Source organism: Pyxicephalus adspersus, chromosome 1 (genome assembly GCF_032062135.1).
Source record: "Pyxicephalus adspersus chromosome 1, UCB_Pads_2.0, whole genome shotgun sequence".
Classification (NCBI taxonomy): Eukaryota; Metazoa; Chordata; class Amphibia; order Anura; family Pyxicephalidae; genus Pyxicephalus; species Pyxicephalus adspersus.
Window position 1 is genome coordinate 20,083,939 of NC_092858.1, and position 72,089 is coordinate 20,156,027.

General features: G+C 38.0%; 2 protein-coding genes across 3 annotated transcripts; one reads left to right on the forward strand and one right to left on the reverse strand.

Annotated features, from left to right (window-relative positions):
• The first annotated feature begins 6,783 nt into the window (after window positions 1-6,783).
• RACGAP1 (Rac GTPase activating protein 1) lies at window positions 6,784-25,477 on the forward strand. 2 transcript variants are annotated; one of them, XM_072403230.1, is made up of 17 exons: window positions 6,786-6,948; window positions 10,496-10,584; window positions 12,588-12,790; window positions 13,490-13,626; window positions 14,879-14,948; window positions 16,428-16,481; window positions 16,569-16,646; window positions 17,744-17,858; window positions 17,940-18,052; window positions 18,133-18,297; window positions 18,422-18,517; window positions 19,786-19,984; window positions 20,951-21,056; window positions 21,147-21,279; window positions 21,711-21,840; window positions 22,609-22,717; window positions 24,112-25,477. In XM_072403230.1, the coding sequence occupies exons 2-17, from the start codon at window positions 10,500-10,502 to the stop codon at window positions 24,185-24,187; spliced, it is 1,869 nt and encodes a 622-aa protein (XP_072259331.1). In that variant the 5' UTR covers window positions 6,786-6,948; window positions 10,496-10,499; the 3' UTR covers window positions 24,188-25,477. The 2 variants fall into 2 exon arrangements, with proteins under 2 accessions (XP_072259323.1, XP_072259331.1); XM_072403222.1 differs by having other exon boundaries at window positions 6,784-6,948; window positions 17,744-18,052.
• Window positions 25,478-54,206: 28,729 nt separating this feature from the next.
• Window positions 54,207-63,397, reverse strand: LOC140343453 (aquaporin-2-like). Its single transcript, XM_072430169.1, has 4 exons — window positions 62,974-63,397; window positions 58,122-58,286; window positions 56,288-56,368; window positions 54,207-54,422 (listed from the first exon to the last, which is right to left on the reverse strand). Exons 1-4 carry the CDS (start codon window positions 63,334-63,336, stop codon window positions 54,210-54,212), a joined length of 822 nt encoding a protein of 273 aa, XP_072286270.1. The 5' UTR covers window positions 63,337-63,397; the 3' UTR covers window positions 54,207-54,209.
• Between the last annotated feature and the right edge of the window lie 8,692 nt (window positions 63,398-72,089).

Here is a 72,089-nt window from a genome sequence, read left to right on the forward strand (position 1 = left end):
TTTGGAAAATAAAGGTAGTTTTGTGTTCAATGCCACTTTCTCGTTACCTTTACACAGTTTTTGGGTGTTGTCAGACCTTCTTTTCGCCACAGATATCTCTTATAATAACGTAAATTACCCAACCTTCACCCAATCTAACACGGTCAGTGGGCAGAAACTTAGGGTCAACCCTAGCCAAAATATTTGATTAATATTTGGATAGCGTGAAATATTATCAGCTAGAAGAAAATAGGAGGTTTGAAAGGCAGATCATTAAAAAGTAGAATAGACTGTAAGCTAAGGGCTAAGTGCAGCTCCCCATCAGCATTCAAAAGAATAGCGCGGAAGGATATGTAATGGAAAATGTTTCTCAGACATAACACTGGCAGACATGTGTTGATCTGCACTGCAGCTGTTTTTCTTCCACACACTAGTTCCTTACTTTCAATGAGCTCCATTGTCCGAGTACATTGATGGAAGGTGTGGCATATGATGTTTGCAAGTATCCTAAAGTGCCTAGAAATCACACGCACTTTAATGCATTGAAAACACAGTTTGGCCATCCTGCTCCATATTCATTAAGATGGATCCAGAAGCTTGTCTTTACGGAAATCCAAACTATGCATTTTGAGGCATACAATACCGTATTTTATAAAAGATAAGGGATAGGTAGCTAAAGGTTTTAGCTTGTTTTATAAGTTTGAAACTAGAATTTGTGCTCAGGTGGGTAATATTATTATTAATAAAATAAAATGTATTAATATAGTGACATTATATTACGCAGCACTGTACAATAAATAGGGTTAGCAAATGACAGATACAAACAATGACACAAGTAGAAGAGGGGAGGAAAAGCTTACATTCTGTATACCAATAGAACTGCGTATATTTTTTACAGGAAAAATATCTGCATTCACTGTGGAAAAAGATGTGGGTTTGTTCTCCAGCACTTGGAGACAGTGGACAAAATGTTTTACAATACAACCAGTCCACAAAGACAGAACAAAGAAACATATCCACTTAAATTTAAGTTGTAAAGCAAATGTCTATAAATGAAAGTACCTGGCAGAATGCCTTCTATTAAATGTTCCTTCAGAGTCCTCAGGGTTCATTAGGATACTTGCTTTTATCCACATAGTAACTATAAAAAACTAAACAAACACAAAGTATTATATAAGACTAATAAATATACATTCATTCACAAAGACTGTATTGTTGGCCATAAAATTATCGAGAGAATATGGAGAGATTGTGCAGCATAAAATATAGAATTATTCATATTCATCCATAGAAAATGATTGCTCATGTTAGTTTCTGGCATGAAGCTGTTTGATACATGTTCTCAGCTTCAGTTTAGGAGGGGATGGAATTTGTTTGGAACTGATGTCGGACTACACCAGGCTTTGATGCCATTACAACGAATGTGACAAATTATTTTAAGTAAATTGCTGGCATTGTTCAGGAAAAATGGATAACATCCACCTGTCCTCAGATAACCTCTTTCCTTTTCATATATTCTACAGGAACAACCGTGCGCTGCATCATCACTTTGATGATCTTTTGGCTGATGTTACAACTCCTTTCTAAACCATCTTTCTAACATGTATCTTTTTCTTTTCCTTTCCTTTAAAAAAAACATGATATTTTAGCCAAGCTGTGCTGGCAAATTTGTACTCCACCAATGCTATTGCTGAAAGTAAATTAAAATTGCATGCACAAATATATATATATATATATATATATATATATATATATATGAAGTATTCTTTTTGCAGTTATCCTCTTTATATAGCTGCCACTATGCTGTCAGAATTTCTTTAAACCGCATATCTGGGAAAAAAATTAAATTCCCCAAACCCTTTTTCCCACCGCACCATAAGCCAGCTAAATATATCTGTCCTTGGGAATAATGACATACTTACCTAAATTTGCTACCCAGGTTCTTTGGCAGTGCTGCCTCTGGCTCTTTTCACACCCACCATGAAACAAAATGCTGCTTATGCCCAGGAAGAGCAAACTGCACCAGAGGTAACCACATTTGCATGTGGCTTTCAACAATTTTAAAACAGCAACTGTAAGACCAAAAGCAACTTGCTTTTTGGAATTCTGCTGTGATCTGTCACAGCTGCGGGCAAAAACTGGTTCCCAACTACTCTGATTCACTTGAATAGAAGAAGTTGGGAGTGCGGTTGAGCACATGACAGAACACTGTGGCTCACCATAAGTCTGAAATGGCCTCAAGGCTATTTTCAGACCTGCACTTGAATGTTCCTAACAGATCCCACTGAACTAAATGAGAGCAGTTGGGAACCACTTTGTGAATGAAGTTGTGATCACAGTATGGTTGTGGTGGATTGCTGAACACAATACACTGCTCCAGGCTGCCCTTGAATGACCAGCCACTTCCAATAACTTGGACTGCAACCACCTTCAACTGCAGCTCACAGCTGTTGGAGTGCAATTGAAATTGGTTGCTGGTGGAGAGGGGGAAAAAGCAAGGATGCAATTAATTCTTATCCATGAACTTCCTATAATTATTGAACTGTTGCAAACCGCAACCCCAACTTCAACTGTACTCAATCCCATGGTACAGAGCCAAAGGCCCCTGTAACAATCTGTGGGACTACACCTCTCAGGAAGGGTTAAAAAACAACACAAAACACTAAGGTACTGCCCTAATAAAACTTTGTACTTATCTTTATTGGATGCATAGAATGGTCCAAAACAGCAACAGGTCCTGCAGCAAGATCACGGGACTCGATTTACCCCATGGAGTGCCCATTTCCATATCATCTAACTAGGAAGAGTCAGGCAGGGAGAAGCTGGCATTTCTTTACGCGTATCCAGAAAATGGCAGCGTCAGCACTCAATTCTATGATGTCTGGAGTTAACAATTATACACTGAATATACTGATCTCAACCAATCAATTGTATAATGCCATTTGCTTTCTTTCTCATGATCTGTCGGGGCATAACAGCCACAATATCTGTGGGAAGGAGGACACAAGATGTTCGCAAGGGCACAGACGTGACCAGTGTTTCTCATAAGTGTTTAACATAGGGAAACCCTTGAAATACCTTTAAGGATCTTCCGGGAACCCCTACTATAATTACTAGATCAACAGCTCACAATACATTAGTGTGGTGGTCAGTGGGAAGAATGTCTCTTCTATTGCTGGCCAGTGGTAAGGCGGCTAACTTTACAGATAGCCAAAAAGAACATTGGTGTCAGTTAAACTGACCTGAGAGGTACAAACTGCTCATTGCTCAGGGTATCCCCAGCAACCTCTGGAGGAACTCGAGCTGGGAAATGCTGGACAAGACAGTTTATACAAATCCACCTGTACATCCACAATATATATATTCACTTTTCTCTGTTTTTATATTTACCTTGCTAAAAAAAAAGATTAACTCCTAGCTGACTTTCCAGTGGTAGAATCAGATCAGAAAGCCTCCCCATTCCTGGAATACAAACCTTTGCTATTAGCCTCTCCCAGCAGCCCATCTTCAGTTGAGGTTGGAGGTTTGTAGTTTATTGCATTGAGCAAGTTGATGTATAAAAGGAAGCAACCACAACCGCTTTCCAACTGTTTTCCAACTGCTATGAAGTTGATGGCAGTTGCATTCAAGTCAGTGGAAGTGGCTGCCTGCCTAAGGGCAGCTAGAAGCAGTGTATGGCCTTCAACAACTGAGGCTTAGTCCACCACAACCATCGAGCTATCGCAACCACATTCACAAAGTGGTTCCCAAGCACTCCCATTTAGTTCAGTGGAAGCTTGGTGAGTCTGTGGCAGAATGCTGTGGTCAACTGCCGCTGGATAGAAGAAGCTAGCTGCTCAGGGGCCCCCAGAAGCAACAAGCCGAGTTCAGCCTGCACCCGCCTGTACAAAGTGGTTCCAAACATTTACTTTGAGTTTTCTGGTTCATTTAAAAAAAAAGATCTGCCATGGACAACAAACATGAAATGTCCACCTTATTCAAGCAGGGATGTAAACCAGAGAAGGGCCATGGTGTATAATGGGGGAACTGGGATCCATCAAAAGCAAAAAGTTCTTACAGAATTATAGTGCTGGAACAGAGGGGAGGTAGGAGATACAGAGCACTGGAATGGTGATTATTAAGCCCTTCAATTGCAGGGTCTTTTTTTTGTAAATGTGTCAGGGTCAGTTTTAGAAACATCCATAGGCATTAAAAAAAATAAGAATAGGGCTATTAGGGTTTTAATTCTCTGTCAAGTTTTATTGCCATACATATCCCTGTTATATAGTTAACCCTGCATTTTCCATCGGAACAGGTGGGGAGGGGGAATATCCAAAGAGGACACATGTTGCAGGACAACTGTCTGAGGGCCCCTGTTGATGGGATCAGCTTGAGGGGCTTCAGAATTTAATGACAGGTGCATATGGCCTGAAATTGCAGTTGTCCTGCTTCTGACCTGCATTTGAATGCCCACTTGTTAGGGTTTGCAAAACTTACTTTATAAGCAACAAAATCCCTTTAGCAGAAGCCCTAAGAGGGGATTTTCTCTAACTTTGTGGAGGTTTCCTTTTACTTCCGTTTGTGTATCCTGGACAGAAAGTGAAGGGAAATTTCCCTAAAGCAGATGTATCGTCACATTTATAACATTACTTATAGGGTGGGTAAAAAATGTGTTTTTATTTTTTTTGGGAAGGACCCCATTGTTTCCGTCTTTACCACTGCAATGGTAAAGACTGAAGGGGAAACCTGCAGTCTCCTGGTATACTTGTGTCACCTATCCCAGGAGACTGTGGGCTGCTCCTTCTGTGCATGCCTGAGATTGCGCATGCATCATCCGAACAACTCAGCACGCACAGCAAGATGGCATTTTTTACATTTTCAGCAAGATACATCACCTAATCCTGGTCTTGGGTGATGTGAGAAGAACCTGGAAAAGAGAAGAAAGAACATGGTGGAGCTGGAGACTATAGCGAGCGCCAGAGAGAAGAGGAAAGCAGAGCGTGCACAGAACGGGCGTGATTGGTGTTCAGATCGAGAGCTTGCTATTGTTAAAGGTAAGTGAGTTTTTTTTCTCACAAAAGTTTTGCTTTAAAGCTTACCTAAACTCAGAATTTTCACTTTACTCTTGGCTGCTCCTTCTCGGGCATGTGCAGAAGGGGCCCTTTCATCAATAGGGAAAAAAATTACTGATCTCACGCATGCGCAGGGAGATTGGCAAGTTTTTTCCCAATCTTGGTCACGTGACGTAGGAAGAAGAACCAGGAAGAAGAGAGGAGAAGATGGCGGTGCCTGGCGCTGTACCAGGCTGAAGATGGATACTGGGATGACGTGGGACGTGGGAATGAAAGAAACCTCCCGACAGACAGACTGATCTGCGGGGTCAAAGTTAAGTGTGATTTTATTGTTTTGGGTTTACTTCCACTTTAAGTTCCTTCTGACCTGCTTCAAATAGTTTTTCAATGCCCTTAGACATGTAAGGGTTTGCAAAACCTTCTTGAAGCAAACAAAATCCTGCAGACCCTAAGAGGGAACTTTCCTCAACTTTGGAGAGACTTCTTTTCACTTCCTTTGGTATCTCCTACACAAATGGTGAGTGGAAATTTCTCAGGCAGCATAATAGAATAAACAAAAAGGACAATAAAGTATAAATATTTTGTTGCAGAAAGAGACAGGTCATGCCAGGATACCCAGCACAACCCCATGGTCGGGGTTCCCGTGTGGGTGCCAGGACTAAGTGAACTCCTGCTCTTGAAGGGGGTACATTAACCAATCTAGCCAAGGATCTAAATTTGGAAGAGAAGAAGGAAGAAGATGGCTGCGATGGAATGGGATAGGTATTGGATGAGTTTAGTCCCGCTTTAAGGTGATGAATGATATAAAGCTAAAGAAGTCTTCTTATCTGGCTGAAGTAGCTGGATTAGGCCGGACATTATTGGGGACAGAACATGTCCAGGGTGCTTTGGTTCATCCCTGATAACCTGACATTGACTGATTGTTTTGTTTCCTATCTTGCAAATTCTGCAGACGCAATCTACAAGGTTGGTGAATTAGCTCTGAATATAAGGCTACGTACACACGTGCAATAATTGTCGACGATTATTTTGAACGATCGTATTGTGCACAACTCATGCTGTAACCATACGATCGTTTAAATATAATCCACCAATAATGTACACATTAGATACGATTGTTTGAACGATGCAGGAAGTGACATGTACAGATGAAAGTGTATCTAAAAACAATCCACGATCACTGAACAACCATACTCACAATAGATAGCAAACGATCGCTGGGACGGTCGTTCGTTTCCAGCAACATTCCTCATTCGTTGCTATGCATTTTTTTTGTTAACGATTATCGGCCAATCGGTTGTTAATCGTTTCCAAGGATAATTATTGCACTTGTGTATGTAGCCTTACTATGCAGCTTGCAGAGCACCACAAATAATGCACTAGCATAGTGAAAGTTGTGTGAACCTTGGGTGAAAAAACGTACACTGAAAACTTTTTATTAGTTAATTGTGGACATTCAATGACTACAAATGTATTAGGGTGGCAGCTTTCATGCACAGGGAACTGAAATGCTGTTCTGCAGCCGCAACACAGCCGTTCACTGCCTGTAAACAGAGAACAATTGTTTCCATTCAAATGTCAGCCATGTTATATGTGTCACGTGACCCAACAACGCAGCCAAGACAGCGATACTACAAGGAATGCATTGCACAGCGGTCTAGTATCACCCCGCCCACTTCCCGCCCACTGGCCAGTGAATCAACACCTTCGCCCCGCCCTTTAGGCTGGCTGAGCCCGTCGTTACCTTGGTAATTGGCTTATCCGGTGGGCGGAGTCCAATTCAAACTTGAGCGGGAGCTTCTGTTAAGGGAGCGTTGCGAGCGGAAATTATACCGGAGCTCCGTGTGCGGTGTCGGGGGAATACCGGGGTGCTGCGAATGCCCTGACTGTGGTGATAAGCAGGCAGAGGACACAACAGGTAAGAAGGCGCCGCTTCCCCGGAATAAAGGAGCGGGCTGGACGGATAGCCGGGGGCTGGGTGTGCCTGAGGCCTTACTGCAGGCCGCTTGGAGGTCGGAGATAATCCAGGGACCGAGCAACATCCTTCCGCCTTATCCCGAGCGGGCCTGACGTCCTGGCATGCAGGGTGTGCGGGGACTTGTAGTTCTACACCGAGGGGGTTACAGATAGGACATATTATGGCATCAGAGCAAATTTATTACCCCATTATAATAATTCAGGTCTTAGGGCACACCTGGTACATAAATATTACAGCTTGCAATGTATTAGCATTATCATCATGTTATAAATATAGGAATGTGGTATATAAAGAGGACCTGTATGAGCAATATATTGATCACAGAATGAAGAATAAGGGGCTGGAAAATAATGATGAAAATTAGTGGCATGCAGTATGGGCACAATGGGGGATGGGAGTACTAAACCTGGCACCATTGCTGATGGCTGCAGACCAATGTGGGTGCTATGGGAGGCCACAGAACAAGGACTGAATGATGACATTGGGTGACACCAGGAGGGACAGGTGCTGTACACACAGCCGGATTTATATATAGAGGAGGACAAGCATGAGGGGCCCGGCTGTAATAATCCTGGCAAGCAGGTGGCAATTGGTAGATGGCAATGTGAGACATCTTGTACAGATACATTTTCCTGTGATGACAAATTTGTTTTTTTATATGTCACCAAATGACAGACTGACACAGGAGGCGAGGACCCTGCCCCCAAAGAGCTTACAATCTAGGAGTAACCTCCTCCTCTCTGGTATTCCACTAACACGACTCTCCTCTACAATCTAATATGAATGCTGCAGCCAGACTCATCCATCCTTCCCTCCGCTCCTCTTCTGCTGCATCTCTTTGTAGTTCTCTCCATTGGTCTTCCAATTCAAGCTTCTGTGCTTTGCCTTCACAGTTATTGTCCCACTTACCTTTCTGACCTGGTAAAAAAGTTCTCTCTGCTCCTCCAATGACCTACTACTGACTTCCTCACTCATAACCTCATCACACGCACGGCTCCAAGACTTCTCTAGAGCTGCCCCAACTCTCTGGAATGGTTTGCCTCGTCCTATTTGGCTTGCACCTACTCTCCTCATGTACCCTGTATTTTCAAACTTGCTTACTCTTCTTCTATACTCTTAAAATGTACCTGAACTTAGAATTTTCACTTTTCATAAAAGGGTAGACAATCCCTTTATTTAAAAAGTGTTTTTTTTTTTTTTTTAAGTGAAGCACCGCCTCCTTAATTCTTAACCACAAAGAATGGGGTGCAGAGCCTCCTGCGATACTTACGTAATGCATCCCGGGAGGCTCTTAGCTGCTTTTTCTGCGCAGGCCCCAATCCTCTTCCAGGTCTTTCCTATGTCACCCTACTCAGATGTGAGATCAGGTGACATAGGAAGAAGAACCCGGAAGAAGAGAAGGTGGCGTGCCGGCCCGAAGACGGATACCAGGAGCAGTGCTCAACCCAGAAATTTTTTTAAGCTGGGTGGGAAGAAATTTTAGGTGGGTGGCAGCCCCTTTATTGTGACCAAACTCTTGAATTACCACCCAAAAACAGCCAGGTGGGTGCTGAAAAGTGCCGGGTGGTGCACCCAGCTAAAAGGGCCTGGGGAGAACCCTGAGGAGGATGCAGGAACCAAAGGAAGAAAGTAAGTGGGGTTTTTTTTTTTTTGTTTTGGGTTCACTTCCTCTTTACAACCCTCACTACTTACACACTCCATATCTCCCCTCCTATTGTGTTGTTTCCTCCATCTTCTAGATTGTAAGCTCTTCCGGTCAGGCTCCTCTCCTCCAGAGTCGCTGTCTATCTGTATGTCATTTGCAACCCCTATTTAATGTACAGCGCTGCGTAAATATGTTGGTGCTATAGAAATCCTGTTTAATAAGCGTATCTGCAGAGTCAAAGGTCTGGAGCTTTTGTCGTAATATGTATGGACTATGAGAGCTGGGACCCAAAAAACCCAAACAAGCACCCAATTTTCATTTGGATGTATTGGTGAATATTGAATGAAAAAACACTCCTATCCGTCCTGTAGTTACCTCCCCCTTATATGCAAAACACTGGAATGTCATACACATTTGCCCATGTTTTGTCTTCGGATAGATTACCGATCAGAAAAATAGGTTGATCAAGTTCAACATAGACAGGTGATTGGAGTGTGCAAAGCTTTAGGGTTCCTCTTTATCACTGGATCAGAATGGCTGTCTCAGTCCTAGAATGTATGGAATGACTTTCACATCTCATAAAATGATGGCTTCTAAATTTATTCCATCTCAAGCAATCATAAGCAAGCCAAACCTGCACCCCGGGTGTAAACCTTGAAATGCCCATTAATAAAAGGCTGGAATATCATACACGCGCACCGCACGCACCCATGTTTTGTCTTCAGATCCATTACAGGTCAGAAAATCATTGGAGAGTCGGGTGTAGGATTGGCGGTGGAAAGATGCGTTAGGCTTTGGAGTTATCCTTTATCACTGGTTGAAAATGGCTCCGTCTGTCTTATTATATATGGATTGACTGATTTTATCAGATGTCAATCATAAGCAAGCCAAACTTCAAACCCACACCTCCAGTTTTCAATCAGATGTGTTGGTAAATATCGAATGACAATACTCAAGTCATCTAAGTGATCGAGTGATCAATACACAATGATATAAGTGGGATCTCCCATCTGTCCTCTTGTTTCCCTCTCCCCATGAATCAAAGGCTGCAATGTAATACACCTGTTCCCATGTTTTCTGGTTTCAGATTGATTACAGATGAGAAGAATCAATTGGGTTGGTTAAGTGCAGCATTGACAATGAAATGATGTTAGGCTTTGGGTTTCCCCTTTATCCCTTGTTAATAGTGGCTGTATCAGTACTAGTGTGTATGAAATCACACGTCTAATAAAATGATGATGTGTTCAGATAGAAATTCAGCATCCAACCAATTATAACTAAGCTAAACCACCAATCCTCACCTTGGTCTCTGATCAGATATATTGGCAAATAATGAATCACATAATTCAAAGAGGTTAACTCCTCCCCAGTGATCAAAGGCTGCAATGTCGTACACATGTGCCTATGTTTTCTGGCTTCAGATTAACTACAGAACAGAAATCAAGTGTAAAATAACATGGTGAGTGTTGGGCTTTGGGGTTTCCTTATTCCTGGTTGGGAATGTCTGTATCAGGTGGTGGCTTATTAAGCAAGCATGAGCAGACCGTCAGAATGCTTTGATAATGTTATTCCCATGTTCCTGAACATGGCAGTGAGGTTGAGAAGAGAAATATATGCTGCTTGAAGCTCGGGTTTGCTGTAGCATCTGTCTATGGATTCAATCAAGTGCCTGATTGTGTGTAGTCAGATTTATTTTATTTACTTTTTTTACTGGGTGGATGCAATTTAGGGGTCCAGTATAACAAAAAAAGATGCAGCACTCCAGAACACATTCTTATGTGAACTTGCTACTTTTTATTGGTTTGCATTTATAACCATTGTATTCTTTATTACTTTCTCTAGGGAAATGGCGGCCACATTGCTGACCGCTCGCAATCTCTTTGAGCAGTTAATGCGCCAAGTAGAAGGTCTCAATGAGGGCGTGGAACCACGTAAGTATATACGTTTTTATGTGTGCATATTATTTCCCTTGCTACTTTTATGACAAACGGTTATAAATATTGAAAAACTACAATTTTTCAAGCATTAGGTTTAAACTTTGTAAACATGTAAAGGAATGAGTAGACTGCTGCTGTGGTGCCTCAGTTGAACTGAAATGTATTGCTGTTATAGTCAGGCTGCAGGAATGAGTGGACTAGCGTGGTCTAGGTCAGACCTTAGTCCAACATACCTATATGTTGGTTAGCTGCACAGGGTTTTTCTAAACTTTGCTTCAACTTTTAGCTGGTTGTGTGTGTGTGTGTGTGTGTGTATATATATATATATATATATATATATATATATATATATATATATATATGTGTATATGTATATCACCCAAATTTTGCTCTGATGTACCACTATCATTAATTGGTGCCCTATGTGCTGTGAAATGTTTGTGCTAACAGACAGCTAATGATTACAGGCTATTGGCTATCACAGGTTTTCATTGTAGTTTGTGGCATTGGCTCAATAGTAAAATATTTCATCAGATATATGCTTAAACCTTCGTTAGGACCTCTTGTTTAACTTGATATTAGTTGATATTCCTGATTTAGGGACCCTCTAATGTGGCTCCTGATATCGCCAATGGGCTCCAAATAATAGTCAGTGAAATTTACTGCTATAAAACTTTACATACCTGCAAAACTAGAGGATCTGAGACTGCAAACCTGCAATGCTAGGGGACAGACTGCTGCTGTTAAGCCCTCATATGCTCAAAGTGTTTATGGGCTAATTACACTGCTAATGTCGACTGGTCCTTGTGTGCTCTCCTTTGCAAGTCCTGGGCACCCAGAAGTGGCAGGAAACCTAGCACAGGACCTCCTCTTTCTATATTACAGCTCAAAGTGTTCTGCTTAATGTTAAAACAATGTTTTTCTAACTTTTTTGCTGCTATGTTTTATTTAAATCAAACAAACATGTGCCCACATTACACCATCCATCCTTTTTGGCAAAGTTATGCAAAACCTGTGTTAAACTTTATATACTAATGTGCAGGTTCACCTAGCAGCCAGATAGGGCTGTTCATGTAAATGCCTCTCATTGTTCTGGTTAGGTCTGTCTTTTAACAAAAGAATCAAATTTCTTTTAATTTTCAGCTAATGTAAACTAATTCCAGCCAGTGGGGGAAGGAGGAATGATGTCATTGTCATGTCTGAGATATGAAAGGGAAGTGGAAAAGTGCTTCCAAGAGAGTGCATGAACAGGCCTTGTTAGATAAGATAGCGGCAGGAATGGCAGGGTTTCACTGAGTAAGCAGTTAATACCATACTCTAAAATTACAATATGTAAAGAGTGCTAGGTCTACATGCATTAAACCTTAATCTCACTCTGTACATTTTAATGTAACATTCCTACTATCTCTTCATAAAGCACTTGTTATGTCTGTTTAGTGGCATTATGAGTTGTCGTGGAAGAGGAGATAAATGCACTGCTTTTGGGTGAAGAGGTGGCCACATGTGCCATAATGCTTCAATCGGTGGTGTGACATTCTTTTGGCCAGTAGATACCAAGAATTTGTGAATTGTATTCTGTTAGTTTGGACTAATGAAATGTATTATATGAATGTATAAATTTGATGCACAAAATATATTTTCTGCTAGCCCTACCTTCAATGCATTTCTACTTTTTTTTAGTACAGCCGCTCTGCATATCATCTCGGGTCTTGTTAAACAATTCAAGCAAATTGATATTTTACTTTTTAATCAATATTTATTTAACATTACTACAGAGCTGGCAAGAATTAGATGTCACTAATATGAAACAGAATTTAATTGGAAAGGCCATCGCTGTTCAATCAAAGGTTCTTTCCTGTAGTGTAATTGATTGTTTGGAAGGAAAAAGCACTTTGCTTTGCCAGTGGAGCCTTTAGGTACAGTTCACCTGTGGATTTGTTTGTAAACAGAATTATCCTGACATTTTCCTAAATGCTAATGGTCGATCTTTGTCTTAGAATTCATTCAGCTCGCTAAGAATTTTGAGGATTTTCGAAGAAAATGGCAAAAAACAGAGCAAGAAATGGTGAAAAACAGAGAGTTGCTGATGAAGACGGAGACGGAGCGCAGTGCTCTGGAAGTGAAGCTAAAGCATGCTCGCAATCAGGTTGATGTGGAGATTAAAAGAAGACAACGAGCAGAGGCAGAGTGTGAAAAACTGGTGAGAGAGCAACACTTTACCAGGGCTTTAGTTATGTTTGTGATGGGATCGCTTCCCTGATGAGCAGTTTAAACTGAGAATATAATGAAACCACAAAATCTACATGAAAGAAGCTGTTGCATTTTTTACATTTCTAAAAGGAAATTCTGCCTTCAGAGGCTGCTGATACTCATGGTCTACAAGAATTCTGCCTGAAAAATCATCTCACATTTGAGTTATCTGAAGTCATTTCACCCATTGCTTACTCTTTCAACATTACTATAATATAGTTTCTGGGCGAGTTTTAAAAAGTAATGATCCCTGCAATCTTTCCTCCAGACCCTACCCTTTCCAGCCTTTCTGTGGGTCAATGATGCACTCCTTTATATGAAAGGGCTATTAGAGAGGAATACAATATTGGATGAGATGGAGGCTAACATGCAGAAGTGTAGAGATTCACATACAGGTCAACTGGCTGACATCTTTAAATCATAATATTCTGAAATTCAACTTTAATTGATTCTCTGCTTAGGCATTTTACTAATTTATGTTGCTTAGGTTTCTGTACTTCTCTATCACTCACTTAAAAAAAAAAAAGCTAACTGGTTGCCATCTGGCAACACATAAACAGTTCTTGTTTCAGAATCTGATATAAATAAATGAAGTTTAACCTTGTTTTCATACAGCAGAGCAAAAACTGACTTGCATCTTTTTTCCCAGGAGCGTCAAATAATGTTAATACGAGAGCTGCTGATGTGTGATCCTTCTGGCAGCATCCAGCTTAGCGAACAGCAAAAGAGTGCTTTAGCCTTCCTTAATAACAGAACTCATATGTCTGATGGAAATGGGACTAGAAGGTAGGAATGAGAATTAAATTGCTTCACTTAGCTTTTTTTTTTTTTTTTATCTTGACTAACAAATGAGGGGATCTGTCCTTTTCCTATAAGCACTGTCCTAGTCAGCAGTGTGGAAAGCACCACACCTAGTTGGCTCCTATATCTGCATCTCCGCCCTTACTTTATAAAACAGATGTTTTAATTTCTGTATTATTTGTTTAGAGCTTTACTTTTATATGCTATTATCACCTATCAGTAAATGCTTTACAACATTGCAAAAACATGTTTTGAATATTTTTAGTTCAATAAAATATTGTAAATCAAGAATATTAAATGTGAGTTGTTAAAATGTATTGGTAGAAGGGCACGAGTGGCCCTTTAAACATAGGGGTCTCTAATGTGTAGATGTTCCCGTTTCAAGCAGCGTAGAACTGGTTAGCATATTGACACTTTGTTGGTCAGCCACTATGATGAAGCCGGAAGGGGGTTTTCCCATCTAATAATGCTGCTAGTAAGTGTTGAAATTGGCATATTGAAACATCAAAGGATTGGTTTACATACAAATGAATCTTTGATTTTGTCATAATCTTGGCACATTGTATAACCAAAGAAAATACACCTGGTCCTGCTTTTTCAGGTCATCTGTCAGGTCATCCGCTAGATTATGACAGTGAATTGAGATTGCATGAATTCATTTTTTTGCAAGTGACCAAGAGTTGTGGCTTCCCTTATTCCTTATCCGATATATATATTGGAGTTTCCTAGTAAAGCAAGTCTCTAGTAAAGATAAACTGCACATGTCACCCCTTCAAGAGGAACTTAGGGCCCCAATACCAGCTAAAATTAAAAAGGGCAAATTAGTTTATGGTTCTAAATTAGTATTCCTATGAGAAGATGAATTAGGTCAGCAAGGCATAACCACCCCCCCCCCCCCCCCCCCACACACACATAATATTCTGTGGCAAAAGGCACAAAATATTTAATGAATAAATATTGAATCCTTATTGTGTGCTTTTTAACCATCTGCACATGGAGTCTGAGCAACCTGCATTGGTAAAGTGGTAGGGGTTTGCGGAAATTACACATTTAGTTAGTATATAGGTCAGTGTTTTACAGCTTGGTGCCCCTCAAAAGTGTTTAATAGGATGAAATGACAAAAAACCCTTCTGCAATTTAGCACACTCAAAAAATGTATCTTGGATTATTATACAGATGTGTATTACATTACTATACCTAACGTAACTAAACATTCTGTTTTATTTTTTTTTCCTAGGTTATCTACAATAGACGAATCTGGTTCTATCCTGTCTGACATCAGTTTTGACAAGACCGAGGATTCTTTGGTAATGAGATCCATGTAGTGAAAGATGCAGGCTCTAAAATCTTAATGGGAATTATAAAAACTGTAAAAACTACATTTTGTAGGCCAGTCTGTAATGACCAGACAGCTAATTACTGAAGAACTGACATTCTGCTGTATTAGGGAGATGCTACAACTGCAATAAAGGCACCTAAGTGAAAGCTTTACTGTGTTACCAATGTCCTGTACAGTTTGGGCTAATTTGGTTGTTTTAGTCCTTTAAAATTATAGCACATTGTAGCTATCGCGTTTGATTTATTATACTTTATTGTTTTAAACCTTTTCTGGGGCTGGCTGCTTTACAATATTGGGTACCTGTAAAGTTTGGGATGTCAGCAGTCAACACTTGATTTACATTTACTTAATGTCAGTGATTTCTTGTTCGCCATGACATGGACACTGCTAACATTTTTAGAAGAGAATAACGGACAACTTCCAAATTCTTCCTAAATTGTGTGCGCCTACATACAAATGACATAGTGTATGTAAAAATTACTAGAGCTACATGCATCAAACCTTTTCTCATTCTTTGTGCACTTTAATGTAACCTATTCCTACCATCTCTTCTTAAAGCACTTGTTATGTCTGTTTAGTGGCATTATGAGTTGTCGTGGAAGAGGACATAAATGCACTGCTTTTGGGTGAAGAGGTGGCCACATGTGCCATAATGCTTCAATTGGTGGTGTGACATTCTTTTGGCCAGTAGATACCAAGAATTTGTGTATTGTATTCTGTTCGATTTGGACTAATGAAAGCTATGAAGTACAACTGTACAGTACACACCATTAACAAAAAAGTTTTAAAGGTTTTTTTTTTTTTTTTAAATGAATGCAGAAAAAAACATTTTGTTTAATCAAACTACAAAATTTAGTAGATATGTTTATTGCAAGTCATCGGCCACAATTTGGTTTTGTTGGCCATCCCTACATGTAGTATGATATAATCCAGCCTTTCTTTGCCTGAGAAACCTTTGAAGTTTTTTTCAGGTTCTTGGGGAACTCCTGCTCAAGGGATTTTACCCACGCTCCATGGTACATTTGAAACATTAAGATTTCAAAACATATATATCTGGCATACCTACCATATTTATGAAATGAATACATATATATTAAATGAATAACTGCAGAAAAGTAGGTTGTGTGGTGTACTTTAAAAACATTACTGTGGTTTAAAATACCCCCCATGGGTATTTAATAGTAAACTGCTCCCTTCCATTCAGGGTGGATATATCTCCTACCTTACACTGACCATTGTTTACAGCTCAGGGAACCCTGGCTGGAAATCACTGGTGTACTATGTGTGTGCTGTATAAGTTTTGGCAATATTCTAATATTGCGTGGAAACTGAAAACAGAGAGGTCACCTGTGTATTGTACAATTGAGGAGGCCTGTATTGGAATAAACCAGGTGTTTTGTTTTTCTAGCATGAATGTATTTACTTTTTTTTTTTTTTTTTTTTTTAGGACTGGGATTCATCTCTAGTAAGAAATGTAAAGCTGAAGAAAAGAGAAAAACGGGTATGGATGAAACAGAGTTCATGCACTTGGTGGCAGGGGGTGGGAACAGGTGGTAATCTAACTGGGATTTTGTTTTATTTATTGTAGCGCTCTTCCAGACAGCAGACAGAAGGTCCTCCTGTTCCATCAAAGCGAACACGTTCATTTGGATTAGCTGTGGATCCGGTTAGTGAGCCAGGAACTATTATGTCCTGTAGTTTTGCTTTGCAAATCATAATTATGTTTTTGTTGGTGTTTGTTGCTCAGCATCTGAAAATGTCATAGCATGTGATATTCCCTTTCCCTGTAGGTACCTTTAAAACATTTGATATTTAATCCTGTTGATCAAATACAAATTGAGGTGTTGAAGTCACTGGCAGAAACACTTATTTCCCATGGCTGTGTCCCAACTGCATAGACATAAACCTTTGCTAGACAAAGCTTTCAAGTTTGTATGACTAAACGGAAAATATATGTTGATCATTTTATTTGTAACTAAAATTATTTATACCCTACATGGTTTTAAGGAACCTTCATCGTTTTACAATTTCCTCAAGTTGCCCATTTTCCAACATAAAGTACCTGTAATGTTTGGGATGCCAGCAGTCAAGGGGTTAAAGATATCATTTAGTATGACTCTTAGCTGCCATTACTGGCCTAATGAAAGTATGCAGTCAGTGAAGGGAGAACATCTGACTTACATTTACATGTTCATGGTCAGTGATTCAAATTCTTGATCACCATGACCCACACAGCTAACATTTTTAGGAGAGGATAGTAATGACAAATTCATGCCCAGGTACCAACGGCATACAGTATATGTTATATACAGTATGTTTTATACAGTATATAAAAATAATGCTTGCCCTACATACACTTATTGCATTTTAATAAAATAGTCTCCTACCATCTCTTCTTAAAGCACTTGTTATGTCTGTTTAGTGGCATTATGAGTTGTCGTGGAAGAGGAGATAAATGCACTGCTTTTGGGTGAAGAGGTGGCCACATGTGCCATAATACTTCAATAGGTGGTGTGACATTAAATGCCAAGAACTTGTGTATTGTGCACTGTTAGGTTTGGACTAATGAAAGCTATAGACTATACACTGGAATGAAGTACACCTGTACATTATCCCACTATAGTTAAAGTAACAGATTCCGTTAGAAAATAATTATTTCTCACTAGGCAGTGAGCTGTATACATATGAATGTTTCTAGTTCCCCTTTAGGTCTAATTACATTGTTAAACGTATTTTACATTTTAATTTTTTAATTTTTTGTAGGCCAACGAGTCTATAATAACTAAAACCACAGTGACCGTTCCAAACAACGGGGGAGTTATTGAAGCTGTGTCAACCATTGAGACTGTACCATACTATACACGAAGTCGCAAAACTGGTGAATTTTATATATGTATTTATAAAATAAAATGTATTTGTTTCTTTTATTATATGTTAAACCGTTCCTTTTTTTTATTAGCACAACTCCAGCCGTGGAGTAGTGACTCTAGCTTGAGACCAATAGATGAGGCCGACATCTGTAGGACTCCACAGCACCAGGGAATGAGACTTCATGAGTTTGTCTCTAAAACTGTAAGTGGAAATTAAAATGAACTTCTTTTCTTCCCTTGCGCTGCGTTTCCTGTGCCTATAATTTCATTTTCAATCTACAGGTAATTAAACCAGAATCGTGCGTTCCCTGTGGGAAAAGAATCAAATTTGGGAAACTATCCTTAAAGTGTCGGGACTGCCGAGTTGTGGCACATCCAGAGTGTCGAGAGCGATGCCCTCTTCCATGCATCCCTGCATCAGGGAACACTCCAGTCCGTATTGGAGAGGTAAAACCTTTTTAAGAGATTTGGCTCAGTCTTTAAAATAGTTAGCACTTTTCTAACTTCTATTTGCTTAATAAAAAGATCACATTTATCATCGCGTCACTAACCTGACTTTCCTGTGTTGTAGGGCACCCTTGCTGACTTTGCTCCACCAACTTCTCCAATGATACCCCCTCTGGTTGTTCACTGCGTCAGTGAAATTGAGCAGCGGGGACTTCATGAGGTAAGCTGCCTTGTGTTGCTAATTAACTTCACCAATAAAGTGATTCTGTCAATTTCCAGTGCATTGCAAGGCAGCCAACTGTTTGCTTTTTAACATATTTTTTTTATAAAAGCAACACACTGTTATAATTTTATTTCACACAATAAGCTATGACATTCTAAATGATTCCTCAGTCCAGTTACTCTGTAATGCACAATTCAAGTAAACTGAAAACTTCCTTCACCTCTGACCAAGGTTCCCCATATATCGCACACTCCCCCTCTAAAAGAGCAAAACTTGGTGATCTTCCTGTAGATGCGTGAGATCAGCAAATATTTCTCTTTATGAAAAGGCTCCTTCTGCTCTGAAGGAGCACCCAAGAGCCTCCCGGGATGCTTTATGTATTTATCCTGAGAGGTTTTGTGTGCCCATTCATTTAGGGGGTGGTGCTGGACCCTTTGTTTTTTATTTAAATAAAGATGTTGCAGTTAAAAAACCTAAACACATAATTTTTACCTTACATAAATGGGTTGTCTACTCCTGTCTACTACTGTAAAGTGAAATATTCTGAGTTTAGGTACGCTTTAAATACTGCTTTTACATTTGGATGTGTGTTAGCAACAGAACCAGTGCTCTGCTGTTCCAGAAAGTAGTGGGGAGCTTTTAAAATCAGTCTGTAGGTAGCCACACCCCTAAGAAACAAAGTTCAGAAAGGTGTCTCCGATCTCCTAACTGAGTGGTGCCCCAATTAACCTTGGCAGAACAACAAATGTGAACCCTCTGGCTTGTGGAGAACTGTCATTACACTTAAATACCACAGTTTTCCATAATATGCTATCTCTAAATGGGACTATTCAAATATGACTGAAGCAAATTTTTCAGCATAATGTCCACACAGCTAACTTTTTCAAAAGGTGGTCAGTGATAAAAGAAGTCCCGTAAGTGCCAAGCACAAGACAATCTCTGGAGGAAGCTTTTGGAATAAAAGCATATATGATTGCAAAGTATGGATGGTCTTCCCATTATTCCAGTACAAAATGACTAGGTAGTCATCTGTAAAAACACTGCAAATGGTTTTCATATACCCATATATATTAACATGTATATATATATATATATATATATATATATATATATATATATATATATATATATAGTAATTGGTACTATGTGTACTTCTGTTTTGTGGTGGGGAGTTTTATAGTTTTTTCTTTTTAGGTATATATTTGAACTTCTTGTCTATGTAAAATACGAGCAATGCTCTTTATTTTATTTTTTTCACTTCTTAGACTGGTCTGTACAGAATTTCTGGCTGTGACCGTACTGTTAAAGATTTGAAGGAGAAGTTTCTGAGAGGGAAGAGTGTTCCTTTACTCAGTAAAGTGGACGACATTCATGCAGTGTGTGGTTTCCTTAAAGACTTTCTGCGCAACCTAAAGGAACCATTGCTCACTTTCCGCCTCAATAAAACCTTTATGAATGCAGCAGGTGAGTATTTTTTATATTTCTGGCAGCTATATTAGTAGCAATCCCGCAGGGCAGTCCGATCCCTCCACGGAGGGGGTCCTTCATCAGGATCCGCATCGTCGTGGAGCCGGCGCTCCTGGCACCGCCATCCTCCTGGTTTCTTCATCCTATGTCACCCAACCCAAGCACTGGATTGGGTGACGTAGGATGAAAAAAAAAAAGATGCTATGTAAAGGAGTCTTGGAGCTACATACTTATTGCATCTTAATAGAACATACTCCTACTATCTCTTCATAAAGCACTTGTTATGTCTGTTTAGTGGCATTATGAGTTGTCGTGGAAGAGGACATAAATGCACTGCTTTTGGGTGAAGAGGTGGCCACATGTGCCAATATGCTTCAATCGGTGGTGTGACATTCTTTAGACCAAAAGATACCAAGAATTTCTCTTGTGTTCTGTTAGATTTGGGCTATAAGCAATGCAGTAGAATGAAATACACCTGTACAGTACCCACTATAGGTAAAGTAACAGATTAGTCGGGAAGAAATGCAATTTTCACTAGATGTGTGAGCTGCATACATATTAATGTTTCTAATTCCCCTTATGTCAAATAACATTGGTAAACATATTGTACACTTTCATTATGTAGGCTACAATAACTAAAACAGTGACCATTCCAAACAATAGGGATGGTATTGAAGCTGTATCAACCACTTGAACCTGAACCATACGATACCCAGTCGCAAGACTTTGTGTATAAAAAGATGCAAGGGTGAGATTTTTTAACTGTTGAGGTCTTAGTGATTTTTCTGTGAATCAACATGTAAAAGTATAATTAACGAGCCAGGCAGGGAAAAGGCTTAATTCTACTTCAGAGAAGAACATACATATGCTTTTTATTTCAGGTACACTTTTTAAGTACTAAAACTAGATATTGCTGGTCTAAGGGTTTTCCTCTTTCTTTTTTTTTTTTTTCTCTCCTTCCAGAAATTTCAGACGATGACAATAGCATTGCTGCAATTTATCAAGCAGTTGACGAACTTCCAGCAGCCAACAGAGATACTTTAGCCTTCTTAATAGTACATCTTCAAAGGTTGGTACAAATAAACATTTCAGGCCGGTTTTATTAATCATGTTTTTTTATTTACTTTGTATATTTATGCAATGTATCTGTGCTCCGCAGAGTGGCAGAGAGCCCAGACTGTAGGATGGATGTGACCAATCTGGCTAAGGTGTTTGGCCCTACTTTAGTAGGTCATGCAGTTTCTGATCCTGACCCCATGACAATCTTGCAAGATACGAAACGACAACCAAAGGTATATAACCAAAAATGCTAACTTGAAAGGAAGTGCAATGTTTTTTTTGTAAACACCTTATCTAAGGAGTCGTTGCACTCTTTACTTTTAGTTATGACTTTTTACATTTTACAAATTTTTCATGTTTTATTAAATAGAAGTGTATAATACACCAAGCTCTGTAATCATTAGGCTTCACTTTGCTTAATAACTGTTGAAATAAGATATCATCTTATTAGAGTATGCATGGTTTTCAGATAACTTTAACTTTGTTTGGAGCATTTAAAACACCAACACTCAATTATATGTGAATATTATGGATGTCCCATATACCTTAACACCTACATAAAAGTTTCAAAATATTTTAATTTGCCAGCTGTAAAACAAAAATAAAACTGATTATTTGCTATATGGTGAGCTTGTGTTACTAAAGAGCTGTGTTTCTATCTTAGGTCATGGAACGTTTAATGTCATTGCCAGCAGATTTCTGGAATCAATTCATGATGGTTGAAAACCTTGACCCATCTCACGTAATTGAAAATACAAATATTTTCAACACTCCTCAGACTCCTGATATGAAAGGTTGGCATATGAATGAATACTGATATGTTAAAACTGATAATTGATTTTGTTAAAATGATTTCTATGGCTAAAGGTGTTGGATGCTATTGCCCTTTGTGTTAAAGCATTTGGGGTTGTATTCTCCCTATGAGTTTCCTGGTGCTTTTGTCTATGTAACTTCTGGAAAGTGAAGGGTTCTTTAGACCTCTCAATAGACATGTAAGTGCTCTTCTACTTTTAAGCCTAATATAACAATGACTGTGCTAATGCTTAACTGGTTGTTGAAGTATTATGAACAAAAGAAAATGTTCTTGTTTGTGTGGAAGTAATTGGTAATAGTCAAACCTTAACCCAGTGACTGATATATCAGAATAGTGCAAGGCTATTCATAAGTGTGAATGTTTACTTCCAATTTATATATTTACGTTTAAAAGGATGTGTGAGTTCAGAAATGTTTTTTTGGTAAAAGGGTTTACATTCATGTGTAAGGGGTTGCGGAAATTTCCCCTCCATTAACGTGTGTGTGTGTGTGTGTGTGTGTGTATGATGCAGAATGGAAAACTTTGGTGTTCTTTCTGTTGACAGAAGAAGCAGGAGAGAAAAAACTTCTGTTTCATGTCAGCAACTTTTATTCTAATGATTCATTGGAAATACCAGTTTCTTTGTATTCTCTTTACACTCAGACTTGTATGATCTTTGATATTGTTTACTGCTTACAGAGGCTACAATGATTTAATGATAACCAGAATGAATTTACTAGTTTCTTTGACATCCTTTTATCTTTTTCAGTGAGCATGTTGGGACCTCTGACAACACCTGAGCAGCAAATCACCAAAACTCCTTCCTCCAGCTCGCTTTCCCAGATGGTTAAATCTACTATTAGCAAAAACACACCAAAGTAAGTAATCGGTAGTCAGGATTTAATATGGCTGCTTGAACATGAAAAGAATGTTATCCCTCTGGTTACAGCAAAGGTCTGCAATCTTTTCCGGCCACTAGGCCATTTATGGGGTGGGCAGGAGCACACTAGGTTAGACTCTGAGTCTTGCCCTGATGCCTACGCCCCCTGAAGGGAAATCTCTCACCTCTGTATGCATTACGGAGGAGAGGGAATGTTCCCCATTTACAGCGGCTGGCGGTAACACTTCCCCTGCCACGGTAAATAGGGAAGAAGGGATCCACAGCAAGAGGAGGCTCAAGAGCCGCATGCGGCTCCAGTAGTTTGTTTCAGCCTAAACCTGACCGGTAACCCGCAGCTCCGGATCCTCGGTTGCCAGCTGGAGATAGGCTGGATTGACCAGGGGCCGTTAGGCCGGAACAAACTACTACATCTGGCCTAAAGGCCAAGTTTGCCGACCTCTGGGTTACAGGATTGTTTTTGTTCTAGTCACCCTAGTACATTGTAGGACCAGCAGTCCTGCTTTGTATGTGAGTGCCCATCAACAGGGGGTCAGTGGAGAAGTGCAATGAGGGGGAAAAGAAGTTTTCTTTTTCCTACTCCCAAGTTAAGCAAAGAAGTGGTGTCTAACCCTTGCTTTTCAGGGATGTAACAAATGAATAGCAAAGTTTTTTGAGTACTGACACAATTAATTTATTTTTTTTTTTTTTTTTTTTTTTTACAACCAGTGCATATCAGAGAGGACAAGTATAATCTGCAAAATATACGGTTTTGTCCTTCTGTTTCTAAACATAATAAACCCAGGCACAAGTTTCCCAATACGTTTTAGAAATAAAAAGACAAATATCATCTATTTGAGCATTTTTAGAAAAAATTGTATACTGCCATTGATAAGTTTCCCTTTTAAAAAGGGGTCCTCTGTTTACTTCTGTTGGGCGTTATCATTTTAGAGAGAGTCTGCATTTGTTTGCTCTCACTTTGTTATTGTAAGGCTTAAACTGGAGTGAAGTTGACAAAAAAAATACTGTTTGCCTGGTTGGTGTTCTAATTGCCTTTAACACCCCACCCCCCCAACTACCCAGCATTCTAATTCTCTGTATTTCCACGCAAAAAGTGTTACTTTTTTTGCATGGAAATTTATTTTACATTGTAGGCTATAATTCTTAGGCATAACTCACCGAAATATGTCCAATATTAAATTTATTAAACTTTTAATAAAAAAAAAACCAAAAATCTGTGAAAAAAATTAGTACCACCTGAATCCCTACATCCGACCAGCAGCATTCTTTAGAATGAGTTCAGCAATGGCATGTCTCTTTATAGAAAAATGGAATTTGTGTTTTCTTATTATACAAACACTTAGTGATTTAATGCTTTCTCTTTTGTCTGTTTAGGTTTGGAAGTAAAAGTAAATCTGTCACCAGCATTGCCAGACAGGGAAACTTCTTCGCCTCTCCACTACTGAAATAAATTTATGTCGAGTTGCACACCAACTAATTTTTATAATATGCCTTTTAATCCATTCTGAGGTTTTATTACTTTTAAAGCAAATACTGTACCATGCAAAAAGCAATACTAAAAAAAATGTACTTTAGTGCTTTTACTTCTATGCAAATGTTAGAATATTTAATTTTATTTGAATCTAATTTTTATGGTGGAAACTTAACTTAAACCAGAACTTCAGGAAATCGGCTAAATAGACAGTTCTAATACATGTGAACGTCTTCACAAGCCAATGGATTCTGAATTCTTTTTAGCTTGTTTGCTTCACATACCTTTGTATACTTGTTGGTTCAGCTTCAGAACTAGCTTGCCATTTGAATGTAAAAAATGGCATCCCTATATAATGTATTTTACTGTGTATTTAGCCATTTCCCTGATGTCCTGCTTTAGGTTTCTCTCCCGTTTGCTGGAGAGGCCGAAAACACACTAGCCCTTTGCCAGGGTATTAATACCCATTCTTATTTTGTGTATTCATACATTTTATTTTGTGCCCTTTGCTTTGTTTATGGAAGAAAATGTATTTTACTCAAAGGGAACAGTCAAGCATTGACATAATTACTCCTAAACTTATGGGCACAGTCATGTACATTTATTTTATACTTTGTAATGAATTCTGTAAATATATAGTACTGATAAGTTATCCTTAACCCCAAATGTACAAATTTTAAGTGTGGGTTATCCTTTAATCTTTGAATTAAAGGGAAGTCTGTACTTCATCTATGAAAAGTATTTTTCTTTATTTTATTTTTTTTGGGTTGCATACTTAAACTATAGGTTGGCTTCTACAAGTCAGTAGTACAACCTAACATCTATACCAAGAGGACATTGACTGTCTATTCCTAGCCCCATGTTTGGGCCAAAAGCCTAGGCATTATTTGCATGATTAATGCTCAGAGTATTAGTCATGTTGGTTTATTTACATAATTCTGTCTATTCCAAATGCAAGATGTTGCTGGTTTGGCTATTCACAGTAGTCATTGTTTATCCACCGTAGGCCAAGCCATGTAGTTGTGCTCCTACTGGATTCTCTATGTAATGAGATTATGCGGTTACCAATGATAACTGATTGTTGGCAACATAGAACCCAGTTTAGTGCCAGCTTGCAGTTTAGGCTAGTAGCCTTACATTTCTTATTTTTACTCGGCACATAATTACCAGTAGTTATACAATGTAATGTCTGCACTCATATTTGTTGTTTGTAGTTTATTACATAAGTATACTGTATATAATTCATGGACATTAAAAGTCTGGCTCTGATTTCTGTTGTGTCAGTCTATCAAGGTAAAAAAGACAATTTATTCAGTTTGCTGGAAATTACCAATTTTAAGGAACCAAGATGCACATAAGAATCAATAGGAGCCAAGACTCATCACTTGGTGTGAGCTCAGCAGCACTGAAGCAAATTTCTGCCAAAATCTTACAAAACAGCTGCAGTCTTTTTAATCTGCAAAATATCCTCTGATACTCCCTAAATTCTCACTATAACCCCATTTAAAAAATGTCAGTTTTAGAAGTTAAAGAGTTAATAAATCCAGTAATGTATTTTTCATTAAAGGCCATTGAACATTTTATGACAATTTGAGATCTAAAATTTATTGCAATGCATTGAAATGAGCTGGTAACCAGGTAACCTAGTAGAAAAGTAATTTTTGAAGCTAATCCCCATTTGCACACTATTTCTCTGTACTAAAGCAATGCATTTGCACAGATTCCTGTGCAAATGCCCCACCCCCCACCACAGTCCTCTTGAACCATTAGGTTCTCCTGCCTGTGGGATGGCACCATGGTGCCTAATTGACAGTGGCTCTGTGCACCAGTCTGTGCACCACTATGAGATGCAAACCGCATTGGCCATGGCGCAGACCTTCCGTCCACAACCATCGCAGCCAAGTGCCACATCGTGTTTGCAAACCACACAGCTCCCACAGCTGCGTGTGAGAAAAGGGTTCTGACTACTCTCACTGACATTAATGGGAGTGCTTGGGACCATGTTTTAGCCCACGCAGACTGCAGAATTTAGCCTTACTCTGAAATTGTTTTGTATGATAAGATGCATAGGTACTGGGGCCCATGGAGCACTGAAGAAGCAGCAAGGTAAAGGCCAGCCCACTGAAGGATCACGGCTAAGTGGCTTGGATGAGGACTTTATGCCCAGAGAATAACATGAATAAAGCGTTATTCTAAAAATTAAAGGAACAGAAAATTTATTAGACAACTAGAAGCAACTCAACAGGTCCAAATAACTTAAAATGGCAGTAACCAAACCTGTTCCTGCTGCCACAAAACCCCTTCTAATTCTTATCACTTGGGCTAACTTCTCAAACTGAAATTGCAGGCATATCTAAAGCACAACCATACCAAATAAAATCTTTTTAACAAGCAGCTAAGGAAAGTCACCAAGACTGTTTTCACCCAAGTTTTAGATAACTTACCCAAATTTATTAATGATATACACCCAGGAATTCTGGGTCAACATTTATAGATACCCAACTCATTTCAATATAGGAGAAGAACTTCACTTTCATATGAAATAAGTTCATATTTTTATTTGAAACTATGCAACATCTTTGTAAAAAATTCCCAATCACATGCAAAAAAAAAATAGTACTGAATTACTGGAATGGTTGAAGTTATGATAATCCTAATAATCCTTTTGCATTCAAGCCATAAAAAAAATCCTGTTTGTTTTTTCTTAAACTTGCTTGGATATTCTTTGCAAAGCAAATGTAGCAAAGCACAGCATGTAGTTATTTGTGTTGTGGTGCGTTTGGCTTTAATGCAAAGCATGTAAATATGCATTTTCAAAAACAATTAGCCTAGTGCGAGTAACTTCATACAACATTCCTCTGGTGGGTTTACAAGTGATTTGTTCAGTTTCTTGTACCAACTCATTTTACTGCAAGTTCAGCAAGTGGAAAAAGCATACAGCCCACAGCTCCTGGACACCCAGCAAACTTTGGCTGTGCCGCTATGAGCTGCAAACCGCATTGACCATGGCGCAGACCTTCCGTCCACAACCATCGCAGCCAAGTGCCACATCGTGTTTGGAAACCACACAGCTCCCACAGCTGCGTGTGAGAAAAGGGTCCTGACTACTCTCACTGACATTAATGGGAGTGCTTGGGACCATGTTTTAGCCCACGCAGACTGCAGAATTTAGCCTTACTCTGAAATTGTTTTGTAATTAGGTCAACAAATGAAGTTCATATGTGCCATCTTAAAGAACTGTCACTGTAGTACCCCCATATAAATATTAGACATAAAACACTAGGATTGGTTGAACATTTATGAAAATTGCCTGCATATTTCTTCTCAAATTGCACATTAGTATTAGTAAATAATGTGTAGAATAAATGTAGATCTGTTCTTTTGAGTGAATTACCAAAAAAGCATGGTTTCTATTCACTTATTTGTGGGAAATAGAAAGAAGCAAATCTCCATAGGTGGTATATGCAATATTCAACAAGAAAAAAAGAAACATTCTGAACTTTGAATCTTGGATGGTTCAAGTTTATGGCAAGCTATAGTCAGCAATTATATGCCAACAGGTCAAGGAATACTTTTAAAGGAACAGATATTCGAGTATAGGAAGTGTACATTCTAAATATAAATGGCATTGGTTTTGTTTTCCTTACTAGGGGATAATATGCCTGGTTAAATCTTTATTGGATCTTTCTTGCTGTTGAGAAAAGGCTACATTTCACCAATGGAAACACACAATGAAAACCACTGAAGATGTCCATTCTCCACCATAACCTTGGTTGGAATTCCCTGTTAGAACACACTGACAAGGTAAAATGGTGGTCCAGAGACACTTACAACAACATTTTCAGAGAGAGTCATTCCTAAAACTCTATTTCTGATGGTCAACACAGATTTGCACTATAAAACCAAACATCCACATGCCCCAGCCACAATAGTCAACCGTTCCCAGGGGCTTGTTGGTTCTTTCAAGGTTTACCCACAAAAATGGCATCAATGTAACAAATATCCATATAGGTAATATATCCTTATTTCATGTATAACGTACATCAACATGACCATTTTTAAAGAACACAATATGTAGTATTACATTGCATCACCAGAAATCAGAAAGTTGTGAAGTATCTTGCTTTTTTGAAACTGTCTTATCCTATTGGAAGTATAATTTAAATCAAACATGTTTTCTTGTGTGTGGATTGCCCGGATTACCAATGTTACCAGAAAGAAAGGATGGGTAAACCCAAAATGTTTTGGCACCAGAACAGTAATACAGGGGAAATCTTCCATTGAACAACTCTTGTTCCCATAGGATGATTTCCTTCAAATCAGAAAAACATCCCCTCAGTTCCTATTGTGTGACAGAAGATAATGATCAGACAGATGGCCAAAAAAAATGAAAATTTTAATCAGACCTTTGAAGTTGGACATTATTGGGTATTTTTACATAATTATAGGACCTATAGATCTGTACCACATCCCAGCTATAACTCATTCAATCTTTCAGGACAGTGATTATATATAATATGCCTGCATTATAAAAAAACAAACCAAAAAAAAAAAAAATTGACCCTTTTAACCCATTGTTTTAACATGACACATGCATTTGAGTCCTAGCACTTACCTTGAGTTGTCAAGTACATCAGAAATACTTTAGGATCTTCTGGTACTACTTTGATTTTCCCATCCTTACCATCCCGGAAGAGTTTCAAAAGTAAATTTATTGTAAGGCTGAAAAATATTAAAAAGTTGGTATTTCTAGTACAAGAATATTATTTAGCAAAATACTAACCGTAGTGGCCATACTGTGATCAATGCAGTCTGAATTCTGCTGAAAAAGAATTTTAAACATTAGATTCTGCAAAAGGTAATACATCCTAAAATCACATTAAGGTCTATTAAGAAATATTTTAATTTTTCAGTAAAAGAATTACACATCAATACACTTTCATTTCAGTGTCCTTCCCAATGAAATAGTTGTTTCCCTTTTGGGAGAAAAAGAAAAAGCAAAGCCTTTTTTTAGTTTTTTTGTAATCTGATTATCTGAAATTTAATCCAGTGGCAGTCTTTGAAACCATCCAATTCTCCATCTTTTTTGGGACTACAATATCCAGTACACTTTTTATTGTAAGTTGCAGAGGTTTCTTATAACCATTCTTCTTATGGCGAAAAATTCTATAAAGCAGTGTTTCTCAACCAGGGTTCCTGCAAAGATTGGTTCCTCATGAAGTGAGGAATTTGTACCTCTCAGGTTAGTTTAAGTGACACAAATGGCTATTCTTCCCACTGACTACCATACTAATATACTGTGAGCAGTGGATATAAGACTTATAGCAGGGTTCCCTATGATCTGAAAGTTTTATTAAGGGTTCTCATGTTAAAATGGTTGATAAATTTTATAGTATTTTAAAACAAAGAAAAATAGAAGCGCTGTCCCATCTTCAGTTTTTAAAGGCCAGGACTTAGAAATTTTAAAATTACATGTTTAGTATTGCTTTACCGGACAGCTGGAAATGAAGCATAGTGGCTTACAATGAGACACAACATGACTGTATATATGACAGTCTAGACTGTACATGGCCCTGGAGGCCTGAAGTTGAACAGCCCTAACCTGGAAAATAAAATCACTTTGACGGTCTTTATTTGGTTCAATGCCATGATGGTGCAGAGGAACCGGGCACCGCCATGACTTTCCTTAAACTTCCGGCTTCTGTTTACATCACTTGAACTCACACTGCAGGTGAGAGATCAGATGACATTTCCTCCTGTAAATGTAAAATAGTGCCAACCCACCTGCACATGCTTGAGATCGGGACATAGTGGGAAAAGCCCCTTTTGCGCATGCCTGAGATCACACCGGTTAAGACAGATAAGAAGGGACCTCCTTTCTTTTACAAAAAAAAACATTGTCACTACCAGTATTCAAAACCAGGTAACCATGTTAAATATTCCAATTTTTTAATGCAATGGGCCCAATATATATATATATGTGCTCCAAGAATGGAGAAGATACATTTTCATGTGAGAACCTGGGTGATCCAGCGCCTCTTAATGGATCTGGTCCACGAATGAAAACATTTACCATTAGCAATAATGTGTAAGAAATCAAATACAGGTTTGCTGTATCACCCAGGTTGTCCCATGGTAGTCAACGTTCTTCAGTCTTCGAGAGCTTTAATAAATCAGGTCCAATTAATATAATATACAAGTAAGGGTTCATTTATGAGGCAATGAATCTAAAAATCAGCGAACATTTTCTGCAGGTGAAATCTTCAAAATGCATGTGTTTCACAAAAGTTACAATAACAGCTGTTCAAATACAGACTGGCATAAAATGCCTTTCACCCTCTGCCCCCAGAGTGCTCTTTTTATTCTTGGATCAAAGTTGTACAATTTATGGAACTATTTATGGGTAGATTATATGATCGGAGGGACAAATTTATTGAAATCTGGATTCCACTAGACTTATTTGCTCTCTCACCCCAATGTAGTGCCAAGTTCAATGCCTATCCCAGCATTTTCTCAAAAGGCAGCAATCAGGTAAGTATTATATTAGTAGTTTTATTGCATATTGCATCTATTGCATTGCAAGAGATCGTCAGTCCCTCCCTGCAATAAACCCTGTCTGATCGACAATTTTCAAATTGGAACTATAGTTGGCAGGCAATTAATAAGAACCTGAATTCTGGACACTTTGCCCAAAAAGGCAAAACACTATTTACCAGCATTGTCGTTCTAACTGCAGCTGCTTCTTCCTCCATTATTGATTTACAATGCATTATTCTGCATGGACTATTTAGGGGTAGAGGAGAAGGGCTTTGCCTCTTCATATTAGAACCGTCCTACCCCCAATAACTGGTAATTAAATAGAAAATATATGTAGGAGGCACCAATTCACAAAATGTAGCAAAAGGAGAAGCAAACCATGGAGATTCCTCTCCAGCACAGGGATATCGCCAAATCTCACTCCAGATCCATAAAACTAGAAGATGGACAGCAATGCCACGGTTATTTTACATTGCAGACAAATATGAGGCTTCCAGTACAGAAGTTTAAATGTTACCTTTTTCAGGGTACTAAACGTTTCTAGATGTTCCCTATAACCAGGCTTTGCTTTTTGGTTCCAGTCCACTTTAAATTTTCCGCTGATTCAGCATAAAAGTCATGTTCTAATCTCTGCAGAAAAAACTCAATCATCGGGGGATATGCACAATTATTAGACCAATTATGTTTTACACAATTAAACTTTCATTTCAACTATGTTTAGCATTCTTCATTTTATATTCAGTGACAGGTTTCCTGTATGGGGAATAGTTACAATTAGAAGAGAAGAAACTGTATATTGTCCAACATATCTACATTTGCTGTCCATTTTCTTTTCTTATTTACAGATATAGAAGACAGATTTTGCTAAATCAATGCCGTGCAAGAACCATGTAAAGAAAAAACGTTGGCTCAGTTTTTTTGAATTTTCTGCACACACCCAATAAAAGAAGACTTTGCATACCAATGCTGTTTATAGTACCAACATATTACACAGCATGTATATTAGAGGTTATATTATATTTGGGGTTGCAAATGACAGACAGATACAAACAATTGCACAGGAGGAGGAGAATCTACATAGTATGTCAGGTTGGAAAAAGTCCATCAACCACTAGGGAAATAAACATATCCCAGATATGGGAGCGGACAGAAACGATTTCCTGATTCCATGAGACAATCAGATGTTCCCCAAGTCAACAGTCACTAATCTTTTCTTAAAAGCTTTAATACCCAGTTGTATTCTGTGTTTCTAGAAAAGCATCCAGATTTTATAGTAGTTGTTGAAACTACTTCCTGAGGGAGCCGATTCCACATTTTCACAGACCTTACAGTGAAGAATCCCTTCCTTATCCGGAGCTTAAACTTCTTTTCCTCCAGACGCAAAGAGTGTTCTTTGTAATGATCCCAAAGTGAATAATGGGGAACAGAGTTCTCTATATGGACCATTTATATATTTTTACAGGGTGATCATAAACGTCTCTTCTCAAGGGAGAATAGATTAAAAAAAAAAAAAAAAGGTGTTGCACTTATAAAAAAAAACCCACAAACAGATTTTTTTTTCCATTACATAAAAGGGATGTCTACCTCCAAGTGCAAATTCTGAGTTTAGGTACGCTTTGTTACAAGAAAGAACTTTGTTAGGTTTAGATATTGGGAGTTTGGCATGGCATGCTTTATTAAGTTTATGATCCACCAGAACCCTCAGATCCTTTTCTATTTCGGACACCCCCAAATGTTTTTCCAAGTCTAAATCTAAGTTTGTATTTTTCCATTCTATTTACCATTTCTTGTCTTCTGCAAGTGTTCACATACCGTATTTTTTGCAGTATAAGATGCACCTTTTCTTCCCCAAAACTGGGGGGGAAAAGTTAGTGCGTCCTATACTACAAAGTTGTGATAAAATAATTAAAATAATATACTCACCCGATACCCGATCCTGCGTGTGTCTCTGGCTGCAGCAGCGTCTGTCTCCTCTTCTCTCTGGCAGGGGAATAATCTTTCAGAATCTTTTTTTTCTAGATTTTCCTCCTTTAAAATTGGGTGCGTCTTATATTCCGGAGCGTCTTATAGGGCGAAAAATACGGTAATTTTAATTTGTGTCTCTTCATGACTACAGTGGTTATTCAGTCATTACAGGACACACAAAGCAGCAGGAGAAAAGCCACAGTGAGCTGACCATCTAACTGTCTGAACAAATGCAGAGAATACATGTGAAATGGCAGGATTTCCAGAAACAGGCCATAGGGAAAGGCATATATATATAAAGTCTTTTTTGGAAGGCAAATTAACAAGTATACTGTACTCATCTTAGACCTTCATGTTGACTTCTGGTACACAGCAGTAAGCATGGCCATAAAGTATTATTGCATATCAAGCTTTAGAAGTTTATTCCTATAGCTCCCTCAGTCTTGGAAAGAGTCTTAGACATGCACATACAGCATGGATATTTTAGAGGAGCACTCAATGTTTTTTGGATTGTGCAGCAAAATAAAAAAAAAAATAAAATAAAAAAACACAATAGGGACAGCTAATGACATGGCTATGGACTTTGCAAGGTGCTGTGTAATATGTCAGCACCATATAAATACTGGATAATAATTTAGATTGTGTTGCCAATAGGAATCAAACCCTGCAACTGACAAAGTACTAAGCCACTGGGCTGCCTGTTGGGCTTTGCTAGTAAAGTTTTTAAAACCTTTTTATATCCTTGTACTTCTTATCAAACAATCAATTTTGATATCTACCCCTGGAAAAATATATCTGTAGAATGAAAATCTGCCTTATCCACTATAAAGGGTATCTTCTGCTTTTGGAGACTTATTGGCCACATTTTCAGACCACAGAATGGCAGGGTTTAATAGTTCTATCCATACAGTGACAACTGGAAATTGCACCAGGGTTTAGAGAACAAGGATCATACTCTATGAAAAATCAGAGATATCCAATATTACTGAGGGAAGACCACCATGGCGCCATTACCATAGTAAATCATGAAATATTGTTCTGTAATTTAATGGCCTCAGACTACCTATGTATGCATATATATGTTTTTAAGTTACACTCAAAGGAATGAGCATTTTAAAATTGGAAACCATCAGATATTCTATACAAAATAATCTGATCCAAGAATAATTTTTTGTGCCCACCCTGTGGTCTTTTGGTACTTATGATGTGGCCTTTATAACCACCAGCCAGTAGTGTCAGGACCGATTTGTCAAGGGATTCTAATGATAGTGATCTCTAGCAATCTCTTGTAATTTATCCCAATCCTACATATTCCCAGCCTATAAAGCTGAACTAAACTCAGTGTTTACTCACCTGTCTGTTTAATTGCAGGGACTCCTTTTGATCTTCAGCCATCTTTATTGGCCAGACTGTGGTAATGTAATGCACGTGGGAAATCATTTAATCCTGGCACCTACACAGAAATCCGGGATGTACCAGGTGTTCCAGCAACCACTGGTAATCTTTGCATGTGCAGCTCAGTAAATTTTGACATGACAGCATGCAGGTAAGAATGCCAGAAGGGAGAACACCTGTCTTGGCATTGCATGCTGTTATTAAGTCTATGATCTACCAGAACCCCCAGATCCTTTTCCATTTCTGACTCCCCCAAATGTATTCCCCCTAGACAGTATGAAGCATGCATGGTGTTGGCCCCTAAGTGCATAACTTTACATTTATCTATATTAAATGTCTATCTATATTAAATTTGCCACTTGGCTGCCCAATCAAACAGTACATCCAGGTCTGCTTGTAGATTATAGACATCCTGTATGGACATAATTCCATTACATAGTTTGGTGTCATCTGCAAACACAGAAATAGTACTTTTAATCCCAAACACTATATAATTTATAAAGATGTTAAACAGTAAAGGTCCCAACACTGAACCCTGGGGTACACCACAAGTAACCTTAGACTATTCAGAGTATGAATCATTAATCACTACTCTCTGGATGCGGTCTTTAAGCCAGTTCTCTATCCATTTACAGATTGACTTTTCTAAACCTATCGACCCTAACTTGCATTTTAACCGTCTGTGGGGTACAGTGTCAAATTCAGTGGCAAAGTCCAAGTACACTATATCAACTGCTATTCCACTGTCTACTTACTTCCTCATAAAAAGAGTAAATTTGTTTGACAACTTCGGTCTTTCTTGAAGCCATGCTGACTATCACTTATATTATAATTTCTAGCAGAAACTCCTCTATGTGGTTCCTTTATCAAATTCTCTGGCACCTTTCCAACTATAAACTAACGGGTCTGTAGTCACTTGGTAATTACTTTTATCCATATGCTTTAAACAGTTTTTGCAAAAAAGCAAAAAATCTGAAGCTCTAAAGCATTTGTGGGCATTGGCTTTATTGTTACTTTCTAGTCCATTTAAATCTACACTATCCACAGGGTGAAACCACATTGAAGGGGTTCATAGTGAAATCATTCCAGTGCAGAATGAATGTTTTTGTCATAACAGAATGTTACAGAATTCAATGCACTCAAGCAAAGATCAACAGGTTATGAACTATGCTAGGGAGAACTTTGAGTTCTTGCTATTAGCACACTGTGTCTACATTTGTACTTTATTACAGCACTGGATTTTAAAAACCCTGGACATTCACACAATATTTTGAGTATCACGTTTGCATCAGTGCTAAAATTGAAAGCTGGTAACACAATAGTGTTTCAGCATTAAGCCCAAAAAACATTTCTGCAGTCCCTGGGCTTTTATTCCCATCATGTCAGATCACAACCAAATGAAACTAACTAACTTTCTGTATTGCGGTTATGGAAATGTTCATGTCTTCAGAATCTCTATTTTAATAACACTGTTATCAGGTATAATGTTGATCACATATCTATGCAGAGTTTTCTTCCATAAAAACAAGCATGACATAATGCCGTGCGGATTTATAGGGTCAGCAGTGTCCAACAGTTATAAAGGCTAAAGTGATTTTAAACTTTTACAGCTCAAAGTATTCTCAGGGTGCGGCTGTCATTATGGAAAAGTATATATAAAAAAATAAGCTAAAAGTTATCAAATTACTTTTGGCAAGCACAACTGATCATTATTGAGGTCATTTTACAGAATCCTCAAGGTGTCCCTTTAGGAGATAAATCCTAATCTGGAGACTTTGTTAGTTTATCTATGAACTATAAACATTCAGATTCCAGAATTGCCCATGCTTTAGTTCTGTTGTGCCTAAAAAAAAAAAAACAGGTATTACCTAAACTTGCTTAAAGCAGTGTTTCCCAACCAGGATTCCACGAGTAGTAGCTTCAGGTTTCTGAAGCAATGAGCAGTTTGTGCCTCAAGTCAGTTTTACTGGCACCAATTATGTTTTTGGCCATCTGTAAGAGTGCCAGCATTTCCAATAGCCAGCAATGTAAGAGGCATTCTTACTAATGACCACCACACTACTGTGAGCTTTGGATATAGTAATTATAGCAGGGGTTCCTTGAAATTTTTTTAGGGTTTCCCCATTTTAAAAAGTTAAAGAAAACACTGGCTTAGAGAAATGTGAAAATGCAATAACTACCCATAGGAGTCCCCTATCCACTTACCACCAATGCACAAGAGCATTTTATCTTCAAACCAAGTCTCTTGGTCTACTGACCACCATTGCAAGGGAGCCCTTTTTCACTGACCAATTAAGGCCAGCATCAGATCTGTGGTTAACTGCAGTTCAACTGTGCTCCCAACTGCTTCAAATCAATGTAATGGGAAGAGATGGGAACCACTTTGTGAAGACAGTTCTGGTGGATTTCAGCCAGCTGCTTCTATCGACTTCAATGCAACCACTTTTAACTGCAGCTTACAGCAGTTAGAAAATGGTTGCTTTCTCTGAAATATCAGCTTCCTGAGAACACGCAACCTCAGCAGAAGGACAAAGAATATAGGGTTAAACCACACAGAGTTGAAGAGGGGCAGCTGTGAGTGGCCAACAGCAGTGGTTTGCAGCCCCAAGTCCAAACATGGGCTAAGGGGTCCCTTTTACACTGATAACCAATATGTATCAGAGCCAACTAACTGAGCCACCAATGTGTAAAGAGTCCCCCCCCCTAACTTGCCACCAATGTGTAAGGAGGCTCCCCCCCAACTGGCCACCAATGTGTAAGGAGGCTCCCCCCTAACTGGCCACCAATGTGTAAGAAGCCTCCCCCCCCACAACTGGCCACCAGTGTAAGAGGTGGTTTTGTTTTTCCTCCCATTGATCACCAATAAAATGAGATATAGCTTTCACTGCCCATCAATGTAAGGGTACTTGTGGTAAAGAATGTCCCCTTACACAGATATTCATTATACCATGCCTCCTTAGAAGTTTGTAATTGATTTGTAACACACGACTGCAATAACAATTAAACATTTCTCTATCTTTAGGGCCTGTTCAGAATAAAGCATGCAGCTAGAAAGGCATCTAATGGCTAAAGGTCTGGTCCCAGCACAGCTATAGAAATCTATGAGCATACCCTAAAACAGTGGTTAACTTTATGAGGAGGCCTTACCTTCAGACTCCACTAGCACCTTACCCGGAGATCACCGAAGGGCCACATATAATGTTCAGTATAGGTAATGCCATAGAAGACAGCAAAATGGTCAGACTGGAGGTATAAAAAAAAGGTGTAGTGTGAGTGATAAAACATGATACAGGACACATTGTTACAAGAGTCTGCTAGAAATCACTGACCTTAAAGTCACTTTACAAAGCAATTTTTGCAATACCAACCGGCTGCAGCCATAGATTGAGGCAACAAGGACTAAAAAAGCATCCAACATTCTGCCCACCTTTCAAAAATTCCACCAACTGGCTACCCCCTTGGTGCTCAATGTATAGCCCTTAGCCACTTATTGTGTGGCCCTTGTTGTCCCTGTAGGCTGAAATCTGCTTCACCTTACCTAGGTGCTAGATCAAAGTATGAGAAATACATAAACAGAAGCCATTCATCTACTAGAACCTGGACTATTTTTTATGATAAAAAAATAAAATGTGTCACAAATAGCAGGGAGCACAAACCTGAGATTATTAATAAGTAATGAAGCTTTACTAGCCATGATCTCAATCAGTCCTGTGTAATATGTCCCCGATCTAGGGCCATTTCCTGAAACATGGCCCCTGCATGTCTCCAGTCTCTGATCATTTCTCCAGAAGCTTTATATAGCATTAAGTACACTGAACGTCACAGGCTCCATTTAGAAAACAGGGATCTGAACATTCCCCTAATAATTCCCTGGCGGGAATTAATTCCTGCCATTGAAACACACGGAAGATTCTCCACCAGGGAATGTTTCAGGGAATGTCAATGTACCGGTTTTACAAACCAAGCCCTTTGGGGATGTGGGTGGCCCATTTATCAAACAGCAAGCATCAATAGTCTACGCTTTACCTGAACTGGTCAATTTCTATGTTGTAATTTTTAGAACTCACTTTTTCCTGGGAAAAAAAACCCTCAAAGGCCTCATTCCTACAATCAGAAAGGTAATTGCCGTACAATATATTGCAGCACCACCTGCATGGCTGTCCATTGTGATGCTGACTGCATAGTGCAATTCACAGACAAATGCATGCAGCAGTGCAATATAAACACACAAATAAGCAGAAACAAAAGACGTCACTTCTTTGCAAAATTTATTGTCCTTGCCTATTGCACACTAAGTACAGTGAATAGCACTACACCTCAAAGTTGGGGAAGCCTTACCATTTTTAGCCAAAAAAAAGTTTTTTTATTTTTTTTTTAACCTCTTTCTGAAATCAATGTTTTCATAACACATCATTGTATATAAAACCTACTGCACATCCACACTAGCCTGGCCATAGTTGCTTAGTTACAGAGAAGCTTCTATAACGTGACTGATGCAAGAGCGGCCATTTAGGAAGTGGTCACAGATTTTTACCAACAAAGAAATATACGTATGGAACTTGAATTTTTAGGTTATTTAGAGCGCATTAGTTTAATGTGAGAGCCTGCTGCTGCCAGAGCGTGTGTTCAGTGCAGCAATAGTAAAAAATAAACCTGAGTCTTGCCCTTAGTAAATATGGACGCTGGCTCACCCCTCCAGGTGTTACCATGGTAGGTTGTGTGTTTAGGATTATAGTTCTGTGTGACCACTTTACCTGTCGAGTCAAATAACTTGTCTGTCCTGTGTATCACTGCGAACACCCAGAGCACCCAGTGAATCACAAGGCTGATAAGGAGAAAGAGGGCAAAATCTCCAGTCATGGTTGGGCCAGCGGAACTAGTCACAGGCTGATGAGCTGCTCCACTGCTTTTACCAACCATTGTAAGGCTCAGGGTCTCTTATATAGAATCCCCAAACTTCTCACATTACATACCAGAGAATCATAAAAACAATGCAAAAATATCCATTTTAATGTTTTAACCCTTTACAGAACTTTCATGGACTGAAAAAAAACTTGTTGGTGTGCCAGAAATGCACTTAATGCTCAATTTCCTATTGTGTGCTACAAAGATGCAGCTTTTTGTCATTGAAGGGGTTAATTTAGTAAAAGTCTCAGAATGGCAGCAGCTGCTTGGAAAGGGAAGGTTTTCTAAGGTGCAGTGCATACAGAAATGCAGCTTGCTGCACCAGATTTGGCTTTCCTGATGCTGGCGCAACGCTATGAAATTCATAGGCAGGTCATGTGACACATTGAAGATGCATACGCTGAGCTACAGGTGCGCCATTAAACAAAAAAAAAAGTGTGAGACTTCACTTTGTAAAAATCAGCCTCTAAAGTCTTGTAAAGAGGATTTATTCCTTTGTGATCATTTCCAGTGATGGATGAATGAAAGAATAATTGCTGATCACACAGTGGGGATCATCTGTACAAATATTAGATTTTTGCCAAAAATTAGCATGACCATTCATCTCAGGCGACTATTATGTTATATGTGTTCCTAGCCTATAGTGGAGCTTTGATTAAAAAAAAAAGTCCACTTATGTGTACTGGTGAAGAGCCACTGATCCCTCCGCAAACCAATTCTAGTGGGTCCAGTTCCTGTCCCAGGTACCTTCTTCTGTTTGGCCATGTTCTTCATGTCCCCTGATCTAGCACTGTGTAGGCATAAGATAGGATGACATTTCTTCCAGAAAATGTGTGAGATCTGCACCACTTTTTTTTCCCATATGCGCATGGCCGGGATTTAAATATATTTATATATACCGGTGTATATATATATATATATATATGTGTGTGGGGGCAGACCACCGTGCTGTAAAGACTGAAGGGTTTGTATATTTAGGTTAGACTTTAAAAATGTGATAATAGGCCTGCTTAAAGCAGTGTCAGCCCTGCCCGTTATTTTTTTTACTAAACCACTCAGCTGCTCCCACTGCTTGTAGTCCAAGAAAAGAACAGAAAGGGCTAAGTAGTGTCCATGAGATAACGCTGTCAAAATTCTCAGCTATGGGTTTCTGATATTTGATAATGGTATTTATATTTAATTTAAAAAAAAAAAAAAATTACAAAATAGAGATGCAAATAAAAGAGGGTATTTACTGGGTTACACACATTTGGCCAGGTTTAGACCTGTGGTGGGAGCAAGCAATCCCAGGTGGCTTCTGGTAGCTGGCACCTTGCTGGCTGCTCATACCACAGCACTGGTGCCTAAAGGAGAACTAAACTCGTTGGTGGGTGGTGAGCTTATACCATAATCAACATGCCGATGATGTCCTACAGAGATGATGGATCCAGGAGCTGTCATCACAGTATCATTGGAAGGCACCATCTCTACCTGCAGCTACATGGCAGACTTCTCTGAACAGGGTGATCTTCTTCAGCCAGCTCTGCCAGCTGGCTCTGTGTTCTCCTAGTGACTTTTTGTTTTTGAGTTTACATAACAATGGTTCTTTCTTTCAGATTTTAGGGGACAGCATCGGGAGGTTATGACCATAATTGTGAATTCGAAGCTAGGAATCACTTTGGGCTTTTGCGCAGGTATTATCTTTAATATAGAGCAGTAGTTGCCAACCTTTTCAGACCTCTTGGACCAATAAATCCACAGAATCAAGACTGCACATGCCTGGGGAGCTGCCTGTCACTCAAAAGGGGAAGAAACTTCCCCTATAGTGATTTCATGATGCTAGAACCCACCCAATCTCCCATCGCAGGCTCAGACCCGCTTGCTAAGCATCCTGGGGGGACAGTAGCACAGGGCCGTGGGCCGTGGAAAAGTTGTGTGCTTCTGTCCCCCCAGGATGTTTAGCAAGCAGGTCTGAGCCTGAGATGGGAAAGTGGCCGGTTGTGCCCATACAGGGGACATGATCAGCGTGGTCAGATGGGGGGCGCACTGGCCAAAGCTGCAGACCTCCAAAGTTTTCTCACGGACCAGCGGTTAGCGACTGCTGATATAGTTATCGCTAAACAGTTAACAATCATGCACAGGAGAACACATGCACAGGTAGAAGTCAACTGCACATCAGATTACAGTTATGTAAATGATTAGATAACATTATATCCATGAATGCTTTGCTATATATTCTGGTACAGTAGACCAGAAATGGGTATCATACAGTAGAAAAATATATAGCTTTCCAAAATATGGCTAGTAGTAAACGGGTGGACACAGGGAGGTGCAAAGTGTACCACTGACCAAGGGCCTCAGACCCCCCTCAACCAACAGGGGCCATAAGTCAGTTCTGCATAGTGGATGAGTGTTTGCTATGTCTGCCACTTGTAGTAATCGTCTGTAATCTGTAAATGTTCCAGTGGTGTAACATTAACATTGACGAAAACATGATAAAATAAGTATACCAAGACATGAAGAACTACAAAGCAGTTGTATAAAGATAAAGAAATATGTTCTTCTTGGATAACTGCAAATTTAGCAGTTTCAAAAGAAAATTAATAATAATGCTACTGGGCGCTTTTTTCTGTTTTTCCCATCTGATGTAGTGTTTTTCATAACTTTCAATTCCTTATTTCCATTGCACAACATCTCAATATTTGTATCTTTTGTTTGTTCAGTGCTTTGCAAACAATAGAGAACAAGCAGATTGTTTCTGTTTGTATAGAACCATTTACAGAATTATAGTTTATTTACAACAGTCCTTAGTTGTGAAGGTGTTTTATAAAAGAATATTTTCTAGCACATTTACACTGTTTTGAATGTAATCTTTTATTATTTTTCTCTGTAGTCAAATCATGCAAGCTCCTTTTAGACTGATTGGATAGTAAATGAATACAGGTCAGTAATGAGATAATCTATCCTCCAATCATCTAGGTATGTTTTTTTAGATTTAAGCTATGTCCAATAGCTACATCAGACCTTTTTAACATGGGGGAACCCTTGAAATACCTTTTAGGTCTTCAGGGAATCCCCACAACTTACAGTACATTAGTGTGGTGGTCAGTAGGAAAAATTCCTCTTACATTGCTGGCCATTGAGAAGAATGTCACCCTACAGCCAAAAAGATCATTGGTGTCAGTTAAACATTGTGCTGGATTATTGATCATGATTGTCTCGGGTAAAAAACTAACATGTATACAGCGGTTCAATAATCCATCATGAATAAATAATGAACAACCAAGTTCATTAGCCCTTCCCCTCCCCTCTCCTGGAAACAGAACAATAGACCTGATTTATTAAAGCTCTCCAAGACAGGTGAAGATAGACTATCACAGAACCTGGGTGATCCAGCAAACCTGGAATGGATTTATCCTCCTGTCACTGGAAACAACCACAAAATATTGTTACAGAGAGATACAGAGATCTCACATTTGTACTGGGCGTTTTAGTGCAGTAAAGCCTATTTACCTCTTCTTTTTCCAGTGTAAACATTGATATACATGGAGTGCAGAGGAATAGAGCAAAGGCAGATTGTGAAATTTTTTAAAAATAAAGTTAGTTTTTAAACTAATATATAACTGGAATAAATGCAGCTTGCTTAAATTTGCTTACACTTATATTTGCTCACAATACTTATTAAACAGGCAATCTGATATTCACTGAAACATTACCTGGTGGAGAATAAATTACTGCCATTGAAACACATAGACCTGGAGAATTCTCCACCAGGAAATGATTCATTGAATGTCAGATCCACTGATTTAAATAAATGGAATAGATAAAATAAATTGTATCCAGTTACTGCAACATTTAAAAAAATCTTTAACATTTTAAAAAAATGGCTTTTTAGTTTATTGTTATAACATTTTAGTTAACTTAAAAGCTAAAATAAAATGATGTAATAATATGATCTAATTTAATATTCTGGCACCTAATTGCTGCTCTTTTCACATTAACGTCTACAACCAAAAACTGTTATTTCTCCCAATGATTAACGTCACTTAAATATTTTCATTTTGTTTTATTTAGGAATCAAATGCTTGGCATCAGTTACGAAGCTTGCAGCGATAGCGACATACAGAGATCTTGAAAGTTTGTGAACCCTTTAAAATTTAAAGTGAGCAGTTAAGGTATCAAAACCCTCCGACATCCAAGAGTTAACGTTGTTCTGTATTTAGGAATGGGCTATAATTTCTCCAAGTAGATGTACAGGGCTGGTCAATAGTTATCCCAAATGTTTGGTTTCAGTTATTGCTGCACAAAGGGGTCACACCAAATACTGAGAGCACTATTCACTTTTGCCACACACAGATATATTATTTAATCATTTTATTTTCAGTAAATACATGACTAAATATAATAATTTTTGTTTCATTTGTTTTACTAAGTTTTCTACGTTTAGGACTTAAAAATCAGATGATGTTTTAGGTCATATTCATATAAAAATAGAAAGGTTCACAAACATTCAAGCACTACTGTATCCTGCTTTTGACAAAGACTGGAATGTTTTATTCCAGTTATATTACATTTATTAAAGTCACATTACATAGATAGTATAGAGTAAATCTAATGTAAGTAAAGAAAACTCAAAGAGAACTTGAAGCAAAGAATGTTTCATAGACAGTGCATATGAACATACTCAGTGACCTTAACACCCAACAATGTGCAAAAACAATAGTTTCCAAAATATTCTGGGTATGTGAAAATGTTTCCCAATAAATGTATTGTACTGGAGGAAGGGGGTGGGGCGGTTGCGGATATATATATATCACTCTACTTTAGGTCATGATCCCTCAAGTTACATACTGTGGAAAGAATCTGGCGGTTCTATTTGGCAATCAATGGTCGCAGATTGGGTATTTTTCTTACACGGTTCGGACTTTGAGATAGGAGGGAAGGATATGGGGTTGCTGAAGGGAATGGGTTGTTTTGTGAGAGTTTTTCATTGCAGGGGGCTTTGGTGGGGGAGAGGGGAAAATTTTTACCCGTATAGTGTCACAATTGATTGTGTGTTCATGTTCCAGTTTTTTCCATAGATGTTCGATAGAATTCTAATCAAGGCTCATGGAAGGCCACTTTATAATAGTCCAATGTTTTGTACTTGATCACTTTTATCTGTGTGATTTAGATCATCGACCTGTTGGAATATGTACTGGGACAGAGAATTCTGACATTGGGGATTACATTTTGCTCCATGATGCCTTGATATTTTAGAGATTTCATTGTTCCCTGTACAGAACACAACACCCTTATGAGTATCGATGTGTGCATTTGTAAATAGGAAATTAAGTTTGGGATGATGAGTTTTAAAAGGCAATTCCTGTTGTCGTTGTTAATGTATTTAAAGAAATAAATTCAAAAGTCAACTCTGTGTGTAATTATGTAGATCCAGTAACAGTGTGTGCATTTGCATGTGGATTTATATATAGTTTGCGGTAACATGAAAAAGCTATTGTTTTACACCTTTTAATTTTATTAAAAAAAAATTACACCCGTGTTTGTGTATAGTTTTCTATATGTATATTGTTTTGCTATCTTCTTTGCTATCTTAACTATGCTGTACAGTAGACCACAAGTCACTGAAACACACTGAAATACAGGTCTTTACACTAAAAGCAATATTGAAGTATTCATGATGAGCACAGAACTGTCGGAATGTGTATTTTTTTCCTTCTGTAATAATTTTGTAAATTTTTGACATTATAAGATTTACTTTGCTTATTATTTGCTACTGCTGTAAAGTAGGATTTTTTTTTACATCCTATAGAATCGTGTGCCTTTTTCAGCATAAACTACAGGAAGTCCCTAATTGATACTCAAAGCCCAAAATGAAGGAAGAGACAATTTACATTCCCTTTCTAACAAGCAGATCACCGACAGCTTCCTAAATTGCATGCTGGCTCTTAACATAAATCAGAACTCATCATGTCAACAACAAACTAACACGTTAACTACTGTACTCGGTCCCTCTTCACTTGTGCTGCTGCATAGCATACAGCTTTATTAGCACCACTCTCTTCCTCTCCTCCAGTTTAATTTGGCATTTTAAGAACGTTAATGCCCCTGCTTGCTAGAATGTAATCAGATGCTGCTTTCTTTTTTTTTCCTAATGAACAATTAATAATTACACTGTGATAATCTCCGGTATGTGATATTGTTATAATTAGACTGTTCTCAAATGATGGCTTACTATTATTTTTCCGTTTAGCATCCTTTCATCTCCTGTATAATTATGGTGTTAAGAGCTTTGTAAATAGGTTGATGCTGCCCAGCTTGAAAACATTGAAGTTGAAGTAATCTACAGTCTTCTAATCATTTTTTTTACATATGTCAATCATTTTTTATCTGTCAGCTCTTTTTTCTTTAATTATGCACATAGGTGTAGCATACCTACCAACTTTTGGAGCTAGGGAACACAGACAGTTTTAGGCTCCAAGACAGTAGGCCAATTATACACCCCTGCCATACCCCAATTTTGCAAGTCATATCAAATTATTGCACAGAAAGTAATTGCTTTTTCACAAATATGTTTCATTTACATTAGTTTTTTTTTTTAATGTCTATGCATTTTAGGTCTACCGTCATTAAAATAAGCACATGCAATTTAAAATAATAAAGAATGACTCAACTAATATCCAATACCAAGTTACAGAAAGTGCAGTCTCAGGTCGCGAGCTTCAAGTTCGCCCATTCCTCAATAGTTGCAAACTTACACAGATCTCTTCCTTAAACCACTACATTTGATGATCTCTATGGCATGTCTCCGACTAGTAAGGGTATGAATTATTTATTCCAAAATCTGATAACTCAACAGCCTTTCCTTCAGTTTAGGCAGTCTAGAAGCCTAAAGTTGAGGACTTTTTCTACATTATTTCTTGCCTGATGAATACTAAGCTCCTCTTCCATCTAATGCTCATGGTTTTGGGTGGGCCCTCAGCATACTCACTCACATTACATACCTATTGGCCCTGCATTGTAGGGTATAATTTTAGTGTCTACAACTGCACCTACATATTGGTTTCAAGAAAAACTTAGGTGCACAGAGGAGGAATCTGCTAAAACGGGGATATAATGTAAGTTAAAGCATTTTACATATTAAAGCTCTCAAAGACATAAACTATCATGGGAGAAAATAGTGATCCAACAAACCGGAAATTAATTTCTTAAAAAATAACATGCTATTAGTTATTAGTTATAAATGTTTTCAGTCCTGGACCAAAACTGTCCCGGGTTTGATGGATCATCCAGATTCTGCCATGATAGTCTATCTTCTCCGGTCGTGGATCTTTAATAAATCAGACCCATTAAAAGTCTTGCTTCCCTAGAAAGGGAAAACCAGTTCCAGTCATTTATACTTATGTTTGATAACAAGCACTCTTGTATCCAAGTTCACCCATACATGGCCCAATATTTACTTAATTTTCGAGCTGAATGCATTGTTTGATGTTGTACAATGTTTTATACCAGAAGTTATGCTTCACAGACTTTAGATGGTTATGTACTACAAAATCTTTTCCATAAGGTTACCACCTTAGATTGGACATGATATTAATGGCAAAGACTGATTGGTATTGAAGTGGAGCTAGTTCTTTATTGCAGAAAGGAACATGTGATGCCATTATATGGAAGATATCCTGGATTTCCCTGGAGCTGCTGGGAGTAATTGAACTCCCATGAGCATGGAGACTATCATCCCAACCCGGACAATAACATAGACTAGGTATCCCGGAAGAGAGGAGGAAGAAGATGGCCACTCCTGCAATGACACGGGGACAAGTAAGTGTATTAAAAAGTTACAATCAGGCAGGTATGTTTATTTCATTGCAGAAAGAACATCACCGACAGGTTGCAATTAAAAAAATTGCAACTAGGCAGGTCCTTTATTGTAGAAGGGACACCTCTACAATAAAAGACCTGCCTGATTGCATTTTTTTTATTTTTTCCTTTTAGTTCTGCTTTAAAGGTGTGGCTTCAAGCTGAACTCCAGATTTTGCCCAAAATGCCCCACCTCTTTCTGATGCCCAGCAGACCTAAAAATAAACCCACCTACAAGCAGTAGTACCTAGATGTTTTGTAACTTTTTATTCTTAGTTTTATAAAGTATCAGAAACATGCGTCATTTCTATTATACAAGTAGCATAGACACCTTAAAGTGAAATTAAACTCCTTTACCTATCTCAACAGCTTCAGCTGATCTTTCGGGTTCAGGATTTTTGGTCATCTTGATTGGTCAGGCCAGAATGATATCCTGTACATGTACACAGGAGTTCTATTATACCAGGGAAAGCAGTGATTCAGCAGAAGATTGGGAACAGGCAGGTAGGTTTGTTTTGTTGTAGAAGAAACATAACACATCTCTTCTGCAATAAGGAGCCTCCTGCTTACAGTTTTAAGGTTTAGTTCCACTAGAATCCAATGGCAATGAAAGTGTCAAGGCAGATGTTAAATGTCTAAAGGTGCGTACACACTTCCAATTTTTATCGTTCCAATCGAACGACGAACGATCGATTGGGCAAAAAATCGTTTGTAAAAAAGTAACCAACGACGCCGACGAACGAGGAAAGTCGCTGGAAACGAACGACCGGACCGACGGATCGGATTGGGCGACGATCGTTGACCATCGTTCGTGTGTACGGTCGTTCGTTGATCGTCCATGTTCAGAGCATGCGTGATGAACGAACGTCCGTTCACTTTCCTGTCGTGCACATAGTTCCTCTATCGCTCAAACGATCGTATCTATTGTGTGTACAATATCTACGAACGATCGTGTCGTTAACTCTATGTGCAGGATCGGTGCTATACGATCGTTCATATATATCGTGCATGAACGTTCGTCGTTCGTTTTCCAACGATAATAATTGGAAGTGTGTATGTAGTTTAAGAACAAGACGGTAGTTGTATAGATGGAAGAACAAGATGTGAAACCTATGCCTCCCCCATGTTCTAGGTATATAATCCTTCTGTGGGGGACAGTGCTGGATTAAAAATAAATATCTCAGCCAAAGCAGCTTATTTATTTTTACTTTTGCTCTTTGGCCATGCTTTTTCTTTGTATAATTGGTTGGCATTTGCAAGATTTCTTTTAAATATTTTTTTTGTTTAATGGCAAAAAAAGCTGAACAAGGTCAACCAAGCATTACTTAAGATGAAAACTATTAATCAAAGCTAATTTTCACACCCACTTAGCCAAATCACAAACCTTCTTGCTCATACATAGCATTTAATAGCTGTGAAGTTAAGAATAAAATCCCCACACTAAAGGAACAACCTGAACCTCTTCACCTCTCTCCAATGATAATAAAAAGTGGATTTAAATGTACTTGTTAAATCATTTTCGAAAGACAACTTTCTCTTACTTAAAAGCTTTCCATTCAGTAAATTGAGTCATAAAAATGTGGGCCCTGCTTTTTAAATAGGCAGCATTTTAGAAAATAAAACCTTGTATAACTCTGCATAATCATTTATATTTCACAAATATGTTGGTAAGTTTATGAAAATATTTATGTTGCAGTGGACAGTTGCAATAGATAACAATAAAAGGGTATGTGCAAAAAATAAAAAATAAAAAAGCACATCTGCGAATGTTTCTTTATCTTATAAAATGTTAAAATAGCTGCAAGCACAGAAAAGTATTTGGTATTCTGGGGAAGTGCTCCTGTTTTGGGCTGACAACATATTTAGCCCGATTCATTAAAACTCCCCAAGACTGGCGAAGATGGAATCATGGAATTACCTGGGTGATCCAGCAAACCCGGAATTATTCTAGTCAGGATTGAAAACATTTATCAACTAATGGCAATTGATTTTAGGAAATTAATTGCTGGTTTGTTGGTTAAACCACATTCTCCCATGATTTTCTATCTTCTCCAGTCTCGGAGAGCATTATTAAATCAGACCCAGTGACGTTTCTATGAATTTAGTGGTGTCAGCCCTGCACAATGACTATAGTGGGGCCAACCTAATACTACAATGATAAATCACTCAACCACTCCTACTCCCAGATCCCTACAACATAAAGGCCAATATATACGTCTTATGATTGTCACCTGATGTGAAAAAATCTGGTTAAAAGTCGTATGCAGTGGTCCCCAACATCGCATGCAATAGCACATTGGGGAATTATCAAATGTGGATGACCGCTGTGCACTACCCCATTCTCTAAGCTAATCATGCCTTGCAGAGTAATAATTCATTATGATTAGTGATTAACCTAAATTCCTTATCCCCATTCAGTGTTTTCTTATAACTTACCAAGACTAAGGAGGACACCCTTTCATCAGTGAATCAGGGTGATCCAGCAAACCCGGAATGGATTTCCTAAAAGTCATTTGCTATATGTTATCAGATGTTTTGAATCCTGGTCCAGATCTATTCCAGGTTTGCTGGATCACTCAACTTTACTGATGAACGTGTATCCTCTACAGCCTTGGAGAGCTTTAAAAAATCAGATCCAATGGTTCTGGCCATTTTAGTTGTTAGCATAGTATACAGAATGATGAGTGTCCATTCTGTGTAGATGAGCAGACTAGTGTTTCTGTAGTTTAGCAAAAAGACAATGGGGTAGAGCTGAGTATATTTCTGGCAGATCAACAGGTATTTAGGTCAGGGCTGTACCACATCTGATCTATTGATAAATGTTTCCTATTAAGAGTCATACTACATTTCAACCTTGTTACCATTGCATTTATTATGAGGAAATGTAGATCAGGTTTTCTGATGATTTTTACAATTTTCTGAAACCAAGGTAAAAATGTGTAAACGTTGAGTGACGCTTGGATGAAAGCTTTAATAAATAAACACCCATATTGTTTAATTTGCTTTTTAGGATGTCTCTGAGAACAGTTGTTTTCTGGATCAATACACCTTTCTGAAATTGCCTATGGTGTAAATGTTTACAATACTTTTTTTGGGGGGAAAAATTAAATAAATATATATTAGTATGGCTTTTATCTTAGACCAGTGTTTCTGAACCACAGATCCTCCAGGGGTTCCTTGAACAATGAGCAGTTTGTATCACTCTTAGGACAATTTATCTGACACCAATAATTTTTTTAGCTATATGTAAGGCTACGTACACTCTTGCAGTGGTTCTTGTCTGATAATCGTCTCAGGGCTGATATCTGATGAGAATCTGATATGAGTGTACAGTGTACAGACGAGTGTACAACCCTCATCGTCCATCGTCCGAATGACCGTCCTGGCGGATCCACGGATGATGGACGATGGACGACAAACAATCTTAAAGTAAGTGGAGGGGGAGAGCGCGTGGCAGGGTGCCGCTCCATCACTCTCCCCCTCCCCTCTCTATAGAGAAGAACGATGCTGTATGTACAGAGCTCGTTCATGCATCGTGCAGTTATTTGTGGTTGGAAAGGATCATGAAAGATCCTTTCCAACGAAAATTTTTGCACGTGTGTATGCAGCCTAAGGGTGACATTCTACCCAATGGCAAGCAATGTAAGAGGCATTTTTCCCATTGACCACCACACTAATGTACTGTGAGCTGTGAATTTAGGGATTCTATGAGACCTGAAAGTTATTTTAACCTCCCTAGAGGTAAACCTGAGTGTGACTCGAGGTAGAAAAAAGTTGCTAAAAGCGGTAACCCCGCGTCACACTCGGGGTAGGTAATCCTATGGGAGGTAATAGTAAATAGAGCCTTACCTGATCCGCCGGCGTCTTGTGTCGTCCATCGCCGCGATCTCCATCTTCTTCTGTCTTCTTCCGGCCGGCTTCTGTAGCCGATGAGTCACCGGGAAGTTTCGGGTGACGTCGGTGCGTGTGTACGTTGCCGGCGGGGCAGGAAATTCAAAATCCATTTGTATTGCATTCAATACAAAATAACTGTATTGAATGCAATACATTGGATTTATATGTGTAAAAGCAGTACATTGTTTTCAAGAACATTTATTTTACAGTCTATATATTAGTAGAAGTATAATATTTTTTTTTTTAAATTAAAAAAAAATTAAATTATATTTTTTTTAAATATAGATTTATTCAATCTATTATTTTTCCATGATTTTGTGTTTCAAACTTTATTATACTCATACTATTATATTATACTGTAAAATAAATCTTCATGAAAATTATGTACTGCTTTTAGACATATAAAACCGGAAAGAAATGAACCGCTAGGAAGGTTAAGGGTTCCCCATGTTAAAAAGGTTGAGAAGCAATGTCTTAGAGAAGCCATTCATTGCTTTGTAAATAATTTTGTCTGCATTGCCACATTGGAACTCTGTATTACACCAAAAATGCATCTTTTAGTTTTTGATTTTAAGTAAACCTTGAATGACTCCCCTTCATTACTAATGCAGTAAAGCCTTAGGTTGCATATTTAATTTTTCTTGATGTATAAGCACACTGAGTAAAGAAAATTTAAAATTAATATAATCACAGCAAGGTATCAGAAGCAACCATTAATGCCATGTCTACGGTGCTGTGATTTCACAGATACTGAATAAAAATGAGCCCAAACATAACTGAGGACAAGTAATGAACAGTAAGTGTGAAATATTTTATTGGTAAAAATGTAATTTATACAAATGTTTTGTACATTTGTTGTGCTATAAAGTAATATCACAAGAGAAACACAGACATTTTTCTGTACAAGAGATAAAGTACATGGGTAGAGATATATTACATAGGAGTAGAATCACATTTTAAATATACTGTTTTATATGTCTCTGGGGTACTAATAAAAATGAACCAAGTGTCAGTTATGTATACGTGGACCAATCAAATTATTAATTAATAGAAATATTTAAATATTAAAAACAATAATAATAAATTATATAATAAAATACATAGTAATAATTTAAAGACAATTAGATTTTATTTTTGTATCTAACGATTTATTATGTATTGAATTTTTTACATTAGCTAATTATTAATTGACCATATTCATGTATTTTAGCCCTGGTAATTACTATATTTGCTGTATATATCTGTATATATCTGTTTCTTGTATAGAATTTTAAAGCTCTCCAAGACTGGAGAAGATAGACTATCATGGGAGAACCTGGGTGATTCAGCAAACCAGGAATGAATCTAGTGCAGGCTGGAAACATTTGCCAACTAACAGCAAATCATTTTTAAGAATTCCATTCCAGGTTTGTTTTATCACCCATGTTCTCCCATGGTGGTTTATCTTCTCAAGTCTTGAAGAGTTTTCTCTCAGGCCCAGTATGTCTGTTCCCTGCCTGGATACGTATTGACCACACTGTTGATCACACTTCCATTCACCAAGAAAAACATGTACTTTCACATTATTTTACAGGCATGTTGTCATGATGTTCTAAGTTAGGTTAAAGTGTCCTTTTGCCTATGTTGGGCAAACTAAAGAAGCCACTTATCAGCACTAGCCCCTACCACCTCCCCCTTTACCCCAACTCGTACACCTTAAAATTGACTTTGCCCCATTTGAGAACATGGGACTTAATATCCTTTTTTATATCACTGGGCCTGATTCACTAAAGCTATCCAAGGATGGAGAAGATAAACTTTCATCAGTGAATCTGGGTGATCCAGCAAACCTGGAATGGATCTGGTCCAGTTTTGAAAACATTATTAATCTTGCAAATAGCAAATGACTTTAAAGAAAACCATTCCAGGTTTGCTGGATCACCCAGCTTCAATAATAAAAGTGTATCCTCTCCAACCTTGCAGAGCTTTAATAAATCAGGCCCATAGCGTTAAGGTATATAGGGCAGAGAAACTGTCCATGGCCCTTGGTGGGCTTCAACAATTTCCAGCATCTCTAGAGAAGATACATCTTTTTATTGTTTTTATTTGATCTCTGTTAAAAGTGAGCATAACATTTTATAGATACAGTAACATTTAATATAAATAATAAAAGAACAACATGTAGTTAGCTATAGGAGGAAAAAAATATACAGAATTCACAAAAGAAAGTAGCGGCCAAAAAAGATGTAGCTGAAAACAGATTTCAGATTTGACAAAATAACTGCACAAAAAACACATTTAAACAATAAGTAACAACTAATATCTTCATATGTAGAGTCTGTACTATAAGTAGGATTGTCACCAACACCACTTATTCTGGACTGTCACCAGTATTGCTTACTGCCAAGGGACTTGTTTATTAAAGTCAATTTAAATAAGAACTGATGGTATGTAAAGATGGCAAGAAGCCAATCATCACATTTCTCTCTCTCAAACTAAATGTGTAAAGTACAGATTCAAATGCCGTTTGTTGATATGGAACCACACAGTCAGTTCTTATCATAGACTTTAATAAATAAGTCTCAATGATAATATAAATGCAGAAATGTCATGGGGATAGGAGAGGGGGAGATTAAATGTAGGAAAATATAGGAAAACTGTTAACTATAACTAAATATTCCAGTACAAAGAGGGAACAACTTGCCTTTTGTGTAGCTTTAATATAGAGTTTGTCTACCAGGGTTCCTCCCGGACCTTGCTAGGGGTTCCTGGAACAATGAGCAATTTGTACCTTTTAGGCAAGTGACCCGGTTTTGTGTTTCTGTAATGGGGCATTCTTCCCACTGACCATCATGTTAATATACTGTGAGCTGTGGATAAAGTATAGGGGTTCCCCTGAAGACCTAAAAGTGCTTTCAAGGGTTCACTCATTTTAAAAAACCAAAGGCTGCTTTAATGTATTAAAAAATGATAATACATTTTGTACTATCCATATACAGTAGCTCATATACAACATCTATTTATTTAGATATCGCAGCCATTTGGACCAGTTCACCCAATAAAAGGTTTCTGTTATCACCCAAATATATGCAACAACAGAAGGAACACCTAAGTGAATATTAACCTGCCACAGATAAAAAAGTTTTGGGTGGACTATACTAATATGATAAAAAAAACCTATACAATTGTGAGGGGTAAAAAAAGAAAAAAGAACTGAGAGGGGTATTTTTGTACAAAGACGTAAAGTTTGGACAATCCAATATAAGCTAACAACAACCTACTGTAGAAGAAAGTCTCCATAAGTAGAGCTGTAGTGATCTCATTACATCTTGGGGTTTCAGGTATAAATATAAGCCTTGTGGCCAAGGATTACTGCCCAGTACAATGAGTCCATGCCATGGTTGACAGTATTGGTGGTATTTGCTGAGTATGCTTATATTCATTATATTTACATACATAATTCCTGATGCATTCTTCATCACTAACTTTATGCTTTATCAATACTCTTTGGGTAATTGTGAAGAGAATTCAGTTCCACTGAGTGCTTGCGGTGTTCTTCTCTTTCACGTTCATGCTCTGGATCAAAGCTACCACGCAGAATGGAAAGTTGTTCCAGGGGATTTTGTGCAGGTGGAGTAAGCAAATAATTATAGATTAGGGCAGCGAAGATTGCCCCAGCCATGGGACCTACCCAGAAGATCTGTGAATAAACATAAATATAATTATAAATTCAATACATTTGGTTAACCCGATGAAGATATCATGATCAATTGAACTGCAATTATTAGTCATTTGATGTGGATCTAAGTATTTATGTTTACATAGTACGTTAAATATATAATGTTCTTCTGTATCTTTATATAGCCACTGTTCCCTGCACACAGTACATTAAACATTCATGTCAATTAGCTTTAACATAAACATAGAAGTCAAACATAAAAGTAACACATCGGAGATTCAATTAAATTCCAGGCAAAACTTTCTTTCTGACTTAGATAGATTAAGGAAAGGTTCAAATATCAATCAGGCTTTATTAGTGAGATTTTACTGGTCCCCAATGGCATTTTTTTTCTCATTTTGTATCCTAGTGACCTAGTGCATCCTTGGGAAAAAAGATCAGCACAATACTGACATATTTCTAACCTTTTTTCATCCCTCCCCTCAGGCACGTCTGCCCCTACCTGTCCACAGACACCACCAAACTCCTTGTACATGCTCTTATCATCTCTCGTCTGGACTACTGTAACATCCTCCTCTTTGGTATTCCACTAACCCGACTCTCTCAATCTAATATGAATGCTGCAGCCAGACTCATCCATCCTTCCCTCCGCTCCTCTTCTGCTGCATCTCTTTGTAGTTCCCTTCATTGGCTTCCATTTTACCTTAGAATCAAATTCAAGCTCATGTGCTTTGCCTTCAAATCTCTCCACAGTTATTGTCCAACTTACCTTTCTGACTTGATAGAAAAATACTCCCCTACCCGCTCCCTTCACTCCTTCAATGACCTACTAATGACTTCCTCACTCATCACCTTGTCACATGCAGAGCTCCAAGACTTTTCTAGAGCTGCCCCGACTCTCTGGAATGGTCTTCCTTATCCTATTCAGCTTGCTACTATTTTATGTTCATTTAAAACAGCACCTAAAACCCTACTTTTCAAATTTGCCTACCTGTTGTCTTCTGTCACTTAAAAGCCTCACTACTCCCACCCATCCCATCACATATCCTGCATATATATATTTGAGAACTTTCCCAGCCAACGTTGACGTACACAGCTCCACCAGTTAGCACAGCCAGGTTGTTTTTCATTGCAATAAAATATTTGTCACTTTCCCTTCTCCCCTCGGAGTGAGGGGACAGTGAGGAGTGAGGTCTCCTCGCTTTTCAGGTCAACATGTTCCTATTCACCAGAGCCTAACCCGTAACACCTTCTGTATGGTGCAAATCGATATGTGCAGAGAAATATCTCTGCTCCCCCATTCCCCAGAGAAATATCTCTGCACATATCTCTGCATATATCGATTTGGTCTATATTTGGGATGTGGCATATGTTTGCCATTCAGTGAACCCTTTATTTATATGCCTTCTGTATGGTGGATAGCAAGAGGCTGATACTGAATCAGAACTACATGTCAGTTTCAACTTCTTTTCATGAGTGCTTGGTATAGCTCTCAAATTGGGAAACTTCAACAGTCACAATAATATAAAGCTGAATGCATGCTTTTTTGTTTTCAGATTGATTGTCATAAGCTGTACAATAAATCAGAGACTAAAGTTTCAGCCAAGTCATAAAGAGTGTAATTTGGATCTGTTTTGGAGGACGTTGTCTGGTAATCATTACATAAAGTTGTATATAGATAATTAAAGGTTATGATATAGAATTATATTGAGGATGATAAGGATTAGGGGTTTGCCATCTAAAGGCAGGTAGTTTTAAAAATTTTCAGAGACATTTATGTTTTCATTTAATTAAAAAAAGGAATGATTACATTTCATGTCTCTGAATCTCATTGCATGGATCTGGTGCTCTAGAGATGTAATACTCAGAGATGGAAACATCCTTACCCAGTGTGACTCAAAATTTCCCATAATTATAGCAGGACCAAAAGACCTTGCAGGGTTCATGGAACAGCCAGTGAAGTAGATCTAAATACCAGACAAAACATAAAAAATAACATTAAATACTAAAGATCTGCAATAACACCAGATGACAGACTTAATTATATGTAAACCTTATTAATACAATGCCATAGAGTTTTAACAATGCCATTTTCAATATTTGTAAATCTTTAGTTTTTTTAAATAAAAAAAATATAAACATTTTTAAAATAAAAAAATACCTGGTAATACACTGATTCATGAGAAATCTGCAGACCCAAATGTTATATGGGTTTGTTTTAGCTGCTCTTCCACAGCCATTATCTTGGGTTGCCAACATAGCTGGCTGCAGAGAATCGTGGAGCTGTGGTGGAGTGCTGGTATGATATTTGTAGGAGGCCAGGAGCTGTCCAGGCACCTTGCCATCCATTGTAACATGAATTTTCTTTTTATGTCAGCCTAGCATACATGTACCACGGCCATGCAGCTCTATAGTATGCACCTTGCATACAATGCATTAATTCTGTGCTATTGCAACTCAATTCACCAGCAGAGAACCGTGGCTTTCACATTTAGATGACACTAAGACTACGTACACTCGTGCAATAATTGTCGTTAGAAAACAAACGATTACCGACCGATTAATGATTATTCACGAATATTTTGAACGATCATATAGTGCACGATTTTGTACATACTGAAATGATATGATCGTTCAAATTAAATCCACCAATAATGTACACACACTAGATATGATGGTTTGAACGATGCAGGAAGTGACGCTTACTAGAGAAAGTGTACCGCAGAACCATCCACAATCACTGAACAACCGTACACACCATAGATGGCGAACAATTGTCGCCCAATCCGATCCGCTAGGATGCTTGTTCCTTTACAGCAACATTCCTCGATCATCGGCGTTGTTTTTTTGTTAACAATTATCGGGTGATCGGTCGTTAGTCGTTCGTTTCCAACTATATTTATTGCACATGTGTACGTAGCCTTAGTGTCATCTCAATGTGTAAAGAGACAAACTATTATGGAGATTATCAAATGATTATCAAACTATCACAATTCTGATATTGTTTAGAAAAACTTACTGCATGGAGGAAAATGGAAGTCAAAACCTTGTAATAAAAGCAGAACTAAAGCTAAAAAATAAGACCAGGCAGGTCCTTTATTGCAGAAGAGACAAGTAATGACCTTTCTGCAATAAAATAAACCTACCTGTCCGATTCTGTTTCAAACCTACCTGTTCAATTTTGTTTTTAAATACTACGGTAAAAGGGATGAAAAGAAACTTTAAATATGTTTTTGTTTTTAAAAATAGGATTTGTTTACACCAAAATAAGTGATATTTTTTTTTTTATTAAAGGAAATGTATGTATTATGTTAAAAATGGCATGAAATATTTTTTGTTATCTAGGCTAGCTAAGTGTTTACAGTAAAAAAATTGTAAAACTTGAAATCCATTATGGGCTACTTTATAAAACAAGGAATGGGACATTCCCTTAAGCATTCCCTCGTGGCCATCAATTACTACCATTGACACACATGGACCTGGTTTATTCCCACGAGGGAATGTTTGAGGGAATGTCAAATTCTTTGTTTTATAAATAGAGCCATATAAATTTAAAAAAAAACAAAAAACAATTACAGATCAGATATTTATTACGTACCCCAAGTAAATGTGTACGTACCCCAAGGGAATGTTTAAGGGAATGTCAAATTCTTTGTTTTATAAATAGAGCCATATAAATAAAAAACAAAACAATTACAGATCAGATATTTATTTACGTACCCCAAGTAAATGTCCCAAAGCAACCGACAACCCGATGGATAAGGCTGGGGATCCTGTATTGTCTGTTCTTCTGCTGTCGGTTGTTCCAAAAACACACAATACAAGCTGCATGGTGGTGAAGAGCTCCACAGCAACAGCCTGTCCAGAAGTGGTGCTATTGCTGACCTGAAGATACATAGGAAACATAGTATTAATGTCTTGTATAATTTATGCTAAATGACTCACAGAAATCAACATTTCACACTGTAATTAATAAATAGGAAGTTAATTCAGTTAAAAATAAACTTAAATACATTATATGATATTCAGAACTCAACTGCCCAACTCAAGGCAGGTTTCTTCTGGCCTAGTGTGCTTTCCTGGCCTCCTAAAATGGCCTAGTAGTCCAAAAAGTTTAGACTGGTTTAGACTAACATAAACTCCTGTAGTTCAATTAGCTGAACATAAGGTAGGCGTTGCATGCAATGCCCAATGGCCATCTAATCAATGGTGGCTACTAGTATAAATCTAGCCATAGGGATGGGTTTGTTTCTTGGTTTTTGAATGGTGATAGTAAATGGACGTATAGCCCCAACCAATGGGAATTTTGCCTGCTTATTTATATTTAAAACCCATCACCCAGGTGGTTACTAGGAACACAATGGACAGAATTATCATTTTCTGATGTTTTTTAGGGCCAGCACTGCAACACTTTCAAAGGTTATCTAATTTCATTGGAATGGAAGCTTTGATCATAGGGTAAACATCTACAATTCCAGGGGACACCAGTGTGAATGTAGCCTAAATTTTGGTACATGCACAAATTTGTGTGCCTGGCAGTGTCCTACTGGTGACAGTTCTGTTTCTGCTGTGGCTTATTGAGAACTTATTTAATTATTATTTTAATTAAAGTATTACAACTTTATTGTGGGCTGGAAAAAGATAGGAACTACAATACAAAGACCACCCACAAAGATGCTTTGCAACTTCAAAAGAGTCATGTCACCAGCCTCTCCAACAATGAAATTTACTAAAGCTCCAAGACTGGAGAAGATAGGTTTTCTGCATTACCCAGGTTCTGCTAAAATAGACTATCTTCTCCAGTCTTGGAGAGGTTTACAAAAATCAGGCCCTATGAAAAAGTTTCCCCAACTTTCTGTATTTTAATAATAGATTGTAAAATGCATGCCACAATGTGGCTTTGTGGAGAATGGATAGCTATATATAAATAGCCCTCCAAGGCTTCATTCAGACAGGTGGTGAGGTTGCAATTTGATTACTGCTTCCTTGCACCTGTAAGTGGCACCTGCGGTCAGGATGCTATATCTGTCATCCTAGCAGCAGCTGCCCCCCTACAAAATGAATGGGACCAATAGTGATTGTTTCAGTGCCTGGCCTGTGCGGAGCGCCTGGCAAGGTGCCAACCACAGTTCACCTGAACATGGGCCCAATCACATTTCCCTGCTATTCCCCACAGTAAGTTACAGCATTACAAGAAATCCGTAACTAATCTATTATCTATCATTGTTGTGGATCTCATTCACAGCGTGCTCTTTGAAACTGTCTCCTCCTTGCATCCTGGGGCTCTATTTATAAATGATTCCCTTTTCAATTCGCTCATAAAATTCTTTTTTCCTATTCATTTCCTTTTGTGAAAGCTGTGAAATTTTGCTGATTGTCCACTAGGTGTCTGAAGGAGTCATTGTTTTATTAGGAGACCTGTAGAAAAATATGACCATATAATTCACCACCTGTGAATTTTAGAAGAATTGACTGGGGGAATAAATAATAAATAGTGCCCTTTATGTGTTATCTGTTATTCGATTTTCTGTAGTAATGAGTGAAAATTAGGAATGAGCGAATTCGGCTGTTCTTGCTTACCGAAATTGTAAGCGAGAATTTAAAAAAATTTAAGTGCCTCTAGAGCCAGGGATCGCACACTGAGCTGCATTCATTGATCAGCTCAGTGTGCGATCCCTGGCACTATAGGTTAAATGGGTTACAAGTTTCCCCATTCAAAACCTCTAGTGCTCTCTGATTGGCTGAGGAAAGCTTTCCTCAGCCAATCAAGGAGCGCTAGAGGTGTTGAATGTTAATTAACCTCTAGTGCCCGGGGATCTTCTCAATGAATGCGGCCATGGCTGCATTCATTGAGAACAGTGTGCGATCCCCGGCACTAGAGGTTAATTAACCCCGGGGATCGGAAACAGGAGGATTCCCAGGGATTCCTGCGAATTCACCTCTTATATTTTCCTTGATCTTCCGATGGTTTCGCAAAATCGGTTTGCCGAAATTTCACGGAACCATCAGAAGTTTGAGAAAATTTTCACCAGAATGCCAGAGTAATTCTAGCTCATCCCTAGTGAAAATGCAATGCAATATGTTTATAATATAATTTGTGTTTTATGCTGACAATAACATGCAATTAGGCTTCATCTTGAAACAACATGCATTAACAAATATGCATTTAAACAAATAAATATAGATAAATATGCATTTTCAAATTATATTTTTTTCTGCTTGAATGTTCTCCCAAACAGTGCTGTTTGGATGAAAGAGTAGTACTTCCTATGCCAACTCTTCTTCTGTCTCTTAAAATCCTCACTACTTCCCACCACTTCATATCTCCCCTCCTAATGTGTGAGACTTACCCCACATCCTAGATTGTAAGCTCCTGGGGGCAGAGTCTTCTCCTCCTCCTTTGTCACTGTCTGTAACTGTCTGTCATTTGCTAGCCTTATTTATTGCACAGCGCTGTGTAATATGTTGGCGCTATATAAATCCTGTTTATATTAATAATAATAATAATAATAATAATAAAGCTGATACAAGCATACAGATAACTGCAATTAGCTGAACACCTGAGCTGTATACTGGGTCAGTGATTCAGAAGGTATTAAAGGCAAAGAAGTTGAACACCAAACTGGAATGCTGGATGTTTTTTTTGGAACCAGGTCAGCAATGGCAGCTTTTATATGTTATATATCTATTGTGTATATATATATATATATATATATATATATATATATATATATACCGTATATATATATTTATACCGTATATATATATTTATTTAATTATTTAATATGTCCTGAGAAATGCTATGAAGCCTGTGCTGGAGTACATGTGTGTAGACTGGAAGTGGCTGCAGGAGATCAGATCAGCTGTGCTGATATGCAGCAAACAATAAAACATTATTTATTAAAAACACAAATCATAGCTACCTCTTCAAATATAGAATGCTTTAGAAATCTAAAATACATATAGTTGTTAGGGATTACATCTACTTTAAATGTTGTATTTTCTTATCCGGCGTGGTATCTGATCAGAAAATATCAAATGACCTAATTTGATTTTGTTGCACGCTGTAAGGTTGTAACATTGTAAATTGCAACCTGCTGCAGATGAGATAAAGCCTGCCTAATATCCTGGCTAATGGAGATTCAGCATGATCTAGCATTTCCAGCCTGTACACCTGCTAGATAGTTGTGGGCCAAGATAAACGATTGTGATCGTCTTGGGTAAAAATATAGCTTGTCCCCCCGATGTCGTTTAGCATTCTGCTACTGACCTGGGATTACCATTATTTCTTATGGGGAAGGACGCAACGGGGTGTCTCCCACTCGTCTTCCCCATCCACTCTCCATAGAAATGGACAGCATTGTGTGTACAGTGCTCACTTATTCTTTTGCTACAGGACTAGTTTAAAGCAACAGACATTTAGCATGTATACATAGCTTTACTGTCCCCTACCCATCTCTTTCAATTTAAGAATTTAATTTTTCAATTACAGTGGCTCAGTATAACATGTAGTTTTTATGTTGGGTTATTTGATGTTTTAAGGATACTACATAAAGCACATTGCCAGCCCCTTCCACCAGTCATGATCATTAAAAGATATAGTCACTGGGTCTTAAATATTTTAACCCAGGCTATTTAAAAAACAAAATCTTTGGCATTTCATTGAAGGGGGAAGTAAAACAGAGAAGGCAAAATATTAGCAAAGGTAAACTTCAGCTTTAGGGGGAATTTAGGATCTAATTTTCACTTCTAATGTGGCCCCAAACCTAGGGCATAATATATTCAATGTACAGATTGACCACGGCACACATGGGTTATCTCTTTCTGCCCCCACACCTTACAATTATCTATTACAACAGAACTAACCATAGAAGCTATAGATACAAACTCAACTTTATGGACTTAGACCTTAGGAAATAAGATGGACCTATGTTTTTTTTTTTTATGGCCACACCATTAAGGTTTTTTTTTTAAATGCCTCTCTGCTACTGTAATACAAATATAGATGTAATACATAAACAGTATACTTTTATGTTTCTTACTCTAAATCAGCCTTTTTCAACCTTTGTAACACAGGGAAACCCTTGAAATAACTTTTCAGGTCTTTGGGACCCCTGCTATGATTACTATATCTTCAAAGTAATGCCATTCATATGTATAGAAAGGGGTTTTTGGTGACCAGAGAGGCACAAATTGCTCAAGAAACCCTAAGAAATCTCTGGAGGAATCCTAGTATTCCATGTATCCCTGGTTGAGGATAATTGTTCCAAAGTAATTTGACAAAAGCAAACACCCATGTATAATAACTAGGTCCTTCACTATATCATTACAATGTATTGCAACCACCCTCCTTCCTTTTCTATTAGAGCTTTTCTATGTTATGAGTATTATATGTAATCTTAAATATCTTTACAGCTTAAAAGTTAGAAAGTGTCTAGGGGTCTCCCATGACTATAATCATCATAAAAACTATAAACAGCATACATGTTTAATTATCTATATTGGAAGTTGCTGATCCCATACATTTAACATTTACATTACTTCCCCAATACCATTCCCACTGTTTACTCACCGAGTTGACGCCGAAGCTCCCTCGTATATTGGCCGGGGTGAACTCAAAGAGTAGACCAGCTCCAGCCACAGCTCCCAGCAACTGAGCTAAGATGTAGAATACGCACCTCAGGATTGAGATCTGTGATCCCACCAACAAACCTAATGTTACAGCAGGATTGATATGAGCACCGCTGACATGTCCTATTGTCTGGACAAGTGTTGCTATAGCTAGGCCAAACGTTAGAGAGATCTGCAGAATAGTTGGCAATGCTGATTGCCATTGTAATGCGCTGCCAAGACCAAAAAATACAAATAACAATGTGCCTAAAAATTCAGCTAGAACTGCCCTGGAAAAGGCGCCCGAGCACAGATCTTTCAGCATGATTTCTCTTTAAGTATTATTTCTAAAGCTGTATGCTCCTATACTCTATGTCATTGCAATGGCAATGTCACTGCATTCATGCAGATATATATCTCTTTAGGGTGGAGAAAAGCATTCCCTTTACAGGTGTGGACTTCATAACATATAATTATATATTTCAATGTATTTCAACAGCTGTAATAGTTTCTTCCAGATGATAGTATATATACCCTATGTGAGCATACAAACCTCAGACCTGCCAGTTGTTAGATATTGAGATACGGGGCCAATAGTACTGCCTGCAGAAAGCCAACACATGCTGGGGCCCTGCACATTGTTGTATGCACAAAGCACAGGCCATCACAGCAAGCCGCTTCATTGGATGAAAACCAAAAAGTCAAAACCTTGTATCACTGAGAGAGCTTGTATGTCACTTGTGCTGTGTGTGTGACAGTCTCCATCACTAAATAATGAAAAAGAAGCCTGTCTGCTCCCATCAGCATGTGTCAGGGTGTCAAGCTGTGTTATGACACATTTATTCTGCATAATGCTTTCTGGTAAATAGGGAAAAGATTCTGTATAAATGTGTAAGGGGTTAGGAACCAAAATGGGGTATAGAGAAGTAGAAAAAGGTAATTTTCAACATTAAACTTTTTTTAATTTATAAGTAATTAAACTATAATAAAAGCATAATATAGGTAGCACACACATTTTGAAAACAAAATCCAAACTAGTATGTATAGATGTATATGGCCAGATTTATTAAAGCTCATGAAGACTGGAGAAGATAGACTATTATGGGAGCTGGATGATCTAGCAAACCTGCAAAGGATGTCTTCAAAATCATTTTCTATTATTTAGCAAATGTTTTCAATTGTGGACCAAATCTATTTCAAGTTTGCTGGATCACCCAGGTTCTTCTATGCGAGTCTATCTTTCTCAGTCTTGAAAAGTTTTGATACATCAGGCCCATCATTACTTATTGTATATAATATATATACAGTATACTATATATATTATGCTTGAATCATACAAAAATAATTGGAGGTCATAAACTCTCCTTCCTAAATGGTTGTAGTTTATTATTACAATAAAGTTTCCAACACGTTTTTGGGGATATGGATTATCTTATTATATTATATTATGGCTTCTTCAGGGATAAAACAAAATGCTTAAGGGAGATATATTCCCATATTCACATATTCACTTGTCAGTGTTGCATCTGATTCATATAATCAAATATGCTTTAAACTGCCAACTTCACAGATAAGTGGGAAGCCATCCAGAGGACACAGAAAGGCAAGGCAACCCACCTCAAAAAGCATCCAATGCCTAACAAATCTGTGGAAGAGGCACTCTCGTTACAATCAATGAGTTGCAGCTTATGGGTTTGCAGGAAGCAAAAAGTAAAGGAGCTACCCATAAACCGTAACTGAGGTTTCAAAATGAGCATAGCCTGAAACTGTTGCCAAAGATAGCATCTATATCATTTTACATTTGGTATTTTTTTGCTTTACAAATATGGGAAAAAGTAATTTGATGCTGCAAACCCTATACTTTGTGTTCTAAGTGTTTTTGATCCTGAGACTGGATCCTGTTTGCATGCAGATTGGAATTGATAGATGGTTAAGCCTGGTCTCTTTCTGTTCATTGAAATATATTTAAGACTAACAAATCCAAATATAAATCGGCAAACCTACTTTTTGCACAGAAAAAACAGGATAAATACATTGACCCAAGTATAAACCTAGGGCACAAAATATGGCTGTCATTAAAATTCAAACAGCAATGAACATAAATGCTGAAAAATTGTGAATAAAAACATCCCTAGCTTATTTTTAAAAACATTAATTTAAAAAGGGAAAAATATAAAATCACCTCAGTCTTTTTACAGTTTTAAGTATTTTGTACATTTGAGTTGGCTATGCTGAGTCACTTGCTCTTCTATGATCTTTTGTGCATTATTTTTGACTGCCAGTAGATGGTGCTGTGTCCTTGTGTAAAGTGATACAAACTCTAAATCATTCAGCACAAGTTTGGTATACATGTGCACTTTACACAAGGACACAGTGCCATCTGGTGAGTATAAACTGAAATGATTTTCCTAATGCCATTTGCAAGTCACAAATTATCAGTTTATACTTGAGTATATAGGTATATGTAAAATTAATATTTTGTGCTTTGTTAGCTAATAATCATTTTTGTAATGATTGTTTATCATCATGATGTTTACAGGCTTTGCAGCTAAAGCTACAATTAATACATAGAACTGAATAACTTCTCAGCAGTTCCTTTTCAGATGCCTTTGCTTTTTTTTGTATTGCAGAATGCTATAATGCAAGGGCATTGATTTAGTGGTTTGAGGAGCCATTCAAAATAATGACACCACAATGACATCAAGCATGGTGTTGTATCATGCTTTGCAGTATTGTGCTCATTACCACAGTGGAGAGATATGATCCCCACAAAAAATGTTCTTAAATCTACATTCTGTCATTATGTATTGATAGATACAAACATGTATATTTTTTAAATGATGAATGGAAAAAGGGACCAAATTTGTTTATTACAAACGCAGGTCCTACTTCTGGCTGCACCATATTGTGCTTTTTTGGTACTGTTTCCCATTTGACTTTAAATGGCTATGGCCAACTTCAAAGAACAATCACTAAACCTATATAACAAATGGAATCTTGACCCATCGCTATTTAAAGCGATTTAAAAAAAAAAAATAAAGAAAATAGCATTAGATAAATTTTAAATCAGAGAGGACAAATGCTAAGGTCCTCTGTTCAATATATGTCTGATGATCAGAGTACAGTTTGTACACAGTATAATCATCATTTCTCTTAGCGAGAAATGTTTAGACTCCAGGATGATATAATTAAATATATATTGGACAAACACTAACAGTAAATCATTTGTTCTTCTCTCTCTCTCTCTCTCTCTCTCTCTCTCTCATTATATATATATATATATAAATCTTAAGTACTATGGTATCTAATGCATAAAGTAAAATCATGTGCCTATCGATTAACCATATCATCAAACATAATTGCTAGCTATAGTTACAGACCTATAAACCCATAATTAAGTGCTACAACACGATCATTGTAAATACATATTAAGGATTTCATAACAGGTTTATTAAAATTTATAATATAATTATATAGGTGAAATTATTATGAGCAAGCCAGTAACAGGTTAGTGCTAAAGGAAGCCACACAACACGATTCTAGATGTTATACTTCATACTTCATATACTTTAAAAAATTAAAAATGAATACTTTCCTAGCAAATTCATGCAGCGTACGTCAAAAACACCTATCAATATAAGTCACCCACACAAGAATTAATATTGCGTGTATCAGCATTAGCAAAAAAAGTTACATTTTTAAGTGAAAACATGCCTCATTCTTATTACAAATATGCACAAATGCTGGCTCCATCATATCACCTGCAGTTTGAGCAAACAAAGTTTTCACTCTCTACATTGTTGTTCTATCACAACATTATATTTCTGCATTAAATCAGACAGATCTTATAAATGGGATATACAAATCAGTAACAAAATCTTTCATAAGACATTACAATAGAATATTTCAGCATCTAGTTACATATGTAAATACAAATTACAAACATAACTAAAAACATATAAAATTCTTTAAAACAAATACATATCCGTTTATGTGATTGTTTTCAACCAGTTTATCTTTGCAATGATATGGGTATAATATGAACCTGTTTTATAAAAGCTCTCCAAGAGTGGAGAACTTGGGTGATCCAGAAAACCTATATGGATTTAGCACACGACTGTAAACATTTGCTAACTAAGAAACTAGACTAGAAAAAAAATCCATTGTAGGTCTGCTGGTTTACCAACGTTCTCCTGTATTAGTCTATCTCTCAAACTTTAGTTAATCAAGCCCTAAATGTCTAAAATTACTGAATATGAGCAAAATCATCTAGGAGGTGGGCTAGGTAGGGTCTGGCGTTTGTCCATGGGGACAAATTGAAACTTTCATACTCCTACTGGAGGGACCATATTAGGTCAAATCTGTACAACTGACCGTCACAAGTAAGAATAATTTCAGGCAGTTGGTGTCTCATGTGGAGGGGCCTCTTGCAGCTGTAAAGCCTGAATGGGAGTGCAGAGCCTCCTGGGATACGCATGTCACAAATCCCATAAGACTTTGATTGGGCATGTGCAGAAGGGACTTTTCTGCCAATAAAAAAAGAAAGATGTTGATCTCACGCATGTGCAGTGATATTGGCACTTTCTTTTTTTACAAATATAGTGGCATACGTCACCACACCTGCCATTGCAAAGCAAGAGACCGAGACGAAGTGGGACTGTATGGAAGACAGCTCCAGAGGGATTGATGGATTTGCCCAAGTAAAGGTAAGTGTAATTTTTTTTATTTTCACTTTAGTTCCGCTTTAAATGATGGGGAGACCAAAGGTGCCACATTGTCTACAGTCCCATTTTGTATTATTTTTATAATATTTGAGTTTTTTAAATAGTGTAGGCCCTCTGTGGAGGGAAATTTATATCCAGCCATTAGGTGGAGCCCTGGTAAAGCATTTTATAATGTATCACCAATCATGTAAGCTGGCTTGTTTGATTGGCTGATTGAAATGACAGGAGAAGAGCCAATACATATAACTGGCTAAAGGAAATGACAGAAGAAAGGACACAGATTCTTCCTGGCACAGCGAAAACTGGAGCCCACCAAGATGGATAATCTCCGCCTATTATGTACTTTATTGTGTTTTATTGAATCCTTCAACCCCCCTAGCTGGTCCATGGAATAATTATTTTGCATGAAGACGCTAAGTTGCGCAAAAGAGATTGGGGACCAGTGCTTTAACAGATTCCATAGTAGGAGGCTTTATTCTTCTTTAATATAAATGTGTTTTGTAGTATTTCCTCCATGAGCAATTTGTAACTCCCAGGTCAGTTTAAGTGACACCAATGATCTTTTTGGCTATCTGTAAGGGTGACATTCTTCCTACTGGCCAGCAATGTAAGAGGCATTATTCCTACAAACCACCATGCTAAGGTACTGTGAGCTTTGGCTATAATAAATATAGCAGGGGTGCCCTGGGGACCTGGAAGTTATTTCAAGGGTTCTCTTATGTTCTCTTATGTTAAAATGGTTGAGAAACACTGTTTTAGAGGAACCCTGGTTGGGAATAGCTATTATGCACAGGTTTGGTCAGACTAATTAGTGTTTTGCTTTGTGGATTTCTATGGATTACAATAATAACGTTGTAACAGCCTAAAATTAAAGCTGTAAGCCGTAGGTAAGTGGCAGTTTCTCCTGGGGAAAGTGAAGTAATAGATTATTGTTAGCATGTAAAAATAAAACTTTTGATGAATCATATAAAAATATGAACATTTGCTTATATGCTTATTAATAAATGCTGTAGTTATATATAGAGCAGCTCTTCTGTAATCAAACTAACTTTCCTGCCTTCAGAAATATAAAAACAAAAGTGACTCTATATTTAAACATCCAGTATATGCAACAATTCTCTGTAAACTTCTATCAAGATTCATCAAACAAAACATTCCACTCCAAACCATTCATTTCACTTGAAATCCCCAATTTAAATTCACTCAGCAAATTTGGTGGACCGTTCAAGATAGATACAACGGTCAATATGGGTCACTGTAACAGACCTGTAGACGATTACAAATGGTGTTAAAACCAGTTCAACAGTTGCCAGGATCAGCAAAACAAGTCCAAATAGTTTCCAAAGATGGTCCAAAAAATCAGTTTAGAATGGAAATCCTATGTATCCATTATGGTGTCTTTCTAAAGGGCATTGTTCTGGAAGTCTTGTGGTTGGTCCAGATGTAACTTTGCATACCTAAACAATGCTACCATGTTCTTTTTAGAGATGAGAGGTTTTACCTTGCCCGCCCTTCCAAACAAATCATACTTGTTTAAAATTATAGAAGAAAAAGAGTGAGAGTGAGAAAATCTCTGGTATGGTATCAAATCACGTGTATGCTGTGAATAGAAAACCAGATCTTTCTAGACATATAACTCCTAGTATAATCTGAGATGGAGGAAGGTCTCTAATCCCAATGCGTTTCACCCTTTGGGCTTCCTCAGGGTTATTGGGAAGAAGGTAATTTTAATGTCCTATGAGTTATGTATTGGATGGACCTTAGTGGATTTTTAGAGTTCAGGAGAAAATCAGTTCAAGTGGAAGTCTAATTGGTAGCCAAACTATAGCAGATTATTTTAGGGGGTGTAGACAACAAAATGCGCCATAAATGGATAAACCAGAGAATGATCCCTTAAGGGGTGCTTAAGTCCTAAAAGAAGGTTCCTTTAAGGGGTGGCTGGGATGGGCAGCTGAAAGCTGTTCAGTCGTTTTGATTGTACTGTCATACCTTTTAACATTTAACATGCTGACTAAGGCAAGTAGAGTTTGAGATGTTGGGCTGTTGGGTTTTTTGCAGTTTCTCAGACTATTGCACAGTCTAACTGTGGAGTGAATCTGTTGGGATGTCCAGCTCTGGGTAGATTGGCAAATCTCATGATTGCTTTCCATATGTGAATAATCTTTTTTTTCTACAGAATGATGGACTTCAAATTATTTGAAAATGGCCAATCAGGATTGATGGAAAGCAATTGATTTCTTTAAAATCATTTGTGATGTCTTCTAAATGTGTGAACACACACTTCAATGCTGCGGACCAGCAAACTGCCAAAACTTTTGCTGTGATAGAGGCAATCCCACTGTATGATGATCAATTAATCAAGTGCATTTGATTGGCAGCACCAGGCTGCTACTTACCCTCCTAATTCCAATGGAAGTGGTAACGGTGTACTTAATTTTTCACAACTGCTTCTGCATTTTGACTTTATTAAATAAACAATGGCTTTGTGTAATATGCCATGTGTCGTTCATTTGAGCTTGTATTTACCTAATATGACCTACCCAGGACTAGATGATTTCTTTTTTTTTTGTGACCTGATATGCAAAACAGATGCCTATATGCCTGTATAATACTTGCAAGGGGAGCTGTTGGCGAGATGGATCAGCAGGATGTCCTAGGTCATTTCCTATTGATGTTAGCCAGGGGTGTAGTAGGGTGGGAACGCCGTGCCCTTACTTTTTTGGGACGTGTGCCCACTTTTATTTTGCAAAGAATTCTTCGGTGGTCTGTGGGTCAGGAGAAGACCCCGCGGGGGGAAAATTGCACACTCAGGGTGTTGGATGGATTGTCTGTCTGAACACAACCCACCCACTTATCTCAGGCTCAGACCTGCAATGGGAGAGTGGGCAGGTTCTGGTATCATGACCTCACTTTGAGGGAAGTTTCTTCCCTTTTCAGTGACACTTAGGCAGGGGTGTATTGGGAAGGCACGTCTAGATAGCAATGATGTGCATGCATGCTTGCCATGGATAGTACTGTGCCCCCTCTTTTTCATTTACGACTACACTCCTGATGTTGGCTCATCCCAGAACCAAAAGCTCTTTTTCTACACAAAGAAATTTTGCCAGGTTTTTGGGAGTCAATGCAGGAGCAACATTTGCTTAAAAAAAAATTAAAATGGAACACAACTTGCTCTTTTAAGTTTAATCTGACAGGTCATTATTCCAGAAAGGGACAGGCAATGTCCTTTCTACAATACTGCAATGATGGCTCCGGATTTCTGGAGTCAAAGCTGAGTGTACACAGTTCCCGTGTTGCAAGGTAAACTCTTTAATCCTGGCTTCTCTTGTGTGTGCTAGAATTAATGAATGTCATATATCAAGATAGCTGAAGATCATCCAAAATAGGAAAAAGAGAAGGAAGATGGTGGCGCCCAGATAGGTGAGTCGTGCTGATGAGTTCTGCTTTAAGCTTAAGTCAGAAGGAATGGGGTGAAGATAGCTAGAGCTCTGTATTCCAAATGAGAAGAAATTAGACAGAGCTGGTTGGGATTTCAGTACAGCAAAAGCATTTTGTATTCTCAGGCCAAACAGGAAGCTAGTAGCTCAATTCATTTCATATCAACAGGTATTTGTCATGGATTGTAGAGATGTACTGAATATATTTTGCCCTAACATGCACTTTAGTGGTCAGAATTGCAGTAGTAGACCTCTTTTTTTGTTCACAAGAAAACAATAGATTCTTTATTCTGAGCTGTGACATGTGACATTTCAGATGCGTTTGCTGCGCCGCTACACTTATCCGCCGTTTACCTCAAGCCTGGAAAGCTTTGCCAAACAAGTAGAACAGGATGAATGCACACGGGTCTGTAAATGAGAGAGCCTCGGAGAACAAAGTGCTAGATAAAATTCTGTATAATTCACTTCTGCTTGATTCATTTATGAAAACGTGTCAAAGGAGAGATCTACAGCATGCTGCTATTGAAGATAATCCCAATGGATGGGATAGAAATAAACCTGTCACAGCAGTGGCTTAAATGAACCTTTCAGTATGACTTGTTATATTTAAATCACTATACTTAACTGTCTTTTTCAGATGTTTTTTTCAATTTATTAGGCATCTGTGTTTTATGCATCGCTGATACTTTTAAGACCCGGGAAGGATGTTCCGATTTTACTTTGATTGGTATCACTGCCTTTTTATTATTTTATTAAAGTCGGTAAACGCAGCATAAAAAATATCTGACAAAGGAGGCTTAGCTCTGGCATTTTTTACCTACGTATACAGCTTTTCTCAGAGGTAATTTAATAAGAGGTTTCTATTTTAAAAAGTAGTGAAAACTTGCACATGCAATAATTAGAGAAGGCATTGCAAC

Coding starts and splice junctions, on each gene's coding strand:
- RACGAP1 (XM_072403222.1), top strand. CDS start 10,500: ATGGCGGCCACATTGCTGACCGCTCGCAATCTCTTTGAGCAGTTAATG. Junction 18,053..18,132: donor ATGAGTTTGTCTCTAAAACT/GTAAGTGGAAAT, acceptor TTCAATCTACAG/GTAATTAAACCAGAATCGTG. Junction 22,718..24,111: donor ATTAGCAAAAACACACCAAA/GTAAGTAATCGG, acceptor TTGTCTGTTTAG/GTTTGGAAGTAAAAGTAAAT.
- LOC140343453 (XM_072430169.1), bottom strand. CDS start 63,336: ATGCTGAAAGATCTGTGCTCGGGCGCCTTTTCCAGGGCAGTTCTAGCT. Junction 56,369..58,121: donor CTTTGGGACATTTACTTGGG/GTACGTAAATAA, acceptor TCTGGTATTTAG/ATCTACTTCACTGGCTGTTC. Junction 54,423..56,287: donor GAAATTTTGAGTCACACTGG/GTAAGGATGTTT, acceptor GTTTATTCACAG/ATCTTCTGGGTAGGTCCCAT.